Genomic DNA, 72,089 nt, shown 5'->3' on the forward strand with positions numbered 1-72,089 from the left:
TGAAGCAGGTGTTGCCCTCTACTTCATCAAAGATGGTCGTCACCAAACCGACTACCGGCGCTGATCTCTCCGGACAGTGGCTGCAAACCTCAGCCCATCGAGATCTTCACCCCCCCGCGCGAGAGACTGTTACGACCGGCCCTAGGGAACCAAGCAAGTAGAGTTTGGGGGAGAACCGGTTCTTGACCGACGGGGTCGTCCACCCCCACCTCCCCATTCAGGCTCCTCCTCTCACCGGGAAGAACTCCGGACTCTGCTGTGCGTTCGTGACCATGTTTGGTAACATTTTAGGGCGCCGTGACCATATATGGACTCCGTGTTAGGTTGTGCCACTCCATGTATTTTGAGAGGTGTTTCCCCCTCCCTCGTGGCCGAGGTGCCGGGGACACCGTATTGGCTGACGATGCGGACAAGGCGCCCAGTGTCAACAACGTGGCGCTATAAAATGCCGAAGATGTTTTGTATCACACTCACTCTTCTCTCTTTGGGTCAGTTGACCACTTCTCCACATGTAAATAAATCTCTGTCGTTCGTTCGGGCGCTTCTTCTTGCTGAATTGTTGGACGATGGATCCTGCGACGGGGCCAGCTAACCGAAAACGAGACCGGCAGGGCCCGGAGTCCCAACAACGCATGAACGGACGCAGGGGCGGCTGCATGGACGAACGCAGGCATGGACGCACGAACAGACGCATGCACGGACGGGCTGATGGACGCATGGACGGTCACAATGACGGACGCATGGACGAACGGAAGCAAGAACGAATGGACGGACGAATTCTTCGCCCCACTCTCCATCATTCACTCCGTGGATATGCTGCCATTTTTTTAGGTTTGGATGTGTCGCTTACCTTCGTCATCTATTCACGTCACGTGATACCAAATTTAGTATATATGGAGCAGCGAAACAGCCGCGAGCACGCAATGAGTGTGGTATGTTGTCATGTTTTTACATGGCAAACGTGTCAGGATTATTATGTTAGCGCCAGTTATATATATTGTTATATTATAACACCCTCGTAGCCACAGACTATAGTGCCACAAAATAGCAATAGTATTGGAAGCATGCATAATAAAATGATAACAAACGATAGTGTATATATCTAACAATGCATATCAGATGATAATCACAGTGGCTGCAATATGAATGCTACCGTATGTGTTTCTTGCTATATTTCGCGCTCTTGCACTGCCCCCTGTTGAACAACAAATCTTGCCCAAACATCTTTGTTTTGTAAATCACCGGTTCGCTACATTGAACAGTTCGCATAGTAACGTAATAACATCATAGATGTCGCATTGACACTGCTGCTGCCGTCATGACTCCCAACGCAAGCACTGCGGTAACGTGCGACCCCGACTGCCCTCGGTTGGCGTCACTCCTGCTCGGCCTGGAGAAATCCGCCCTGGCAAGGAACACGCGTAGAATGTCGCGGGTTCCTTCGATATCCGGATGTTCACCGCACTCGTCCGGGCTCATCTGTGCGTTGTCCAAACATCGGATTGCCTTCTTCTCGATTGCCCTGCGAAGGTGTGCAACGCCATGGTAGAAGCATCGGTAAATTATCTTACGTACAAGTTTTTGTCTTTACGCTGCCCATTATGCAGCGTGTGTTACCAAAAAAAAGCTAACAAATAAATAACATAAATAAATAGATAATTGGAATGGTACAGGACGCATATATATTAAGAAAGCTTGCTTTAAAATCCTTACGCTTCTTAGTACTTCATCATGTATTACTAATTAAAACGTCTACCACTATGGAGCAGTATAGTTATGGTGATGCGCTGCTGGCCTGAAGGTCATGGGTTCGATCGCAGCCGCGGTGGTCGCTTTGCGAAGGAAGCGCCGTGCCAGAGGCCCGTGTACTGTCCGATATGCGTGAACGTTAAAAACACCAGATAGACACTGATGCTCACTCAATCAATGGCTTTTCGGTGGTAGGCCGTTTGTAATATGGCCGTATGATCGTTTAACGAGGTGATTCATTACAGCGAAAGCTGTTATGAGATTACAAGACGGGTCTCTTGCGGCGCCACAGTCGTCTGCCGCCGCTGCCGTCCGTAACCGCCATCACGCTAAAAAAAAACCAGTAAATAAAGAAACAAGGGTACAGTAGGATCCGAAACCGGGTCCCCTGCGTGCCAGCCCAGGATTGTACCACTGAGCCACGCAGCTGCAAACTCGCCGTAGGCAGGCTTGATGTCACGAATGGAATCGCGTTTATATGAGTAATAAAGTGTTTTAGAACAGCAAAAGAACAATCAGCTGACACAATATTGCGGATTGCGCAAAACGTGGGTCGTCCAGTGCTCCAATCTTTTACAAAATCTTGATGGAATGGAATGAAAAAACTTTATTTCAGTCCTGCAGGACGCGCTTAGCGCGTAGCGGGCGTCTCCCACGTAGGGACCGACCGGGAGTACCTGGCGGCCGCTTCGTGGGCCTGCTGGACGGCCCATTGCTGGTCGGCGAGAAGTGAGCTCCCGAGGGACCTCTCCCACTTGCTTGAGGTACAGTCGGGAGGAGTTGTTCTACACTCCCAGAGCATGTGTGCGAGTGTCGCTGTGTGTCCACATGATGGGCATGTGTCGCTGGGATATGCATCAGGATAATAAACGTGAAGCGTGGCAAGGTTTGGGTACGTGTGTGTCTGTAATAGGCGTAGGGTTAATGCCTGCGGTCGGGTAAGTTTCGGATGTGGGGGTGGAAAAATGCGGCGTTCCAGGTAAAAGTGCTTTGTAATTTCATTGTACGTAATTGGTGCATCCCGATTGGTATCTAACCCAGCAAGATGAGGTTGCTCTGTGGCAGTGCGGTCGGTAAGTGCGCGCGCTGCATCATGGGCGATCTCGTTGAGGTTGGATAGGGCACCCGGCACCTGGCCGAGATGGGCGGGGAACCAGATGACAGTGTGGCGCTTCAGGGCACTCGGGTCCGCATTGCGCAGGATACGTAACGCCTGGTCGGAGATGACTCCGCGTTCGAAGGCTTTGATGGCCGGCCTGGAGTCGCTGTAGATGAATTCCCGTTTGCTGTCGAGCATAGCTATAGCTATAGCTACTTCCTCCGCTACTTCGGGGTTTCGGGTGAGGATTGTGGCTGAGTTAAGAGTCTGCTGCGCGAATGATACCGCGACCGCGGCGAAGGCTTGGTTGTTGCGATAGGCAGCGGCGTCCACGAACGAGACGTTGTCCGCTTCCATGTCTATGCGCTTGAGAATGGCGGTCGCCCGCGCAAGGCGCCTGCCTCTGTTGTATTCGGGGTGTACATTTCGTGGTATGGGAGCGATCGTGATAAGGTCGCGGATTTCACGGGGAATTAGAGTCAACTCTGGGGGGTCCCTGGCCCTCGAGGAGAAGAAGCCGAGCTCGCGCAGAATATGGCGGCCCGCCTTGGTGGTGGTAAGTCGGGTCAATTGCACGCGTTCCTGAGCTTCGGCGATCTCTTCTAGCGTGTTATGTACGCCAAGCTCGAGGAGTTTGTACGTTGAAGTGGTGATAGGGAGGTCAAGGGCTCGTTTGACCACCTTGCGAATAAGCGCATTGAGTTGATCGCGCTCAGCAAGTAGCCACTTGTGTATAGCGGCAACGCAGGTAAAATGGCACAAAACAAACGCGTGTACGAGACGCAGCAGGTTGTCTTCTTTGAGGCCATGGTGCCTGATGGCTACACTACGTACGAGTCGTATGGCAATCTCAGTCTTAGTCCGGAGCTTGTGTACTGTTTGGGTGTTGGTTCCGCAGGACTCGATGATCATGCCGAGGACTTTGATGGTGTCTACCCTGGGTACAGTACGACCATCTCTGGTGTGGAGGGTGATATTGCGTTCCGCCGGAGGTTTCCACCCTTTGGGCTTGGCACCCCGGCGTTTGGGCAAATATATCAACAGCTCCTACTTCGCAGGTGAGCACCTGAGACCGGTGTGGTCGAGGTAAGACTCGGTGGTGTCGATAGCCTCTTGCAGGGCGGACTCAATGAAGCCATCCGACCCTGTGGAGCACCATATGGTTACATCATCCGCATAGATAGTGTGATTTAGCCCGTCTATTTTTGAAAGTCGTTCGGTAAACCCGATCATCACGAGGTTGAAGAGCGTGGGCGAGAGGACGGATACCTGAGGAGTGCCCCGCTGTCCGAGCTCCACTTCTTCCGACACTAGATCTCCTACGCGGAGGACGGCTCTGCGTAGAGTGAGAAAAGAGCGGATAAAGTAGTAAAATCGATGACCTAGGCCGAGGGCTGCGATCGCTTTCAAGATTGACGAGTGCGTTATTGTATCGAAGGCCTTTTCTAAATCGAGAACGAGTATTGCACGAGTGTCCCGAGTGTTTCCGCCATCTAGAATTTGATGCAAAAGCTTGATCTTGTTCACATATTAAATGTTGCGCATACCCACTGTGGGGAATTGTGGGAACTACAAAAGCTTCTGGCATAATGCTTCATCGTCGTCAGTCACAAGACGAAAAAAAAAGCACTATGTTACTCATAAGTGTGCAGCGGGTACCATGCTTCCCCGAGTAATTACGGATTTCATAGTGAATTCCTGCCTACTACACAATGATTTAAGGTGTAGTGGGTACCCTGCAAATGTACTAGCAGCAGCTACCTAAGGAGTGTATGAAAAAGGCTCTGAAAGGCCGCTCTTCTAACTTTCGCTGTGAGAGTGCGGCACGTTGCGCGCAGACCTGGCGGTTTTTTTTTTTATGCAGCCACACTGAACTGCTGTCTGAATCAACCTTGTTTCAATACCGGATGGCATGGGGCAAGGAAAAATATACAGGGTGGCACTGCGCTATGTAATCGAAAGAAAAATTGTTATGTGGCTTATAACGTCCCAAAACAACCATACGATTATGAGAGACGCCGTAGTGAAGAGCTCCAGAAATTTAGGCCACCTGCGGTTGTTTAACGTGCACCCAAATCTGCGCACGCGGGCCTACAGCATTTTCGCCTCCATCAAAAATGCAGCCGCTGCAGCCGGGATTCGATCCCACGACCTGCGGGTCAGCAGCCGAGTACCTTAACAACAAGACCAATGTGGTGGGGCTAGACAGATAGATAGATAGATAGATAGATAGATAGATAGATAGATAGATAGATAGATAGATAGATAGATAGATAGATAGATAGATAGAAGGCAAAGGTGCTTGTAGACGAAAAGAAATTATTCGCATTTAGAATTACTAATGAGAGTGGACGATGCAGTCGCTACATGTGAAGTTAATTGTTCCTGTACTTTACATGAGGGCTAGCCGCAGGTTCTACACCAAAAAATACTGTCTAACGATGACCACTGCGAAAACAAAATTTTAATACGATACGTGCCCCTTGCGGGGAAATGAACGCCAGTTGAACCACAAAGCGATCAGTGTTCTGTTATGAATGTCCACTGTTACGATTCATGAGAACTGAAAACTAATTGAAACATTATATTCTCACTCATAATTTGAAAAATTTAATTTTCCATATCGATTTCTGTTCATGTGAACTGGTCGAAAATTATTTATTCAGGGCTGTTGGATATTTATTAGGGACGGTTCGATTGGATGACTGATGAAAGCATAATATCAAAACATGGTGAAACCTCATTTGAACCACCTTCAGGCGCACTCTGAAGGAAAATTTATTACAGCAAAAGTTCACTGAACTGAAACTCTGCTTTTGCAGCTTGTCTTCAGAAGATAAAAATGTAAGTGTTGTCCGAATTGAGTTTCAGCTAACTTTTTTGTTATACTGATTTCTATGTATATGTTTTTTAGCATCGTGCAAAAAAGGTGGTAATTATTTCGTATAATGAGGTGTAACGAGGGCAAAAGTTGTGGTCCACATACTCGACTAGCACTGAGATGTACCAAAAATAGTGCGAGAGAATAGGTTCCTAGTCAGTCGAGCTGAGTGTTTGAGTCTCATCAAGTATGAGGTCCATGGGACGGCTATACACTCTTCCATAGTAGAGTACAAAGTGCTCTAAACCGTTAACCACCTTTTTGCTAAACACATGTCCATAGAACTGAAGAGCGCTCTGTGGTCTGTTTCGTTCAATTGAAATGCGACAGCTTTATGCTCAATGCCACCTCGCTGGTTATTTAAACCAGTTCGTACATCTAGATAGCTTGTTCAATTATACGACATTAGTTCAAGTGGCTCTTCAATGCTTTTCATTCTATTGTGAAACATTTTATTATTCGCATATCTTTATTGTTTGGATCTAATTCAAACACCACGTTGCTAGACATGGAGAATTTCCAATTAAGACTCCACGGCGTGCATGCACTGAGGCGTTCTTCCTTTATTTAATTTCTACATTATCGTGATGCAACAGATCAGATTAGATTTGTAAGCGGCATTTCGTGTAGACATTTTTCTACATTGCACCTGGCATTGACTTGTAAACTGAGCTTTGTGTATGAACTCTGAAGTTCCTTTCTTTCCTTGTTTTACTTGATCGCTGTAGGTTTCGCAAGTATGATTGCACGATACCTTCATAGATAGCTTTGCTGAAATATTTGATACTCCATTCGGCAGTCGATATGTGTGCATTCAAGTACATTTGAAATACTCGCTATTCAAACAGCCTTGGTTACTATACATAAAACTAACTAAACTAACTAGCTAACGCATTCTACGGGTAAATACATATGTATATGACTACCATCAGCGTGTGACCTACACATGAAATCAATACATCGCATATATGACCCTAGGACGCTTTGCTGTTCATATTAGCTTTAAGACGAACCATCTGGGCACAACCAGGTGGGTGATTTAGAGGCACTATTTACGACTTTTATTCACGGGTTCCCATCTGTCAGGCAGATAGCTTTAAGAAAAACGGGTCAATCTGCGTGAGTGAACGAACACCATTTTTTTAGTCCATCGGAGAAACCCCATGCTTTAAACCGGTAGCTGTACAACTGCTCTGGAAAGTTTACGAAGTGCGGTCTACACTGCATATGCGAACGTATTCTCTGTTAGTGCCTGGCGGTTCCAACATATAGGGATCTGGGACGTTAAACACCACACATCAATCAATCAATCAATTAATCAATCCATCAATCAATCAATCAATCGATTCTAACCTAGCAGGTAACTGTATTTGTCGCAGTGACAATACTACAGGGTAGGACATCTATTCGGAGGCTATATTCTCAGACGTTACAAGAATAAATTCTGAATTTTTTTTCCTGCGCACACTTTTAAGAGCGGTGGTACTTTTGCAATTGAAGCGAAGAACACATCGTTGAGTTAATCTGAACTTCAAGCTCAGTCGAAGTCAACACCGGCAAAACACTACTGCGGCACGTTCGCGAAAGCGAGCAACGGCATAACGTCAACCTTTCGTGCACCAGTGTCAGGTGTTCTGGCTGCATAAAACTTCATTGTATGCTCAAGTCTACAGCTCTGACGGCGCCTAGCAGCGTTCGTGTGTTTTAGGGCAACACACTGGCTGCCTTGTCGCGGCGTCTAGTCACATGCAGCGCGAGGACTTCTCCTTGTTCGAGGGGCGCAATAAAGTTAGAGCTCTGCAAACGAATGGTTTCGTACTTTTCCAAAGCAAGCAAGACAGAGCTACATTCCGCAAGAAAAACTCATTTTACCGGCCCCACAGCACGACAATATCTTGTTAAAATTGTGCGCATCCACAATTTTAAAGCGATTCTCTCAACCTTCAGTTGTTGCTTCAATTCTCAAGACACTAACTTGGAAGAGTCGGGTAATCGTAAAAGTCGCCGAAGCGGCATGCTTCAAGCAAAACTAATGTCGGGCGTCAGAATTCCTTTCTTTTTTTTACAAAGGCACAACGATGGCAAAACGTGAGCGCTTGGGTACAAGGTATTACCACACGCACAATACAACCTTTGAGTGACATCCGGCAATTGATATCGAATACGTGACTCAGGAAGACTAGTCTGACATTCTCGGCAATCTCAGTATCGCGATAACACTGACTAATATCCATAATCTGCTGAAGTGGTGCGGAAACGCCAGGCGTGCTGTGTGTTTTATTGTTGCCTGTTCGACTGAGCCCTCGGTGACTGATTAGATAATTCTTGCACCCCTTAGCGCAAGGTAAAGAGCTTTGATTCTTTTTTTCTTGTGATAGTGTTAGGGCTGACCAAATAATGGTTGCTGAGGTTGAATTGAGCAAGAATCTAATTACCTCAAATGACAGTTAATTTATTTATTTTGTAACGAGGGTAGTGGGCATGGAGCTCGAGGATAGAAAAAGAAGAAGACTTGCTGTGATCGCAGGCTTGCGTTCAGTTAGCCCTTGCGCTAAATAAAGCTCCTTCGCCGAGTTCGCCTGCTTGTTCAACAACCCGTTTCAAGTGGTGGAGGTGCTGGGTACATTTGGTCCTCACCCTGGAACTTCGCAGCCGCACACTCCAACGACCTCCTACAATGACTGATCCGGGGCCATCTCATGCTGCTACTCCAGATCTCGCACCTGTGCCTGTCTTCTGCGCTGGCGCTCTCCGGCAGCGCGACCCCCCCCATATTTGGTGGCACAGATGACCAAGATGTGGACAACTGGATTGCCGAGTATGAACTGGTGAGCGCGGTCAATAAGTGGATCGCAGCCGATAAGCTCACAAATGTGAGTTTTTACCTGACCGACGTGGCAAAACTATGGTACAGAAATCATCAAAGTGATTTCAGTACCTGGCCGGAATTGGCGAAAACCCTCGCGGAAGTCTTTGGCCGTCCTGCTGTCCGCCACCTTCGTGCTGAACAGCGCTTGCGGGGCAGAGTACAGAGAGCAGATGAAACTTTCACGAGCTACATCGAAGATGTGCTATTTCTCTGCAAGCTCGTCGATTCGACTCTGGACGAGGCAGGCAAGATTAAGAACATCATGAAAGAAATCGACGACGGTGCATTCCAAATGCTGGCTGCGAAGAGTCCCCAGACGGTCGCCGAGGTGATTCAGCTCTGCCAAAGCTATGATGAGCTGCGTAGGCAGCGCGCTTCTACACGTTGCGCTGCTCAAGACACCGCGGACATCTCATCCCTCGACTATCGCCATGACACCGCCGACCACTCTGCGTTGATGCCAGTCACAAAGCAATTCACACGCGAGGAGGTCGCCCGGCAGCTATATATAATCACAAGAACTACCGAGCCGATGGCACCCTTGTCGCCTTCGCTTCGCCAGGTCATTCGATCGCAAGTTGCCGAAGCATTGCCGCCAGCTCAGGCTCCCCCAACTGTTACCGCACCACTAACGTATGCAGCCGCAGTTGCTCAACCACGTGCGCCAGCGTCTCCGGCCATCTACGAAGCTACTCGCCACGTTTATTCGTCGACCCCACCTTCCCGCTCGCTGACCATCCCGTCTCCGGCTGTATATGAAACAGGTCAAAACGTTTATATGACGCCGCCGCCTGCACGACCATTTACGGTACCTTATTCAGCGAACAGTACCCCTATCGTCAGCCAATGGCGCACTCCAGATAATCGGCCGATATGTTTTTTATGTGGCATCCCAGGCCACGTTGCTCGTCACTGCCGTCGTCGCAGTTTCCCTTCTCACGACATTGCAGGGGCCTCACATTACATGCCCACCATGCCCACCCAGCCGCGATATCCCGTTCCTGCCAATCCACCTCTAGACGTACGTCCCGGTCGCCGACCATCCGGCGCAAGCCGTTCACCTTCTCCTCGTCGTCGATCTATTTCTCCGATGTTACGTCGCAACAGCCCACCGCGAGGGGAAAACTGACGGGCGCAGTTCCGGAGGCAAGAACTGCATTGGCAGCGAAAATTTCAAGACCTAACTGCTGTCCCCCGAACGAAATCGAACTCTATATTGATGGCATTAAGGTGCACGGACTTGTTGACACTGGAGCAGCCGTATCTGTAATTAGCGAGAAACTGTGCCGAAACTTGAAGAAAGTGACCACACAACTTGCCGACCTATCTTTGCAGACAGATACGTCCCATCATATTCAGCCTTCAGCTTTGTGCACCGCACGAGTCGTTATTCAAGGTGCGATGTACGTCGTCACATTTGTAGTTTTATTCCGTTCTTCGCATGACGTTATCCTTGGGTGGGACTTTCTTTCGTCAAATTCTGCTTTGGTCGACTGCGCTCGTTCTGAACTAGCGTTGTCTGTGCCGTGCTATGACCCCGACGATGGTGCTTCGTGTAGAGTGTTTGCTGCTTCTGACGTTGACATTGCGCCTTTCTCAGCTGTTGTTGTCTCGGTGTCGTGTGCCTCCCCTCTGAAGTCGCCTGTGTAGTTTATGCCATCGGTCCCATCTGCGTGCCGTCGAAATATCATGCTTCCGTTTGCCGTCGTCTTTTTTCGCAATGGTCACGCTGCCATTTATGTGTGCAATCCGTCGCACAGCCCGTCATCCCTACTACGTGGAGAATGCCTGGGAAGCTACGAACTTTACGAGTGCACTCTTCCGGCTACTATACCCGATTCTGCGGTTTCGCTCCCAATTGGTGCTGTCACTCCTACCAACGCGCCTAATGATGCTCTGGACGTATTCTCGGATGCTATCGACTCTGAGCTCGCACCAACTCAGCGCGAAGAGATTATAAATCTTCTTCTCTGCTTTCGTTCTTCATTCGATCGTGACCAGTCAGGCTTAAGCCGAACCTCTGCGGTCGTTCACCGTATTGACACCGGTCAACAAGCCCCGCTAAGGCAGCGTCCGTACCGTGTGTCATCTGCTGAACGCCGTGTCATCGACGAACAAGTGGACGACATGTTGAAACGTGGCGTCATCGAGCCCTCCAACAGTCCCTGGGCTTCACCGGTTGTTCTCGTCAGGAAAAAAGACGGATCCATCCGGTTCTGCGTTGACTACCGCCGACTCAACAAGATAACGCGCAAAGACGTATACCCTCTGCCGCGCATCGATGATGCTTTGGACTGCCTACAAGGAGCAGAGTTCTTTTCTTCGTTAGATTTACGCTCTGGCTACTGGCAGGTGCCCATGGCAGAGGGTGACCGCCCGAAGACAGCTTTTGTAACACCGGATGGACTATATGAATTCACCGTTATGCCCTTTGGCCTCTGCAATGCGCCTGCCACTTTCGAAAGGATGATGGATACCGTCTTGCGAGGCCTGAAATGGAAAACGTGCCTCAGTTATTTGGATGACATTGTGGTATTTTCAAGTGACTTTGCGACCCACCTCAGCCACCTCGAGCAAGTTCTTACGTGCCTTACCACGGCGAGACTTCAACTTAACTTGAAGAAATGCCACTTCGGCACTCGCAAGCTTGTAATTCTCGGCCATGTGGTTTCTAAGGACGGCATTCTCCCGGACCCTACGAAACTTAATGCAGTCGCGGCGTTCCCAAAGCCAACCACCATCAAAGAGCTTCGAAGCTTCATTGGCCTATGTTCTTACTTCCGGTGCTACGTCCGCAATTTCGCCTCCATTATCGCCCCCTTGACCAATCTTCTTGCCAGAAGTTCTGACTTGTCAGCGTGGTCGCAGGCGTGTGATGATGCATTTCAGGAACTCTGACGGCTCCTCACCACGCCTCCTATACTCCGACATTTCGATCCGTCTGCTCCAACGGTGCTTCATACGGACGCTAGTGGTGTCGGGCTAGGGGCCATACTGGCCCAACGCAAGGAGGGCTTTGACGAGTACGTCGTTGCCTATGCCAGCCGCACCCTCAGTAAAGCCGAGAAGAATTACAGTGTAACTGAAAAGGAGTGCCTCGCCATTATTTGGGCAATCGGAAAATTTCGGCCTTATTTATATGGACGTCCGTTTGATATTGTAACAGACCACCATGCGCTTTGCTGGTTATCTTCACTGAAAGATCCTAATGGTCGGCTTGCTCGTTGGGTATTGCGGTTACAGGAGTTCGATATCCGTGTTATCTACCGTTCTGGCCGGAAGCATTCCGACGCCGATGCCCTGTCACGTTCGCCATTGGCTTCAGAGCCTGTCGGCTCGCCTATCTCCACTAGTGCTGCCTTGGCCATCAGCATCTCGGACATGCCTTCTGAGCAACGCAAAGATGCTTGGATTTCATCTCTTTTGGACTTTCTCTCAAACCGGACGCCCGCTCCAGTTTCCAGGACGCTTCGCCGTCAAGCAGGACACTTCGCTATTCGGGATAACCTGCTTTACCGCCGAAACTACAGCTTGATCGGCCGTAAGTGGTTGCTCGTGATCCCCCGACATCTGCGCTCTGACATCTGTGCCACGTTCCACGATGATCCGCAATGTGGCCACGCTGGTGTGTTAAAAACATACACCCGCTTGCAGATGCGGTACTACTGGCGCGGTATGTACCGTTTCGTTCGCAGTTACGTAAGGTCTTGCCTTACGTGCCAGTGACGCAAAATGCCCACTCCACATGCCACAGGTCCCTTGCAGCCGTTGCCATGTCCAGCACGAGCTTTCGATCGTGTCGGAATCGACCTTTACGGTCCGCTTCCCTATACTTCGAGTAGCAACCACTGGGTCATTGTCGCTATCGACCACCTAACACGGTACGCTGAAACAGCTGCGTTACCTTCTGCTACCGCAAAAGACGTTGCGTGTTTTATACTGCAAAACCTGGTTTTAAGGCATGCAGAACCTCGGGAGTTACTAAGCGACCGTGGCCGCGTTTTTCTCTCCGATGCCATCAAAGCGTTGTTGAGCGAGTGTCGCATCATACACCGCACTACCACAGCCTATCACTCGCAAACTAATGGGATGACAGAGCGTTTTAATCGTACACTTGGGGATATGCTGGCCAAGTAGGCTTCATCCGACCAGTCAAATTGGGATAGCATACTCCCTTTTGTTACATATGCTTACAACACTGCAACGCAAAGCACCACTGGATTTTCGCCTTTCTTCCTTTTTTATGGACGCGAGCCATCATCAACAATGGATACCATTCTTCCTTATCGATCGGATCCTTCAGAGATGACTACCGTTTCTCGAGCAGCAGCACACGCTGAAGAATGTCGGAAGCTTGCTCGTGCGTTCACGTCACATGACCAGACGCGCCAAAAACATCGCCACGACGCGTCAACCACGCATATGAGCTTTGCTCCGAACTCACTGGTGTGGCTATGGATTCCTTCTACTACTCCAGGACTCTCCCACAAGCTTTCGTCCAGGTACCATGGCCCTTATCGAGTTGTGCGCCAAACATCCCCTGTCAACTACCTTGTCGAGCCGGATGCATCTCCGGACAAGCGCCGTCGGGGAAAAGAAATCGTACACATCTCTCGGCTAAAGCCATACCATGACCCTTCTGTCTACACCTGTCCTTAGGTCGCCAGGATGGCTCCCTCATCGGCCGGGGGTGATTGTAACGAGGGTAGTGGGCATGAAGCTCGAGGATAGAAAAAGAAGAAGACTTGCTGTGATCGCAGGCTTGCGTTCAGTTAGCCCTTGCGCTAAATAAAGCTCCTTCGCCGAGTTCGCCTGCTTGTTCAACAACCCGTTTCAATTTATTTATTTAAAATACAGTTAGGGTCAACCGACATTAACGATGGGACTTGTAAATATAACAACAATATTCTGAGTACAAGGACAACACAATGCAAGAATAGTTTGTTACAGGCATAGAATCTATAGCATCAGCGGGAAAATACATACTACGAAGGAAACTGGAGAGCCCTTAAGCATCGTCTTTAAGAGTTAAACGCGATAGCATATTCTGTTCCTTGCGCGTACTTCAAACATTTAGTGTATAAAATCTTTTCGAACTTGTTACACACCTACTAGGTGGTCTTAAGGGTGTCGTACCATGTGTGCCTTTTGTAGTGCTTTAAACTATTAGGACACGATAATTTTATGTTCTGACGCCCGATGGCGATGTACGCTTGTCCGACGCATTATTACAGCAGTATTTTATGTTCTATTGCGGAGCAAATACACAGAACGCACGTGTTTGTATGTAAAGCATGAAAGTTACTTTTACTGCATTTCCTAGCAGAGGAAGTTATTTTCACTATATTCACAAGTGGAGGCGTGGCACTGTGAAAAAACACCCGCTTGCCATGCAAATGACTCGCGTTGGATTTCCATATTCAGACCCAGAATGTTTTATTGTTTACTTCTATCTTTCTCAGTTTTTTTGGTAACGAGAAGATGACTGATTTTTTGGTCACGCAAGGATGGTGATTTTTCGCTCGCAGCCAACCACGCCGACACCGATGCCGGAATCTCTGCTAAACAATTTTTTCAATCCTACCGTGTTAAAACAGTGGTTATCAATATACAATAGCTATTAGAATGCAATATACAATAGGTAATTATGCAATGTGTTATTTATACAAGCGGGGCTATTAGGATGGTAGATACAACAGAACTTACAAAAATTTGGTCATCAAAGTCACAAGCTTGTCGTGATCTGAAATAGTTACTAGTGATGCGGGAAGGCAGTTTCAATCATTGGATGTGCGTGGTATGCATGACTGTCGAAATGATTCGGTATAAGACGACGGAATGTCCACCTTATGAGCATGATTCAAATGACATGAGACATAATGAGGAGGAAGTATTAGCAAATCACGTGAATAGCAATGTTGATAGAGCTTGTGAAACAGTGTTAAGTGGAGTATTGTACGTTGAAGAGCAAGTGTAGGTAATTTAAGCTTAATTTTCATAGGTGTGATGTTCACGATTTGGTGGTAATTGGACATTTAAAGCTGACAGACATATTTCGTAGCCTTTCTAATGAACGCACCAAATTATTGGGATATGGATCTCAAACCAATGCGGCATATTCAAGCTTAGTAGGAACGAATGTTTCTAAACAGCATTAGTTCGAGCGATGAAGGTGGTTTTGCGAAGTTACAGCAAACATATCAGAGCATGCGATTACCATTGCAAACAAGGTTGCCGATATGTGTATTCTATGTAGGTTGCTAATATGAGCTCCAAAATATTTGTGAGAAGCCGCGCTGACTGATTGTGTGTTGGGCTTGTCACTGTTCGGGTTTCATTTGACGCTCATAGTACTTGAAGGGGTCATGCAACACTTTTTGAGCATGGTCAGAAAACGCTGCCGATCGGTAGTAAAGGCTCCCGGCAACATGCGAGCCAAATATTATAGCGAAGCACGCGGCCTGGAATTGACAATAAATTATCAAAGTCAGCTAAATATTTTTTCTGTTCTCTCGACTAATGACAAAAGACGCTCAAAAACCACACGTAGCAAGCCCATCTATTGGCCATTGGCTGATTTGAACATGGCACGCTTGGTTGTTACAGAAATCACCGCGGGAGGCTGTGCCTTGTCCACACGTGCGTGCGCGATCACACTGAAAAAACCGCCTATTAAGAAAAAAAACACAAAAAATGCTCAAGGTCACGAAGAGCAGGTGACGTAGTTTCTTTGCCCCTGCCATCCCTTCCTGTTTAGCTTCCAGTGCTTTCATCGCGACGAGAGAAGAGAGAATACAATTGCAGCATGCAACAAATCTTTTTAACTCCACTGGCAATGGAAGAATTCTTAAAATTTTTGCGGCGTTGAATTCGTAAGACAATAAGCTTTTCCAATGAATTCGTTTCATGGTTACTTGAAAAAGTGTTTCAGGGCCACTTTAACACGGACTGGAGGAGAGAAGAACAATACAAGCGCACACTCGCAAGTGAAAGTTCATTGAAAGTGCAATATATATATATATATATATATATATATATATATATATATATATATATATATATATATATATATATATCGTTTACAAAAATTGTTACATTAAACAAGCTCTCTCGCCTAAAATGCAAAAACCAGAAGACGACCGCCATTCCTCGAAAAGTCAACAAAATATCATAAAGGTGCCTGCGCCTAACCAGAGAAGATAAGCAAAAGTATACACAAGCAGATGAAATAACCAAAATGATTAGTGCTGCGATTTTATCTAATGTAGGTACTCTTTGTCTGAAAGTGTTGTTGTTATCTTTTCCAGTCCGTGTTAAGTACAGCGCCCCACTTCTTTCATTTTTTTCATATTTCACTTGATTACCTTAAAGACCCCTTAAAAGGGGTATTACATAAGGGGTGGGAATACATTAGTACATAATTTGCTTAATGCATAACTAAACACAAAAAGGAAAAATACATGCGCTAAAGTACATAATTTGCATAACATGTAACTGAACGGGAGAAAAATACAGAAACATACATGGGCTAAGGTGTTACATACGTCAGCACAAGTAGAATAAATAATACGTCAGCACTAGTACAGTAAATAATACAAACTATAATTTCACTTTTTATTGCGAAAAGTGCGCAGTGATACTCTCCGCAAACGAACACGGGCAAGTGATGGCGGCGATCTGGTGGGGAAGGTTGTTCCAATCTGTAGCGGCATGGCAAAAGAATGAGGCGGAAAAGGTAACAGTGCGCATGCGAGGGCGGCCCACTTGGAAAGTGTGCCGTGTACGATGAGATGCTCGGGCTGCGGGGAGGATATAGGGTGGCTTGATGAAGCGAGGTCTGACAAAACTTGTGGAAAAGTGAGAGGGCTGCAGTGCGCCGGCGTGTACTAAGGGGAAGCAATTTCAATTCTTTCGTTAAGTAAGATATGCTCATGTCATATGAATAATTAGAATGAATGAACTTTGCGCCACGATTTTGAATGGCTTCGAGTGCGTTGAGATATTTTTGGTGAGGATTCTATATGGCAGATGCATATTCCAGTTTCGGACGGACTATTGACTGGTAGGCCAGTAGTTTAACCGGTTTGGGGGCGCATTTCAGATAACGCTTGAGAAAACCAAGTGATTTGATAGCAGAAGAAATGATGTTAGTGACGTGTGTGCGCCAGGACAAGTCGTTCGATATAGTAACACCTAGGTACTTGTAAGACTGCGCAGAACACATGGGAATGTTCCTGATTGTGTATGTGTAAGGAAATGGGTCATGCCGACGAGAAAATACCATCAATTTGCATTTCTCAGGATTAAGTTCCATTAACCAACGGTCGCACCATTCCTGTAGACGATTAATGTCCTCCTGAAATTAGTCTTGATTCGATGTGTTAGCAATTGTTCGATAAATGACGCACTCGTCTGCGAACAAACGAACGTTGCAAGACACGTGCAGAGGCAGGTCACTGATGTATATTAGGAAGAGTAAAGGTCCAAGAACAGATCCTTGCGGTACGCCGGAGGTCACTGGTAGGGGACTAGATGCTCGGTTGTTGACTGTAACGAACTGAGATCGGTTCGTCAAGAACGCTTCAATTCATCGCGAAATGTCACGGTTAATGTTCGCAAGAGAAAGATTTAGTAATAGACGTTGGTGTGGTACCTTGTCGAACGCTTTTGTGAAATCTAGAAATATCGCGTCTGTCTGGAGGTTAGAATCTAAGTTGGTATGAATATCATGCAGGAAAATGGCCAGTTGTGTTTCGCAGGAAAAGCCTTTGCGGAACCCATGCTGTGAACAATGAAAGTATTTGTTCGAGTCAAGAAATTTCATAATATCTGTGTACATGACGTGTTCCATGAGCTTACAGGGCACACTCGTTAATGAAATGGGGTGATCATTAAGTGGGCAATTCCTGTCACCTGCTTTGTGGATTGGAACAACCATTCCCACCTTCCAGTCATATGGCATTTCACCAGTTGAAAGTGACTGCGAAAACAGCAAACACAGGAAAACCGCGGTGACATATTTATTATCCGTTAACAGTTTCGAATTAATGTTATCCACGCCTGCTGACGATGTGAGTTTAACATTGTCGATTAACGATGAGATGCCATCTGGAAAAAATGTAATGGTCGGCATATGACTTGTTGCATTGGTACGCGAAAAAAGAGGGGGCTGGCGTGGTGAACTCCTCTGTAAATACAGACACAAAGGCTGCATTAAAAAGGTTCGCGCATTCTATATCGCCGAACGTTTCATCTTCTTCATTGTTAAGTGTTACACTGTGCCTTTCTTGAGGATTTTTCACCTGCCAGAATTTCTTTGTGTTATTAATTAAATGTTTCGGATGATCATCGCAAAAGAACGCATCTTTCGCCTTGCGAATTGCTGATAGGTATGCTCGTTCACAGCGTAGTATTTTTCCCATGCAAACGTGTCCGTCCTGCATTTAGTGGTGCGATACATGCGTTTCTTTTTGTTTTCTAGTTTTTTGAGCGAATTATTAAACCATGGTTTTTGTTCAAGCGTTCGAAAGGTAATTTTTGGTATGTACCGGTTCGCTAAGTTGTTTATTTTCTCTTTGAATATTAGCCAATTTTCATTAATGGTGCGGTTATGAAACGTATTTTGGAAGAAAGGTAGAAAATTTTGTAAATGTTCACATATTGCATCATAATTACCTTTGTCGTATAAATGTATAGTTCTTTCGCGCTTACGCCGCAAAGCTGGAGCAAAGCAAAAAGAAGTATGGATGACCTTGTGGTCGCTTATTTTTCTAAGAAAGGTAATGGACGACGAACTGTCCGGACAGTTGACCAGTACTAGGTCTAAAGTGTTTTCAGTGTCTTGGGTAACACGGGTCGGCTCTGATACAAGTTGTGTTAGATTGAAGTTGAGGCAAACGTCCAGAAAATCCCTCGCTTCGGTTTGGCTTACTAAAAAGGGTACGGTGCTCCGCCAATCAATATCTGGCAGGTGAAAGTCTCCAAAAAGAAGAAGGTTGGCATTTGGGTGCCGAGAGCAAACGAAATTTAGTGCATTGTTCAGTTTACGAGCGAAGTCGGTGCTATTGCGCGGAGGTTTGTAACAAACACCTAAAATTGTTATTGTGCATAACAAGACGACAAATTCTTATTATAGATTACAAAAAAAAGTGGACCGAGGGCTGGGCCTGTGGTACACCGCAATTCATTGAACTTTCATCGAAATTAGTTCTATTAGCTGAGACAAATCGAAAGCGCTTAGTATAAGGAAACTTTCGATCAAGGTTACGAGGCAGGGATCAAGTTTAGCAGACGTAGCTTACAAATGAGCAGATTGCGGCACACCTTGTCGAAAACTGTAGAAGAACCAATAGGAAAATGCAGTCGACAAAAGATCTGTTGCGAAGAAGGGACGTTAGTATATGTACGGATACGTTATTTGTGTTTCGCCGTAGTATCATTTGCGAAATCCACGTTGCGAATATGTGAAAAATGAGTATGTCTCTAAAAAAATTATGCTGTACAGGAGAAGCAAGAGAGGGTATACTAATCAACGAAATGGAGCTGCAGTGTAAAGAAAAATGCTTGTTACCGAATTTATGGATTGGAACTACCTTCCAGACTTTCCAATCAGATGGAAGAACACCATCGATAAGTGATTGTGACAAATTTTTACTAAGGATGAAAACTAGCTAACCTCCCTTTTCTTCCTCCTTCCCTTCTCCTCCTCCTCCTTTTACTAAATGTTATCAATGAATAGCACAGAGTGCTTTGCATAAACTTGATAATTATATGATCGCTACCCGATTCCGAAGATTAATTTAGGGACTTCATAGTGATTGCGATACCATCGTATCTGACAATGACAGTGAACATTTAATCGTGGGGTCATGCGGTTGAATAACGGGAAGAATGGCGAAAGTAGGCAAGAGATTTTTTTATATTAGATAACGCCATTTAGAATGTTGACGCATTGGATAATAAACAGCATCACCTCTAAGGTTGTTAAGTACGACGACATCGTTGTCTTCTGTATTAATCACGGATCAATTTTTTAGGGTTAGCCTGTAGTATGAAAGGCAAGGTGTTTGCCTAGGAATCAATCTTTGGCGATATTTAAGGCATGTGCGTATTATCAGCGCTCTCTCTGTGAGCTAACCAACGAGCACCATTAATAATAATTTCAGACGTTTCTTCTTGTTGGACAAGCGTTATAGCTAGGGACTATGCTTTCGGTTCTTTTTGTGTGTGGGGTGGGGGGTGGGGTGGGGGTGGGGGTGGATAAGATCTTTCTTCGATGGAGGCGAAAATGCTGTAGGCCTATGTGCTCAGACAAGGGTGCATGGTAAAGAACCCCAGGTGGTCGCTATTTGCGGAGCCGTCCACTACGGCGTGTCTCATAATCATGTGGTGGTTTTGGGACGTTAAATCCCACATAACAAGTTGACACGTGGTCAATAATTTCCGATTTGTTACAGATTAGACATTGAGATCTCCATGGCGTATAAAAGCCATGCTCCTCTAGAAAAGTTCCGGCAGGAAGCGTTCTGGTGTGTAATATATAAAAAAGAACGTTTTTGCACTTGAAGCTGCGGGCATTTTTAAAACTCGTTTAAGTACGTTCTGAACCTTGGAGGCTGTATACTGCGCTATGTACAGTGGGATGTGGAGCATAGTGTCACATGAAGCTTTGTATGTTTTTTTCCTTTCCAATGGACCACAGGTAGTCAGTTGAAAAACGAACACACGAAAACCACACGCTGGCCACAACTTCCCTTATGTAGCCTTGCACAGACCCTGTGGAGTCACTCAGCAACACCGGTGCTTAGGGACTTGTTGGCAAACTTGCCTTAGGCAGGCTGGATGCTGGGAAAGAAATCACGTTAACATGAACAATAAAGCGTTTTAGAACAGCAAAAAGCAACCAGGCGTCACACAAAGTGAAAAGCCTAACGAGTGGGTCATCCAATGCTCCAACCCATTACAAAAGCTTGTTCTTGATCACCGGTTAAATGTGGCGCGTACCCACTTCAGGCATATTTCACATCGTCGCCAGCCATTGCATGAACAATTGTCACAAAATTCCTAGTAGGTGTTTAGCGGATACCACGCTTCTCAGAAGAATGACAATGAATAGCATAGCGAATGCCAGCCTACTACCAAGATATTGTTAATAATGCCGTAGCGAATATCCAGCAAGTTTACTCGCAGCAGTTACCCCACGTGTGTTTAGAAAAGGCTGCGAATGGCCACCCTTCTAGCTTTCACTGTGACTGTGCTGCGCCTTCCACGCAGGCCAGGCGTTTTTTTTTTTTCCAGTTGGAGCTCTAAAATATATCCTTACCTTAGAACACATCCTTAGAACAAATCATCCTTAGAAACTCATCCTTAGAAAAAATAATTACGAGTATAAAAAAGCTGTGATAATGATAATAGTCAGTTTCTTTTAATCAAGGTTTTGATGAGTGAGATGAAAGGAAGTAACTTTTGGTACTTAAATTAAATGGAAAGGGTAGGATACACAGGATAGGCTAATAGAGGAAGACCATTCAATGTAAGTTCAACGATAAATTCTCCCATTTATGCATTATTGCCAGGCTGTTATAATGCTTACGTCAGTTACTTAGTACTCACAATGAGAACAATTTCTTCGTGACAAAGAATTTCACATGGAAGTAGGCACTTTACAGCTTACCTGAAATGTTCGGGAGTATACCTTGTTCCAAAAATCACAATAGGGCTCAACAAGCCATTCGGGTTTATGCAGTTGGTTAGTTTGAGCAATTCGAAACAATGGAGGGTTCTGGAGATGTCTGGAAGGCACAATACAGTAGCAAGTTATCAATGTGTTTGCACTTAAATGTCACAATATTGCAAGTATGATACGGCTGTGAAGGAGTTCCGTTCATTATCGAAGGAGATGTCTTTAAATGTACAGCCGGTGTGCATATGAACATGTGGGATTATGGGGTAAAATGCAGTGCATAAAGACGGCACACAAAAGAAGGAGGACACAGGACAAACGCTGATCCTTGTGTGTCGTCTTAATGCGCTGCGTTTTACACCATCAAGCTAAACCAACTCGACCAGATAAGAGATTGATTCGGCGAATAACAGAATGCAAATTCCTGTTGGCGGCTGTTATTGATGGAATTAATAACATAAAACAGGCAATATATTTTACAGTGAAAGCTGTTATGAGATCACAACTTGGGTCACACGCCACCGCAGCTGTCCGCCACCGCTGCCACTGCCACCGGTGTCCGTAGCCACATCACACGAAATTAGAAAAAAAAATAAACTTAGCGTAAATGCCACTAGTGGAGCTCGAACCCGAATCCGCTGGGTACCAGCCCAGTATTCTATCTCTGAGCTACGCCAATGCTTCAGACTTGTTGGCAAACTTGCCTTATGTATGCAGGCTTGATTTCGGGAAATCAATCGCGTTAATACAACTTATAAAGCGTTTTAAAACAGTGAACAACCTGTCGTCGCACGGTGTGAATAGCGTAACGAGTGAGCCGCCCAATGCTCCAACTTATTACAAAAGCTTGTTCTTGTTCACCCAGTAACTGTTGCGCATACCCATTTCAGGCATAATTCCTCATCGTTGTCAATTATTGCAAGAACAATTGGCACAAACTTCCTTGCAAGTGTTTAGGGGATACCACACTTCTCAGAAGAACGATGAAAAATAGCATAGCAAATGCCGGCCCACTACCCAAAAGTTTAGAATTAATGCCCTAATAGGTACCAGGCAAGTGTGCTTGCAATAGTTACCGAATGAGTGTTTAGAAAAGGCTCTGAAAGGCCGCTCTTGTAGCTTTCGCTGTGACTGTGCTGCGCCTTACGTGCAGGCCTGGCGTTTTTTTTTTTTTTTGTAGAGTGCACTTTTTTCTTCTTTTATTATGAATAGCAAGTGGAGCTGCGAACTAAACAGAGGAAAGTCTGTGTTCCGAAAGTTAGTTGGAATTCCGCCCTTCAGAGGGGAACCATTTACCACTTCTCCCACGAAGCACGAAGTCAGCGAGAACGAGTTTGTGCTGCGTGTGTGTGTTTGGGAGAAAGAGGGGAGTGAATTGTAGCTGTGCATGGATGTTGAGACTGCCTGTTGGCATAACCTCCCTACGCCCGTTAAGAAACTCCTGTAACCACTCATGATGATGCCGTATTCTGTGACTCCACAAGAATCTTGATTAACTGGGGTTCCTAAACTTGTAGCTAAATCTAGCTGCACCGGTGTTTAAGCATTTGACCCCTTGCAACTATGGCCACCAACCGGGAATTGAACCCATTACCTCGAACTTAGCAGCGCCAGTCCTGCTAAATCGCGATGGCGTCAAAACAACGGGGCGACTGGTTATATACCTGCTTTTGAGGGTGATGACGCTGAGGGGCTTAGCCGGATAAATCTAGCGCTTGTAATATCGTCTCTCGCACTACACCTTCCAAATAATTTGTCAGCTGTGTGTATTGGGGGGCCATGAACGTGTCCATTTTACGTTGTAAAGTGTGCATTCGCGACCGCGTGCATAGGTTCACAAAGGGCGATTGGTTACCAGACTAGACACACACAACCCCCAAACACGCAAACAACCCACCTTTTTTTTGTACCGAGCGCTTTTGGTTGCAAACCATTTAACTGAAACGGCAAAAGCGTGGCACAAACATGGCAGTTCTCGCACTGAAGAGGTGCTATAGTTTTCTCATTTGCAAGCAGCGCTCCCTTTTCTTGCATACTGTATTGCTTCTACGGCTTCAAAGAAGCAGACAGAGTACTCACTCCTCAGGTAATTGGCGTCCTCTCTACAGATCAAGGTGATGCTCGCACTTACTGCGTCCTCAAAACGTGTAACAAGATTTTTCTTGTTCGGGCTACAGTCCTCCGTTGAGTAAGTCGAGGTGCACATGCCATACGGTCGCCTGGAAAAATAACAAATGTTTTAGTACAAGCGACATGTGTACGTGAGCTCTATAAGGATAGTGTTCTCACCCACATCGCCCCGCACGGTCGGTCATTTAGGTGAGCTGTTGGAAAGGTTGTGAGCAAAGTGTCCAGATGGTGGACGCTCACGCTGTGAGTCTTTTGCCTTATGTTTCAATTCACTGGTTATTTTCGTGTGCCGCGGTCATGCGGGTCTACATTTTGTTCGTTTATATGGAGTGCTCCGAACGTAATTAAGCTCAAAAATAAAAATTTGGCAGAAGTCTGCCTGGTTTGCATACAAACTGAAGAAAGAGTAAACCCTAACCAAAACATAATAGAAAAAATCAGACGTTTACAAGCCGGTCCGGCTTCTTCCTCATGGGTGAGAAGGCTCAAGATGTGCGGTGGTTGCTTGCCGTGCGTGAGAGGCTCGCCGTGACTCTTTGCAAGCCGTGACAGTACAGAGAGGGCAATGTCTCCGTGGAACGGTTGATGTTTAAAGCTGTCTGCTGAAAGTGCCAGGATTCGAGCAAGAGTCACCGGCGAGGTTTTCTTTCTTTTTCCAGCACTAGTGTTGTCACTGTTGCATCTTGATGTGTACCCTCACCCCCTGACAATATATTTTCCTCTTTCTCCTTTCTCCTTCTGTCCATCAGTGTTATTGCATCCCACACCGACCAAATCAGCGCACGTGTTCTGGGAGCGAAGCAGAAGATGCAGTAGAGGACTGAAATAGTGCGTGGAGGTAAATGATGATGCTGTTCCCACCATCCGGAGCAAGGAAAAGCTTGAACAGCTCCGCTGTTGAAAACGTAGCGAAAAGCTCTGACCCTTGCCCCACGTCCACTGCTGGGTATATATCTATACAAAAACAACCAATCATCGATCAACATCTTCACCCAGCATGTACCCCATTTTCCTTTGAATACGACTGCAAAGACATTTAAAGCATGGTTAGGTCAGCACCATGGAGGAAAAGGTGGTGCTCTATGGTTCGAGTACCTTCCAAAGAAGATAGAGCAACCTTACGGTAAGATGGAGACATCTTAGTATCTCACTAAAAACAGCTATTCGTTGTTGTGACCCACGACAGCCCCTCATGATAGTTGCGTTGCAACACTGTAAAACATTTCTCTGGTTGTTTCTTAACAGTGAAGTTGTCCTTGGTCGAACCTTCCTAGTCCGGGATCCATGGTAACGCTTGGGGAGACGATAAACGTGCGTAGCCACAGGCATTGGTTATTTCCTACTGCTCACCAACCGTTATCCCAACAGACGGGTACGTGCTACAGAAATCTTTGCGGCTCATCAGAAAACTATCCTCCTTATAAAAACGTATGTGGCAGTAAATCACAGGACACCCAACTTCCCCTAAAAAGGAAAACATAAAAATAAAAGGCAACTGAAGCAACTGTTTTCTTAACAACTGGCATACGCATTGCAATATAGTCAAACCACTTTCACGTGACACTCTTTGCTTATAAAAGGTGCTGTTTGTACTAACATCTCGAAGCTTAACGAAGAGTGTGTAATCAAGAGCATCTAGACAACACATCGGAGCATTTCAAGTGAAGGCTTCTTTGAAAACAGTATATAAGAGTGGTATGGTCTAAAGATGCAAAAAAAAAAGCAAACATTTACCACTGCCTGAAAGCTTCCCCAAAGAGTGTTCAATGAAGAGCCGTGGTACAAGCTATCTTAAGGGCTTGCAAAACACAGAAATGCGTTAGCGTGACGAAGGGAACGCCATAAGCTCCACTGTTTTATTGGTGTCCAAGAATCGGAGCTGCTTGAAATTTCATTCGCAGCAACATCCAAATCTTTCATCTATATCAAATTATATGAGCATCGCTTTAGTTCATTTATACCTCTTGCTAGTCAGCCGATGGCTATAATGTCTAGGAAAGGGATTAACCCTAATAATATTTGCGGCAGCCGGCATATTGTCACGGGGTTGTGGCAGTGAGCACAAAACGAAAGCCCGTTTAGGTGAAACTCAAGGTGAAACTCAATCTTGTCTCTTCCCGTCAACTTTAGGTGAAACTCAATCTTGTCTTTTCACGTCACTATGAAATTTTCATTTATGAGTTTGGTTGCCATCGCTCGCTCCCCGTTTTTAATTTAAGTAAATACTTTCTGTAAGCCTTCTGTTATCGTCCAGCAGCGGTACAAGACGTAGCTGTTATTTCATCTTTTTCTTGAGGGACAGTTGTTAACAACCGGTAATGATCTTGCCAAGTTCATTACATCCATTTTTTTTATTCTAGAGACTTCGGTCTCACGGTTAGGGCCTGGAGTCCCAATTTTCGCAATGTAGACGTACTTTTTACCACTCCCGCCCTCATGATAGCTATCACAAAGCCTCTTCTTCTCCGAGACTGTTGTACATAACCTTACTTTTATTCCTGTTATTTTCAGACCTGCCATCGAATTATTTCACTCTCCAATTAAATAGTGATGCTTTGATATGATGCCTTTCGGATGGCAAACCAACGAGAACGGCACCATCCCGCATGTTCTTGCAATGCTAGATTGATTACTCTGAAATGTTATTATCAGTTAAGCAAAATCTGATCAAAAGCACTACAGGACTGGTCTTAAAAGCTATGAACAAGGCATGGATGTAGCCCTGCCAGGAAAATGGTGTTCATTTCTTTGTTCTATTCGTTGCTTGCGTTATGAGCTGATCGCAGTATTCAATCTACTCTTCCAACTCACCCAAATGACTACCTTTCTTTCCCGTATAGATAACTGGGTGTGTTTTCCCCGAAGGTTTACGTGGTGCTCCAGTTTGATTTAACGTTTACGCCTACCATATTGCTACGTACATGCATTATTATTAAATATCAATATCAAAAAACAATATCAATAAAAATCTTTTCGACAAGCAACTGCAACGTACAAATAAAGGATATACTTACTGACATATGTCGTCAATAATTTTCTGCTTCAGTACTTGTTTCTTTTTGGCAACATTGATGACTTTGCTTACGTAGATTATTATGAAATCCGTGAGACAGTTCACCGCCTTCCGATACATGCACGCACTCTGGTGGCTCTTTGAAGATATTTCATGTGCTGAAAAGAAGGGAAAGGTAGAGGGATGGGAAAATGTGATGACACGATTTAGCCCAGGGTCTCTGATCGCATCTTGTATACAGCACTCGAAGTCAATAAATGTCATATTTTGGAATGTATATTATCGTTGGGGCCACTGCTTAGCCGTGACAGATGATATCAAAGCAGGTTTTCATTTGCATTGCAAGCGCATTTTAATTCATTTATTTGTTCTAAAAACAACACTGAAATAAAATTGCTGGCCCAATTCCATCGCCAGCAATACAGCTCCTTGTTTGTTGAGGCATTGCGCGCAAAAAATGCAGGACAACTGTACCACATATTTACGCTATATTCTAATGTCCGCCTAGGTCCTTAAGGTGTTCGGCCGCAGACCAGAAGGTCGCGGATGCGATCCAAGTCATGGCAGTCACATTTCGGTGGAATTGAAATGGTCAATGCTGCGTATTGTGCGATGCCAGTGCGTATTAAAAAGACAGCAAACAAGGTCTGACTTTTTTTTTACACCATCCCAAACAAGCTCTCTCATTTGTGTAGAAGGCCCCAGCGATTGCATTTTGCGACATCATAGCACTGCGTGTCGCGCGGCCGCCCCAATTCTAGAAACAATTCAAAAGCACCTATGTAGCGCCTGCCCTAACCTCCTCGTACGCGAAGTGACGTATTTTTGCCTTTGGGCAACATGACGCAGCACCGACTTTATCGATTGGTCTTTTGCTCTGCGAAACGGTTCCTCGGCCTTGTGATGATGCAGTAGCGGCCGACCATTTCAATTGCGCAGTTTTTGATTAATTTGTGGGGCTTAACGTCCCAAAACCACCATATGATTATGAGAGACGCCGTAGTGGAGGGCTCAGAAAATTTCGACCACCTGGGGTTCTTTAACGTGCACTCAAATCTGAGCACACGGGCCTAAAACATTTCCGTCTCCAACGGAAATGCAGCCGCCACAGCCGGGATTTGATCCCACGACCTGCGGGTTAGCAGCCGAGTACCTTAACCACTAGACCACCGTGGCGGGACTTCAATTGCGCTGTTTACATGTTTTTTATTTTCATGGGCTACTCTCTGATGTTTCGGTAAAGCACTGAGACAGAGGCATAGCCAGACATTTTTTCCGGGGGGTGGGGGTTCACACCGACCGCAACTGTGGTGGTGGGACACGCAGGCATCATTTTTTTTCCATGACTTTATTATCGGCGGTATAGTTAGAGCAGACTCTGAACATGTGTATCAAAGTCATGAGACTGGCCCCCTCTTTTCATGCGTATTCTTGTGAATAGAGTAAGTAAAAGTAAAGTCATCATCATCATCAGCTTGACTACGCCCACTGCAGGGCAAAGGCCTTTCTCATGATCTGCCAATCAACCTGGTAGTGTGCTTTCTGGTGCCACGTTGTACCTGCGAATTTCTTAATCTCATCGGCCCATTTAACTTTCTGTCTCCTCTTCATGCGTTTGCCTCCTCTGGGAATCCAGTCAGTTAACCTTAATGACCAGCTGTCAGTGGGGCAAGAGGGCTGGCCCCCTCATTCGCGCAGCCGCGTATAGCGGTGCAAGTGGAGCCCAAGGTCGATATTGTCGACGTCTCGAGGGAGGACGATGGCGAGTTCGGAGATGCAGAAATAGACTAGAACGAGTCTGATTCAGAGGGAGACCCCAGAGAAGTCGACATTGATGACAACGAGAACTCCATGGACGCTTTGGCAGCCACAGAGAGTGGACACCTCCCTGACAATGATGAGGAAGTCTTACTCATGCAAGCCTAGGACAACGATGTTTTGTACAACAGCGTCACGGCGACAAAAGAAAAGGCGAGTATAGAGACGCTGATATCAGCCGAAGATGCCGCTGACCAGACAATAACCTCAAGAACTGTTGAAGCAGCAGCTGTAATTGAGGATAACAAAGACGCCTCCGAAGGACGTAATACCGTGGCTAAGAGAGTCGCCGCGCCCACGGCAAGGGCTGGCAGCATGGTTATCAATGCGACGCCCAGTGCAGCCATGGACGATGAGTGCTAGCACAACCTCTGAAACAGAAGGCTTGCCAACTCCAAGCTAGTCACCGATCTTGAGGCGCTGTTCAACACGACCGACAAGGTAGTGTCCGCCTAGTGCGCCACTATTAGCCAGACGTCAAGGGCGCATACTTCCGGCTTCAGGCCAATGATAATCGCTGAGGCGCCTGATAACTGCATCCAGCGCTGGAAAACTACCGAACTGGGTGCTAGGACGCTATTCGTTGAGCGCACGAAGCCAGCGGTGCACCACTCATGCCTCAGCCTAAAACGCAGGTCGTAGCTACTCCGTAGGCAAGCGCCACAGCTAAGGACGTCGTCAAGAGAGCCGGTGAGGCGACGCCTTTTATGGGCGAAGCTTATCTTATGGCGCGTTCACACGTGGCCTCGAAGACAGCGAAACCTGCGAAACTCTCCGGAAACTGGCTCGTTTCACCGCCAAAGCGGCCGCAAAACCACGCCGCATGACCGGCGCGCAAGAATCGCTCCGAGACCCATTTTCCCGCCATGCGAAACCAGATCCGGTTTACACTTCACAGCCTTGACTGCGCTAGATCAAACCACATGATCTAACCAGCTGGCCGCAGATTTAACATGGTGGCACAGGCGTCGGCGTTGGCTCGCATCGGCTCAAATCGCAAACTACTCGCGCAGCTCGACGAAGCTTGGTGTCCTCAACGAGGACGCGTTCATCGAGAGCCTGACTTGAATTACGATCGCCGAGAACTCTGGAAGTAGACGGTGCAGCGGCAGCGAGTCAGCATGCCTCAACGTGCCTAGCGTTTGTGTACAGCCAGCTGAATGCGCCGCCGCCGCCGCCGCTGCCGGTGCGTTCGCTCGCGTCGTTTCTGCTTGCTTATCTGCCGAAACAACGTTTAAAAGGTGCGAGATGTTTGTTTTCACTACTTTGCGTGAATAAATAAAATTCAGTACTAGTTCTCAGAAAGTAGGCACAATCGAACTAATTGTCAAGGTATCGGTGGCAGTGGCGGCAGGATAGGGCAGAACGATTGTGAACATCTTCGACGCGTGCGGCCGTGGTTTTCCGGCCACTCAGGAGTTTTCGTTTCTCTTCACTTAATAAGTGTGAATGCGCCATAAGTCTAACCTTGTCCTGCGTCTGGTGCAACCGGTGGTATCTCCAGAACAGTATAATATATGGCGCTGTCTCATCACCATTTCTCGTCTCGTTTCCTAGATGACGTTGGTATAATAGAAGTGTGTGCAGTAGAACGGACGCATGAATGGACAGACGGATGCACGGAAGTACGGACGGATGAATGGGCGGACGACTGGACGCACTGAAAATTCGCCCCTTTTATCATTATTCACACCGTGGATACGCTAAGATTTCTTGGATAGGGGAAATGTATGGGCAACCTTCGGTAAGCGTCATAACACCACCCTCACTCACGTCGGCACCGGTGGGGATAAGACCCAGCAGAGAGAACCACTTCGCAACCGCCCGGACGCAAACGTGCTTCATAAGCGGGCACGTCCAGCGACCGAGAGGGAGTTGCCGGTGAACTGCCGTGTAGTGTGCGTATGTGTGGAGAGGGTGGTCCCCCGAGGCCAGGGTTAACGGCTCCGGTGAGAACTGGAAATTTGCGTTTATGTCTTTGCATTGTTCCACTAATAATTTTAATGCTTAAGTAATAAATCGTTTTTAAGTAGCCCAGAAGTCGTCGAGTGGCCCGGCTTTTTCCAGTGGACGACGAACCCCCCACGTGATAAAGGTCTGACGTACGTGTGCTTACCTTGACGCTGAATTTAAAGAGCCGCAGCCGGACCAACATTCACCTGTGCGTCAATCAAAGTATATAAAAGAACAAAAAGTTAAAAAGAACAAAGCAGAACGCTAACCAGAACAAAATAGAGGACCACAACGCCATGAAAGTGGCAGAGCAGTTTTATGGCATGTCGGACTTGGATCTCGCAAATTCAGAACGTGTGGAATGGTTTTCTCGAACGAGAATAGAGTGGATCCACTCTATTCTCAGAGTGGGATCACGTAAGCAGGAAGGAGAATTGAGTGGGATCACGTAAAGTGGCCCTCGCCACTGCATCCGAACTGAGGGGCATGCTGTCAAAGAGCAAGAGACATTCGAAAGGCTCATCGACAGCTACAATAGGCCATGGAAGCAGAGACAGAGCATCAGCCACCTCAAATTTTTTCCCTTTTGGTAGTTTATAATTGTACGCTCCCAAAGTAATTGCCCATACTTGCATTCGCGTTGCGGCAAGTGCCGGAACGAGCTTGCCTTGTCCTAAATTCCAAGTGGCTGATGATCTGTATAAAAAGTGAACTCTCGTTCATACAAGTAGCGATGAAATTTTTTCAGCCCAAACACCAGTTCTAATGCTTCCCGCTCGCCCTGAGCGTAATTCTCAGCTGATGCAAGTGTTCTTGATGTACACGCCAGTGCCCTCTCGTGATCATCTGGGGTCGCATGAAAAATGATAGCTCCCAACTCATACGACGAAGCATCACGTGACAGAGCAGTCGTTTTCACGACATCGTAAAAAGCGAGCACATTACTCTTCACAAGAAACCATTTCGTAGAAGCAAAAGCTTCGCTGCACTCCCGTGTCCACGCCCACCTTTCGCCCTTGCGCAACAGACGGTACAGGGCCTCTGCCACAGAGGCTAGGTTACTTAAGAACTTTGCGTAAAATGTTAGCATGCCTAGATAAGCCTTCAGCTCCGTTTGGCACGTAGGTGCAGGCGCTTCTGCGATCGCCTTTATTTTTTTCTGTGTAGGATAGATACCCTCAGCGCACACTGTCTGTCCGAGATACGCCACAGTGCTCCGAAAAAAAAAACGGCACTTTTCCTCGTTCAGTGTGACGTTGTAGTCACTAAGTCAATGCAGGATTAGTTCCAGCGTCTTTTGACAGTCTGCGACGTCTTTCCCCGACACATTGGCGTCATCTATGTAACACCCCACGCGTGGTAGACCCTTGATTACGGTATCCATGGAAGACTGGAAAATGACGGGCGCGCTGGCTGTACCCGAAATGGTAAGCGTTGGAACTCGAACAGCCCCTTGTGAGTATTAATGGTAAGCAGTGGTCGGGACTCGGCAGAAAGCGGAATTTGCTGATATGCGGCTGACAGATCCAACACACAAAACACTTTGCCGCCAGCTATTGCAGAGTACAAATCTTCTGGTTTGGGCAGTGTGTAGTGGTCTGTTTTGAACACAGGATTAATTGTGACATTGTAGTCTCCGCACCATCTCAGCAAACCATGTTTCTTGTGAATCACGACAACAGGTGTAGCCCAATCGCTTCAATTTACCGGGCGGATAACCCCACTATTCTCCAGCCGATCTAGCTCACTCTCCACTTTCTCTCGAAGCGCAAAGAGAACGTTTCGTGCATTTGCGAAAATGGGTGTAATATTCTGGCTTAGCACTATTCTTGCTTCGTACCCTTTTACTCTGCCGGGTTCCTTAGAAAAAAAAAACCCTCTGGAACCTTCCCTTTCACCGCCTCTACCTTGTTGGAATCGCTGACACTCAGAGCGAACTCATTTTTCCAGTCAAGCCTAAGCCTTTCGAGCCAACTTCGCCCCATCAGCAAGGACAGCTGCTTGACCTGATCACTTAAAATAATTGCGGGCAGTCGCAAACACTGGTTTCCCTTCGTGACTGAAACGTCACATTGGCCTCTTAGGGGAACAGATTCCTTTAGGGTGACTCGAGATGGCTCGCACTTGACATGAGGAAATGGTTTAAGCTTCACGCTCTCAGGAATTAGTGTAACAACAGCTCCTGTATCAATTTGCACGCAGAGGTCCTGCCTTTCGACGTTTACCTCCACCTCATACCCAGAACGCACTGCATGGCAAACCTCTAATTCACAGTCACTATCAGCACGCTCCACAATGTTGGCAGTCTGGTATTCTCTGTGTACTAGGACACATCTTCTGCAGATGACCAATATGCGAACAATTGTGACACTGGGCATTCTTATACCAGCAAACACTAGCCGCATGCGCCTTACCACATCTTTCACAGGCTCGCTTAGCTTCTTTGCACTTCCGAAGCTTGCCCTTCTTTTACCCTCCCGGGCGTCATATCGCCATGACATACACAGCCGCTTCCTTGCCATCGGTATGAAGTAACGATGTGTGTCGCGCGGCCTGCTCTCTATCCAGGGCTACCTTGCATGCCTTCTCAAAGGTTAAATCTTCTTTAGCAAATAATGCACATTGCGTTTCTTTGTGTCTTATGACTACCATCATTCCGTCTCGCAGCGCGTCTTGTAGAAACTGGCCGAAGTTGCACTTCCTTGCTAAATGCTTCGAGGCAACTATGAAGTCCTCGACGCTTTCCTGTTCCTCTTGTGCTCGCTTGTTAAATTTGCAACGTTCGGCAATGACCGAGCACTGTGGGCTATAGTGCTTCTTCAACAGCACTGTGACCTCATCAAAAGTCTTGTCTCCAGGAACAGCGGGTACTACCAAACTTTTGAGCACCTCGTACGTTCGTGATCCTACCACACTCAAGAATACTACGAGCTTCTTTTCCTTCATGATGTCATTAGCGGTGACGAAACGCTCGAAAACTTCCAAATAGGATTCAAAATTTTAGTTCTTCTCGTCAAACTCGTCTAGCTTTCCTAGTCGTGCCATCATTCAGACAAGGTGCAGTGTACTTATAAATCAGTTGCTACTCCGGCGAAGACGTTGATCTTCGCCGAAGTTCGCAGCCACCGAGTTCCGTCAGTCCGAACCCGGAACGCCATTGATGTTGTTCTCAGGCCGTAAATTGCTGGTTATCCATGATACTGCCTTCGTACTGAGCTAGAACGGGGGGCAGATGCCATCTCCGTCACCAGTGCTATAACGTAAGAAACCGACAACATTCGAGGAACAAATGACAAGTTTATTACAGAACACACACGTATATATATATAGGCAGAAAACCACGTGATAGGCCGCACAGCAATGCCCATCCTAGATGCCCAGGTGATATGTGACGTCACGCCACAACAGGTATGATACTGGTGCAAACATGATAAACATAGGTTGCGTGTCATGTAACAACATGACTACATGCTACGCTCATGATCCGCTCGCGGCCGTTTCGCTAGCTTCACATATGCCAAATTCGGTATTACGTGACGCCAATGGATAACCAAACTATTTCACTGGTGCAAACATTATAATAATGAGATGCGTGTAATGTAACAACATGACTACATGCCACGCTCATGATGCGCTGGCAGCCATTTTGCTAGCTTCACATGTACTAAACTCGGTATTACATGACGCGAACTGATGACATAGGTAAATGAGGCATCCAAACATAATAAACATGACATGCGTGTCATGTAACAACATGACTACATGCCACGCTCATGATGTGCTCGTGGCCGTTTCGCTAGCTTCACATATGCCACATGTGGTATTACGTGAGGCCAATGAATGACGAAGGTATGTGACTGGTTCAAACATGATAATCATGAGATGCGTGTCTTGTGAGAACATGACTACATGGCATAGCCAAGGTCTCAATACATTTCGACGTGACGCGGTGCGCGTGCTCGCCGGCGTTCATTTCGTCCTCACGCCGGCATTGCCACGTGTGGCGCCGGTCCTGCCATATGCTCACAGGTGTGCGCTGCGCTGCGTTGCTTTGACGCATGCGCGTTTCAGCGCGTCCGGCGTCCCTCCACAAAAAGAGGGAGACGCAGTGTTGACGGGGTAACGCATCGGCGGGAAATGCAGCATGTCGCGTTTCGCGCTGGTTGCCGTCGGGCCGCGCCGACGCACGCTGGTGGCGCCTGGCATCATACTAGAGAGTGCTCGCGTGTTGCTAACGTAGCGTCAATGTGCCCAGCGTGCGCGCGCGTCAACGTCCCGTTGGAGTATATTGGGCCCTTCATGATGCCCTGGTGGCCGTTTGCTAGCTGCACATGTACCAAGTTTGGTGTTACCTGACGTCAATGGATGATGAAATATATGACTGGTGAAAACATGATAATCCTGACACACGTGTCATGTAAGAACGTGACAACAAACCATGCTCATAGCGTGCTTGTGGCCGTTTCGCTAGCTATACATATACTAAATTTGGTATCACGTGACGTGAATAGATGACGAAGGTAAACCACACATTTAAACATGATATTCATGATACATAAGCCATATACGGCATCATTTACCTCCACCTCGTAACGATGTGCTGATTTTAAAGTGGCATCACCTTTTCTCATTCGTGCTTCGCATATAATCGATTCCCACTGTACGAAGGGATGTGCCAATTTTTTTAACCATGGTGACGTTTCCGGTCCGCCAACTCATAAGTAGCTTTTGTTTGTTTGTTAGTGTGTGTGTGTGTGTGTGTGTGTGTGTGTGTGTGTGTGTGTGTGTGTGTGTGTGTGTGTGTGTGTGTGTGTGTGTGTGTGTGTGTGTGTGTGTGTGTGTGTGTGTGTGTGTGTGTGTGTGTGTGTGTGTGTGTGTGTGTGTGTGTGTGTGTGGGTGATTGATTTCATATGTGGGTTTAACGTCCCAAAACGGCCATCGATTATGAGAGACGCCGTAGTGGAGGGCACCGGAAATTTCGACCACCTGGGGTTCTTTAACGAGGGCCCAAATCTGAGCACACGGGCCTATCGCATTTTCACCTCCATAGAAAATGGAGCCGCCACAGCCAGGATTCAATCCCGCAACCTGCGGGTCAGCAGCCGAGTACCTTAGCCACTAGACCAACGCGGCATGGTACAATCCTGCAGCAGAGTAAGCACCGAGCCTGGGATGTCTTAGTCCAAGTGGGGATCGAGCTCAGGTAGCGTGGCAAGCGGATGTTCTACCACACAGCCAACGGCCACGCCTCTGCGTGTGTGTGTGTGTGTGTGTGTGTGTGTGTGTGTGTGTGTGTGTGTGTGTGTGTGTGTGTGTGTGTGTGTGTGTGTGTGTGTGTGTGTACTCTGGCGGCTCTGGAACGCGTCCATGTGACCTTGTCAGCAGAGCACCTGCGTTAGCTCTGTGGTGTCTTAGAAAGGTGTGAAACATCATAGCGTATCGGGTTAATAGCCCACAGGACAGAGCAACCAATTATAACGCATGAGGCACAAAAAGTGAGTAACGCACTAATGTGCTAACCATCTTAATCCCCCGCAGTGACTTCTGACTGTGTATAATTGGTCTTGGGCCCAAACGTAACGGCGTCAAAGCTATACACTTTGTAATTATATCCCTTAGAAGTGTGCACCGTTGCTGCGTGCAGTGTACGGTTCGTTCGTTTATATATGTTTTATGTTCACGCGCTCAGTGACTGCAATTCTTCGAGTTAGTTCCTGGGATGTTTTTCTTGTCACGTGTACTTTTGCTGCTCCATGCCTCAATCGGCCCTTCAGTACCTCGTACATGCTACCGACAGCTGTCAACAAACTGTCTTTTGTAGTCCAGGAACCTGGATGGCTAGAAAAAGGACCGCAACGAAATAGAAGTGGGTGCTGCAGTGGCACCTGTCTGGTGCCTATGACGGTTGCGTTTGACCAGGCATTCGTTTGACATGTCATTTATCCCCTGGGTTTTATTGTCATTCATTTCAACAGCTACCGAACTAATAACGGCTGTCAAGCAATAAATACTAGAAGTAGATCCAGCGATACATTCTCGTTCCAACCGCTGCGCCTGCCCTCACCCCTACTACCTATATTGATCGACTTTTTTCTGTTCTTACTTCTGGCAGTGACTTTGTTCTTATTTATTTACGTACAACTTAGCCGAACTCCTAAGCGCTCGATGGAATGTTTCTTCAACATTGCTAATAGATTGTTAAGGAGAAAGGAAAGCTTGTCAGTCGTATACAAACGTCGATATGAAGCCCTTGCTAAGCGCGAACAAGGATCTTGTATTTTGCACATTATTATATGCGAAGCAGCTTGTTCACCTGCCCATATAATGCTATTTCTTGTGTCCAAACAACCCCCTCGCCGCGGGTGTTCTAGCGGTGCCAAGAAGGTCAAGTCGCAGCTGCGCGTTGACGTCACTCTCTCCCTGACCCGCAGCAGCTGCCGGCTTCTTAGTCCGCTCGCAACACTTCTCTCTCACATCATCCTCTCCACCACGCACAACGTTAGACCGCACATCGAGTGGAAACACTAGACAGATTAAGTTGCGCGTCCGAAGCAGCCCTACGGACGTGGCCTGCCAGTTCAAATGGCTAGCAGGCAGCGTCCGTATAGGGAACCTGCGTTGGAGTTTCTACGACCACCCTGGCGGTGAGAGCGCGCATTTCTCAGCTGCTCCCGCAGACGAGAGTGGTGGCTGGTAGAGGCGGTGCGTGCGCGCAACACCGTAAGAAAATCAAACGGCGCTGGTGGTACTGCTGCGTATTCTATTGCAACCGTATATAAAAATAGGCAGGACGTATAGAGGAAAGGGAGAATGTAGAAAGAGGAGGTGGCGTTGCATCCAAGCGGTCAGGCGAGCAAAAATTATGCTCTCCCTCTCTTGTCAAAAAAAAAAAAAGTTTCTGCTCTCACTCTCTTGCCAAAAAAAAAAAAAAAATCCGCTCTCGCTCTTTTGTCTATAGCTGTCGGGCTCGTGCTGGATTTCATGCCGACCGGTTGCGCCCCTGCGATCTCCGACAGCAGCGCAGCTCTGATCGACTGGCTTGCCCTACGCCATCTCCTGACGCCGACAAGAGCTCTCGCCGAGTGGTGCCCCGTGCTCGGACTGCTGCAACCGTATCCATCTTTCCTATCTTCTCCTTCCGTATGTCGCTGTCCCGGCGCCACGCTCTCTCCTTTCTGCTCTCTCTCTCTATATATACCTATAATCCCATTCTTTTAATCCGTCCTTACCCTTCTCCCTGGTGAGCTATTGTTGAGGTGTCGCACTGCGATGCAGACAGTTACGGGGCCCACTTTTCTCTTCTTGTCTCTTTTAAGAATCACATAATTATAATAAAAGGCTTGTTTCTAAACCGAGCGGCGCGTGTCTGCTATATTTATTTGATACTGAAGACAGCCACGAGTGGAAACCAGGGCCAAAAAATTGCCCGCAGCTTCCCTCGGGGGAACACTGAGGAGGATGCGGAGCATATAATTGGTTAACGGGGTGTTAAAGTGCGACTTACTTGGGTCGATGGCTAAATTGGTTAACGTGGTTGTAAAATGGGGTGTTAAATTGCGACTTACTTGGGTCGATGGCTAAATTGGTTAACGTGGTTGTAGGAGGGGGTGTTAAATGAGTGAACACGTACACACGTATGCGAAAGGGCGGCGCTGGTCGAAGGGACGTCGATCATTGTGTTTGTGGATTCGTTGGAATTCATTTCACCGCGACCTTGGACGTCGACGCGCCGTACAAACCAACCGACGAGCGGCAACTGAGCGAGCGAGCGCCGACCTTGAGTATATATACAGCTCGACGGCGCATGCACTGTCAGCTGTTGAATGTTCTCGAAGCGCGACGCCGCATGCGCGTCCACTGGAGAATCAGGATAATTGTAGATGTCGAACGCGGTGTGTAGAGGAGGAAGGGTGCACAGATGGTGGAGCAGTGAAGCGCGCGCGGTGTGTAGAGGAGGAAGGGATGCACAGATGGTGGAAGAGTGGGCGACGGCGCGACGGCGCATGCGCGCGCGTCAGCTGTCGAATGTTCGAGAAGCGGTGCGGACGGCGCGGACGGCGCGGACGGCGCACTACAAGGCGCGAGTATAAGATGCTTCCGCATCTAAAAGTCGAGTTTGAACGGCGTTTTGCCGGAAATAAAACGAGCGTATTTGCAACATATAGCCTATGGCAACTTTTTTTTTTCCTCTGGCCCACTGAGCGTTGAGTCGTGCACTTCAGGACTAACACAGTTTTTATGCGTCCATTCATCTGACCTCCACCAACATACCACGTGAACTGAATAATACGATAGGCAGCTAGTATTTTTTTTTTTGTTAAGAGTTGCGTCTAAAAGAAAGCTGCCTTGTCCACAAGACTTGTGCGGGGCCACCTGCATCTACGCCTCTGAGCTGTTTTAAAAGATACTCTCCCAAAGAGCACTCGATGCAGAGATGCCTCTGTTTGACTTCGTTTGTGGAAAAGACAAGGTTCTTGTTACGAACAAAGCAGTGGACTACTCGAAGCCTAATTACATTTCTGGAGTCAGCCGATGCGTTCTCTTCCTGGCTGCCGTGGCTAAGTAACATCGGAGTTTATGCCTTGCTGGAAAAGTATCAAATGTCTACGATTTTCACTCGTTTAGTTCACCTAACAATACAGTTTCAGTTTTTCCGCTTGCCTGTGTCGGCCGAAAATGAAGGTGACTGTTCAAGATCGACATTTTATAAATTATGTTCTTTTATGTGCCAAACAAACTATCATTTTGAGGTACGCTGCAGTACGCGTATCAAGATTATGACCACTCGGTGTTCTCCAATGCACACATATATCTTAGTTCACGGGTGTTCTATTTATTTAGTATAGTATTCTATATATTTCACCCCCATTAAAGTGCGGCCGCCGTAGTCGCTAATCCATTCCGCGCCCTCAAGAATAGCAGTGATCACCAATCCTCAAGAATACCAGTTTGGTTGATCAACGTCCTCGTGCATAAATACCGAGGACGTACAAACGATCCCAGAAAAAAATGACGCCGCTACCACTACCTCTGCATTTGTTTTTGTTTTACTGCAGATGTTGGCAGCGTGGTATCGTCGCAGCACGAAAGTATGAAGGGGGGCATGTCAGCCAGTACTAGCATTAGCCCATAATCGAGCACACAAGCACGAAAATGAGGACGAGGAAGCTGCCATCGCGGCACAGCACTGTCCCTTCGATACAATACGTATAGACGCAGTCCGCTTTGCAGGTCTGTTATCCGTTTCTTAGTGCTTTTCTTGCGAGAGTAGCCTTTAGACAAAGTTATTTTTCTAATCCACAGTGGACTATTACTGGCGCGATGGCTTTTCGAGCTGTTTGTTCCAAAGTGAAGCATGGCAGCGGCGCACACGCGTGCTCTCAGAATGGTACACTGCGGCTAGTCATCTGGGCGCGAGCAGCTGAGTTGTGTCCCGACTCTCCGCCAGGTGCTCTTTTTCGGCGCGCCACTTATCGAGCGCTGGTCTCCCATACGGCAGCTGTGGACGCGTGAATAAATTTGCCTACTCTTCCAGCTCATTTATCTGCGATGAAACTTGCACAAAACCCAGCCGGCTTACGTATCTTTGCGTCGCAAACAAACGTTTACTCCGGTAAATGCTACACCGAGTCCTGCTTCAAACCGTTCTTTGAGCACCCGCGTGGACGCCCGTTTCAACCGGGTAAACGCTGTGCGCACCGCAGCTGCTTTGCATACCATGAGGATTCCCTTCGGGAAAATGGTCTATCATTTTTTATTCAATGCAATAATTCACCTTCCGACAATGGATCAGCACTCATTAAACGCCCATGTATTGTTCCTCATGGTGTAGTTCTCAGTGCACAAAATTTACTTATATTGGTGGATGTGTCGCAATTTCCATTTGAAAAAGACTTTGATGACACTTAAGCTTAGCCTTCAAGAGAAGAACGTGATAGCGCAATCGGGCTTCATGTGAGTCGCCTTCTCAGTTGCTAGCATGACTTCGGTTCTCGGAGATTGTTTCAACTGCAAAAAGAGATCGTTACCACGCGTAACATTAGCTGTTTTAAACTATTGTAAGACAGTAGCAGCGTTGGAGTCTCGACGGCGTTTATTAGGCCGAATCGCCTAATCAACCCTTCGAACGAAGACGACGTTTTTCGTGATGATGATTATATACAGATGAAAAAGATGAAGGTCAAACGTTCTCAATATTGTGCTTACACTAATTTCCTCTTCGCGCGGAAGCGGCCAATTAGGCCGCTGTTTATGACGGTGGTGTACGGCGCACGAATGGTTTTAGGCGCGACACGTGAACAACCTCCGTACCACGAAAACGGCCGTCGGGAGGCATGACAACAGGGGTTACTTGATAGTTAACAGGAGACGTCTGCTCGACTATAGCGTAGGGGCTGATGAAACGTGAGTGAAACTTATCACACAGGCCGGGAATTCGCGTTGGGGTCCACAACAGTACTTCGTCTCCAGTATTGAAGTGAACTACGCGCTGGACGCCATCGTAGCGAGTCTTCCGCTCTTGTTGGCTTTCCTGCGTATCGAGGTGGGCGCGTCGGCGACAATCGGCCAGGCGAGAGATTAAGTGCTTGCTCTCTCGAGGACGATGACGAGTTCATAGGGACGTCAAAAAAGGAGATGTCGAGCGGAGATGTTGGTTGACGGCCATAGACGAGAAAGAATGGGGAATGGCCCGTGATGCGCTGCGTAGCGGTATTGTAAGCAAAAGTCACGAATGGCAGGATGGTATCCCAGCTGGTGTGGTCGGCGTTTATATACATAGATATCATGTCGGTCAAAGTTCGATGGAAGTGCTCTGTGAGGCCGTTAGTCTGAGGATGGTAGCTGGATGTCGTCTTATGAATCGTATTACATGCGTGGAGGACTTGTTCGAGTAGTTTCGAGAGAAACGCGTTGTCGCGATTGCTCAATAAGATGCGTGGTGCACCATGTCTTAGAAAGATTGCCCCCAGAAAAAACGTGGCAATGCCCTCTGCTGATCCTGAAGGAAGTGCAGCTGTTTCGGCGTACCTTGTTAAGTGGTCAACTGCTGTGACAATCCAGCGCTTGCCGCTAGCTGATATTGGTAGCGGTCCGTAGAGGTCAATGCCAATGACATCGAAGGGAGCGTTAGGACACGGAAGAGGTTGTAGGAGACCAGCCGGATAGGAAGTGGGTCGCTTGCGGCGTTGGCATAGCGAGCATGACGCAACATATCGCGCTACGCAGTTGGAAAGGCCAGGCCAGGCAAAACGACTGCAGATGCGTTCATAGGTTTTTTGAAAACCGAGATGACCAGCCTTGGGGTCATCGTGAAACGCCTCCGAAATTTGCGCCCTTAGGGAACGAGGAGCAACAGGAACCCAGCGCTGTCCTTCGGGGTGGAAGACAAAGCGGTAAAGGATTGAGTTTTCAGTCTTGAAGTTCCGCAGCTGTCGATGGGTGCGAGCGTTGGGAGGACGAGAGGAGCCTTGAAGGCGCTGCATTATAGAGCGACAGTAAGTGTCGCTGCGTTGGTGGGATGGAAACGTGTAGTTGTTAAAGGTAGAAAGAAAATCGACAGCGGCGAGTGAATGAACTGACGGAGGCACTTTGATGGGTTCACTCACAGTTGGCGACAGGCCAGGAGTGCCTGATCAGGATTGCAAAGGACAGCGGCTAAGGGCATCGGCATCGTTGTGTTTCTTGCCGGATTTGTAGATAACGTCAAACTCGTATTCTTGGAGACGAAGTATCCAGCGACCGAGACGTCCAGACAAATTCTTCAACGTCGACAGCCAGCACAAAGCGTGGTGGTCAGTGATGACGGTAAAGTGGCGGCCGTGAAGATATGGTCGAAACTTCTGGATGGCCCAGACAACGGCGAGACACTCCTGCTCAGTGATGGTGTAGTTTTTCTCTGCTGCTGTGAGGGTGCGACTTGCGTATGCGATCACACGTTCGTCATAACCCTCTGTTCGTTGCAGAAGTACAGCGCAGAGTCCGTGTCCGCTGGCATCAGTATGGAGGAGAGTGGGTGCGGCGTTATCGAAATGACAAAGCACTGGCTCAGACGTGAGGGCACGTTTCAAGGTGTCAAAAGCCATTTGGCATTCGGCCGACCATACGTATGACGCTCCCGAAGAAAGGAGTTGGTGAAGTGGCGCAGCAATGATGGCGAAGTCTCGTATAAAGCACCGGAAGTACGACGCAAGGGCAAGAAAGCTTCGGAGCTCTTTGATGTGTTGAGGCACCGGGAAGTGAAGAACGGCGGTAATCTTGTCGAGATCAGGCCGGATTCCATCTTTGCTGACGAGATGTCCGAGTACTTTTATACTTTTGCTAGCAAAGTGGCGCTTCTTGGTGTTGAGCTGAAAGCCAGCAGCTGCGAGACACGTCAGAACTTCATCCAGGCGCTTCAAGTGCTGTTCAAATGTTGAAGAAAATATGACGATGTCGTCAAAGTAGCATAAGCATGTTTTCCACTTAAGGCTCCACAATACAGTGTCTATCAGTCGTTCAAACGTTGCTGGCGCATTGCAGATGCCGAAAGGCTTGACGTTCAATTCGTAAAGCCCATCTGGTGTGGCATAGGCAGTTTTTTCCTTGTCATCCTCGTGCATTGGAATTTGCCAATAACCGGAGCGCAGGTCAAGGCTCGAAATATATTCCGCTCCTTGTAAGGAATCTAAGGCATCATCAATGCGAGGCAAAGGATATACGTCTTTTCTGGTTACTTTGTTTAATGCGTGGTAGTCAACGCAGAATCGCACCGAACCGTCTTTTTTTCTTACGAGAACGACAGGTGACGACCAAGGGCTTGAGGAGGGGCGGATGATGTTTTGCTTGAGCATATCAGCAACGTGCTTGTCGATGATCTCGCGTTTGCTGGAAGAAACACGGTATGGTCGACGACGGACAATAGAAGTTCCGTGTGTGTGTATACGATGAGCCACCGCAGAAGTCTGGCTTAGAGCAGTGGAATACGTACGTACGTCGAAAGAAAATTTATGCTTAGACAACAACGCCAGTAGTTCGTCTGCTTGCGGGGGAGTGAGATCCGTGCTGATGGTATTGACGAGAGCCGTAGTGGGTGGAGCATCTGTTGGTATTCAACGTGATTCCACCAGACTGGTATCTGAAGCCGCTACAGAGATAGGTTGTGTGTCCACGCTGGAAACTACAACAGTGTCCTTGGTCAGCAGAATCGTCTCATTGGTGATATTCAGTACTGCGAAAAATGTGGTGCCATTGGAGAAGCGGACAAGACTCGATGAAAGTGCAACCCTTCTGAATAGACAACGGGCTGATGGACTGACTAGGACGTCACCGTGGTCAATGGAGTCAGACATAACCGTGATAACGTGCTCGTGGTTAGGTGGCACAAGGAAGTCATTGGCTGTTCGTAGCCGGTCACGTGATAATTTCGGGAAAATATCATCCGTCTCTCGCATATTTATGAGGCATTGTCGACAAGAAATGGAAGCAGCAGCATCAGAAAGAAAGTCCTATCCTAAAATAAGCAGAAAAGCACAGGAATACAGCATGGCAAACTGAATATGATGCCGGATCCCATTAATGAAAACTCTAACGATGCACTGTTCTGATGGCCGTATCTGCGAGTCATTTGCGCTACGTAAGAGAGTGCCAGTATAAGGTGTGGTAACCTTACGTAGACGAGTACACAAATCCGCATGAATAACAGAAATAGTAGCCCCCGTGTCCACCAATGCCTGAACTGGTACCCCTTCCGCATACACCAATAACAAGTTGGCTGGGCCCTCTGGAGGTCTTGGTGTTTGTTCGAGCGATGCAGCTTTCCCTCCAAAAACTGCACCAGCTAGTTTTCTGAGTGGTAGTCAGAAGTAGGTACAGCCGGTCTCAAAGGAGATAATGAGCGTCGTAGAGGTGAAGGGGACCGGCGGCGTCCGGGATAGCAGGGGCGAGGTGCGGCGAGTGGAGAAGTCGGAGAGAAGGAACGTGTCGTAGGGCGTCGCTGGTACTGGTTCGGGGATGGCTCCGAATCCCTTTCGTAAACATCGTAGCCACGGCGTTCGTTCTGTTGGCGCTTGCGGCAAAATCGTGAAATATGGCCCCGAATTCCACAATAGTAACATATTGGGCGAGGCGAGCGCCAGGGGGCGTAATGTGCTGGAGCTGTCACGGGCGCTGGTACTGGCGCTGGGACAGGCAAGTGTGGCGCAAATGCTGCTACGTTGGACTGCGCAGGAACAGGATGCGCGTGCTGAACCAAGGCAGTTGGCATGGCAGCGACTTGCGCATACGTCATAGGTGGTGTTGGTGGCGTCGTAGTGTTCGATGGGAGAGCCCCAGCCATGGATGAGAGCTCCTCTTTGATGATGTCGCGCAGACCGGCAGATTGAGAGGGAGGCCGAGGGGCGGGTGCGCATGACACCCTTGCGCTTGAAGTTCCTCGCGAATCAGAGTGCGACTCAGCGCGCGCAAATCCACATCCGAGGAAGGCCGGCTGTAACTGGCGTCTGGGAAGTCTGGGTGCAATCGAATGGCTTGAAGTTCATCAAGATGCTGACATGTCGTGATGACGTCCTCAATGGTGGTGGGGTTTTTAACAGCCAGAGCGTTTAACGCGACATGGCCTATCCCTTTGATGATGTGGCGAACACGATCAGCTTCTGTCATCGCCGAGTTCACGTGGTGGCAAAGCGCAAGGACGTCTTCAATGTACGAAGTGTACGTCTCCCCGGGAAGTTGGGCACGCCCATCGAGCTTTCGTTTCGACACTTCGGAATGGATGTTCGGTTTTTCAAAAATACTACGGACTTGTTGAGCAAAAGTGGGCCAATCCGGGAAGCTGCTCTCGTGGTTAAAAAACCACGTTTTCGCGACATCGGACAGATAGAAGGCGACGTGACGAAGTTTTTGAGGCTCATACTATTGGTTATAAACACTGGTCATGTCGTATTCTTTTAGCCATACCTCGACGTCGTCGCGTGGAAGACCACAGAAGATGGGTGAGTCGCGCTGCCGGGCGTTGACGATCCACGCAGGAATGGTTTGTTGGACAGCGATGCTGACTGTTCCGGGCAGCGGTTCTTGAGCCATGACAGCGGACGGGGGAAGCAAGCGGCGACCCGAACGAAGCTTCAGGGCAACGTGACGTCGGAGAGGACTTGGGGATCAAAGCACTTCCACCACTCTGTAAGACAGTAGCAGCGTTGGTGTCTCGACGGCGTTTATTAGGCCGAATCGCCTGATCAACCCTTCGAACGAAGACGACGTTTTTCGTGATGATGATTATATACAGATGAAGAAGAAGGTCAAACGTTGTCAATATTGTGCTTACACTATTTTAGACTGCCCACTGCGAAAACAGTTCCGAAATGCCCACTACACTATACTTTTTTTTCTTTTAGCGAATTAGGGAGAAGTCCACTACACGTCGGTTAGGGAAACGCGAACCTACGCAGCTGTTGACTTTGTCTAGGCGCTTCCTAATGGGTCAATATTTAGAACACCCACTCGTTCTGCAATTATTATGTGTTGACACCTGGAGTAATTGTACGCTTCTGCCACGCAACACTATATGCGTTAGGAAGACCCGTCTAGTTACATGATGTTCGCATATCTTTTTTCCGAAGCAGCTTACAGCAATTACCTGACAGTTTGGTATAACGCCAGCTGGTGGCTATATAATAGGTTTGGGTTCAGTTGATGCGAACTCTAAACGCTTTTTCATATTTTTTTATTTGTAGTTGTCTCAAATTTTCACTTATGGGCAACCCTATGTTTCCGTGCACAACCAACAATGCCGGCGCCGACATCAGAATTACAGCGATACAAGCTCTTTAACGCTATTGTGGTAATATGTGAAAATCAGTATTCTGAGTGCGTATTTTGAAGCTGATGTAGAAAGTGTCACATGTGTGGCACTTGTAACAGACGACCACTGAAGTTGCAGGTTTACATATTTATGGTATGGCCGGTGTTATGAATTTTGCTCTGTCGCGATGGTAGCGGTGGCGAAGAGCGGCGAGCCGTCGAGCGGACTTCGATGAAGCCTTAGCCCGAAGGTGAAACAGAGAGGCAATCCGTTTGGAAAACAGCAACAAAAGGAGCGTTTACTGTAGCAGGTTGTCGTTTGTACAGGGCCGGCCAGCATGACAACGTCGGCTGGGGCAAAATCTCCTAACATGGGGCCGGCTCGGCCTTAAATAGCGTCTTTGGTCCATTCTCTCAGACCAGTTCTCCGGCTCGGAGGGGGAGACGTAGCCCTACCCGGAACTGCAAAGTGGTTCGGCGGAGGAAGCGACGTTATCCCCGGAACTGCACGGTTCTTCTGCACGGAAGGCGGCTCTGGGAGGGGGGGTAGACAGTTCGTCGGAACAGGGCTCGATCTTGTGAGACGTGCTCCCGAACGAGGAACATGTTTGTGGCACAACAGCACCCCCGCCGCCAGACAATGCATCCGGAGTTTTGAGCCGGCAGCGCGGCTCGAAAGGAGGGATGCTGGTTGACCATCGGTAGCCGTTCCGCTCTCTCCGCCCGTTGAGACTTCCATAGGCCTGCAGAGGTTCACTGGAACGACGGAGTCGAACACAAAGCCGAACCACTCTGGCCAAAGCAAGCACCCTCCAAATGCTGATCAAGTCGCCGGGCCAGCAGAAACCAAATGTTTCCTCGAGATTACGCTGGGCTAACAAATAGCATCACGAGCAACGAATCTCGGGAGGAATACATAATGCGGACACACCTTTAGCTAAGTGTCAGTGCATGACACCGCTAAACCAAACAGAATTTTTTTTAAGCGATTCTCAATTGTGATTTAGCCAGAATCTGGATGATCGAAGCTTCTGAGGATTGTTCAATTTAGCACCGAAACTACAATTTAGTACACCGAGCAATCCTGAACCACGCACATTCGCGTCGCCTGCAAGCATCATATTGTCAACTTAACAAAGTTCGTCCTCCTCCAAGCTCTCTTTTCAATGCGCGCAGCCAATATGATCAAAACAAGATAAAACACGCTTGAAAAATAAGACAATAAGAGTAAAAATCATGAAATAAGACTGAAATAAGAACGAAAGAATGAAACTTGCGTGCGTTATACAAAACAAAGTGAAAATTAACCTACACTGCCACGCTTACCAACACGTAATGCCAAACAAAGAACGCATTTTAAACAGGCCTCTTACTCAGCCTTCTCTGTTAAATTAAACACACTGACTGTTACCTTTTTAAATTTTATGAAAACAAAATAATGAAACAACCATAGCAATGTCAGTTTTTTCGATGAGAAGGAAAGTAAAACAAAAATTCAGACGCATTCCTTTCTGAACGGCTGACGACAAAATTAGAAAAAGAATTCTCAAAGCTAAGCACAAAATACACTCTTGGTATTGGTAAGGCAGCACTATCTCAGACGAACTCTGGGGAGTCGCGCACTCCACAGCTTTCGAGGGTTGCGGTCTGGACAATGGGACGACGAACCAACTTGTTCGCCGAACTTAGTAGCACCGACCCACTTAAGTCGAAGAAAGGGGCACCTGCACTGCGTCGTTTACCCCTCCGGTTCGACCAGCGACCTTTTCGCCATGGTGGAGAACAACCGCTCGTGTTACCGCTCAAGCGCTCACAACGTTTCCCCACTTGCATCTACGCGGCAGTGAAAAGGATAAGACCAGGCGGGGATCTCGGCATTCGAATTTCCCTGAAATTCGGTCTTTCTTCATGTGCTTCCCGCCTAATCTCGGTCTCAGTGATGGTATGAGTCTCAAACATTTCCTATAGAACCCTTTCGCGATCCTACGCGTAGCCCTGAACCTGGCGTCTCGAATGAAGACGTCACGGCACTTAACAACTGCTTTAACATGTTTGACGCTTCTCGTCTTTCCCGTGCTACGTTTTTGCCGAGGCCTTTTGCTTTTCGAATGGCTAGGAACGCTGGAAGCCCCGACACACTTATTAACAAGTGCGCTGCCTTCGCCAGGTTCTGCCAAAACTCTATGCGGCTGGACCAACTTATCTTTGTGGTCATTTTTAGGTGTCTGCTCTGGAGATGAGAGGAAACGGAGTATTTGGCTTCGGAATTTTATTGAAGTTCCTTTCTTCGCGACGCACTTCGCGTTTGATCTAGATCTCAGCAGCGGCCTGAACTTCAACTTTCTTTTATTGAGCTTTGTCCCGACCTGAGCCCTGACATTGAGCATGGCACCTCGAGAGCCATGGCGTTTAGCCACTTTCACGCGATTGGCGTTCTTCAACTTTGCCTTATGTTCTCGCCGGCAACTCTTCTCAACAGAACTGATCGCCGTGCTCACAGCACTGGCATTCTTATTCGCAAGTACGCTGCGTTCAGTTTGTGGAGTCAAAGCCCCAGATAGGTTTGCTAGCTTTTCCTCGGGCCCGTTGCTAGCTGTCTCTGCTTGCGACAGAACGGGATTTCCAACGCCTTTAAAGCCAATCAACTCGCCTGAAGGTGTCTCTCTTGTTTGTAAGGGTTCTCTCTCTCTTTCCAGGATAACCCGTGTTCGCAGGCCTTCGTAGTCGGCCTCCTGCTCTCTTTGACGCGATTCATCCTCTCGCTCTCTTCGGCAAGCGTCTACTTCTGGCGCCTTACGGCGTGCTTCGGCGCTGTCTCTATCGCTCCGACTTTCAGCAGGATTTGAAAGAAAAAAATATCTTATGAAATTGTATCTAGCCTGGCTAAAATCTCCTGCTTCCTGGTAGGGTAAACAACTCAAAACATGCGCGATTTTGCGCGGCAACAACGTGGCGAGCTTCTCCACCAAAAGGTCGCGGCTAACACCCACATTAGTGCAAAAAACTTCAAAATCATCCAGAAAATGCGCGATGTTTTTGCCTGTCTGAAAGCTGTGGAGCTGCTGTTTCGCTCGCTCCCACTTAAGTGCTTGAATTTTAAGATCAAGCTCTCTCATTTTGAGAGCATGCTCTGTCCTTTTTTGTCTCTGCTCGGCCTTCCATCGTTCGTGCCTTTGAGCTTCTTCGGCCTTCTGCTTTTCCTCACAGATGACCTCCCAAAACTCGTCAGCCTAATCGGCAGTCACATTTTCTGCCCGCATCACCTCGAGAATCGCTTCCTTTGTTTTAGCGGACCCGGCGGAAATCCCCATGGCTCCACAAATTTCATGGAGGTCCTGCACCAGGTACTGCTCCATCGCGATCTCGTCCCTCGTGATACTCTACTACTGATATTCACCGTACTCTAAAACTAATCTCGTGGTTTAAAGTAGGTGAATATTTAAATTACAACAAAAAAACACAAAACGCTCTCCTAACATTTGCCTGTGCTAGAGAGGTCTGGCGAAATGAACAGTAAACGTTGGGCACTCACCCAACCAATGTAGCCGACGATGGTCCAACTCCTGGCTGCCTTCGAACAGTGCCGTGGGTGTCGTCAGGCCTGCAGGGATCCGGTCCAACTTGCCAATGTTGAGATCCGGGGTTGCTTGTCCCAGCTTGCCGAACGATGAGAACAGCGGTAGCGTACCCCAGCGTATTCAAACGCTAATATCAGGTCGGTCGTGCTCGAGCTTCCAGGGGTCTGATCCGGCGTGCCAAACGTAGGATATCGTATCCCGAAGCTGCCAACCACTGTTATGAATTTTGCTCTGTCGCGATGGTAGCGGTGGCGAAGAGCGGCGAGCCGTCGAGCGGACTTCGATGAAGCCTTAGCCCGAAGGTGAAACAGAGAGGCAATCCGTTTGGAAAACAGCAACAAAAGGAGCGTTTACTGTAGCAGGTTGTCGTTTGTACAGGGCCGGCCAGCACGACAACGTCGGCTGGGGCAAAATCTCCTAACATGGGGCCGGCTCGGCCTTAAACAGCGTCTTTGGTCCATTCTCTCAGACCAGTTCTCCGGCTCGGAGGGGGAGACGTAGCCCTACCCGGAACTGCAAAGTGGTTCGGCGGAGGAAGCGACGTTATCCTCGGAACTGCACGGTTCTTCTGCACGGAAGGCGGCGCTGGGAGGGGGGTAGACAGTTCGTCGGAACAGGGCTCGATCTCGTCAGACGTGCTCCCGAACGAGGAACATGTCTGTGGCACAACACCGGTGACCTCTAAAAATTTCGTCTAAAATCGTTTTCTAACACTCCTTTTATCTACATATAAACTGTCGCTGCCGATGTTCAATTCGTAAATTATACGTAACGCTAAATGAACATTATATGTTTCACTTATTTAGCCTTGAGATTATCCAGCACTATATTTAGATTCGAAATTCAAATGTAACGATAATGTTACGACCCATTCCAGTTTTAAAAATGTAACTGCAACGAGTCCATTTTGCATTTAGGAAACTTGTAACGGGAATTCGTTACAAAAATGGGAAAGAACGAGCTTTCGTTTTTTTATAGAAACGTGTACAACACTGGTTTAAAGATACTTTTTGATGCTTAGGGTAAAATTTAAATTATAAGAAAGGTATACAGCTACACACTATATGGTGTCAAGCCCAAAGGTACTGAGAGGCTCCATGGTTACACTTGTTTGTTTCTTTTTGGTTTTCTATCAATTATTTTTGCATGTTACTATTTTCTCTTTTTGTTTTTCGTTCTATTTATTTATATTCCTTTTTCTACATTCATTTTTTTCATTTTCTCGTTTTCTATATCTTGCTTGCTGCTTAAAAAAATTTTTGTACGTGGGTTTTTCTGCACTAACCCGGGCCCCTTAAGTGCGTCGCACTTATTATCATTATATAGGTGCTCGAAGAAGAACAGGACGACTTTTCTTTGACACGAGCGTGCACTAGAGATGTCTATGCCGCATGCTGTTTTTACTGCGTCAAGCCAAGCGACGATGACAGCATAAAAACACACAGCCCCCTAAATGCTCCGCACTTAGAAAAGTGATAAGTCTTGACTATTCACGAGGAATCGGTAGTTCGCACTTACCTCGAGCGATCGAACAAATCGAAAAAATGGCCAAAGCGAAGAGTGGTCCCGAGAACTTCATTTCCAAGCGTACGTTGACTCAAGAACAGTGTGTGTGCGATGCAGCCATCCCCTTTCTCTCATGTGCGTCCTGTCTTGACGAAGTTGATACGACGCATTCTTATCCGCTTACTGCTCGCGAGAGATAGCACCGAACAAAAACAAAAGAAGGAACTGTCGTGCATAGACGTCAGGGTGGGCTACAAGTAACATACAAGGTACGCAACTCAAAACTTCCTGGTATCAAGGGTGTCTGATATGTGTGATGACAAGAAGCAACACAAGGGCTCCAGTTGAACTTGGCAGCGGAGGAAAGAGAAAGACGAAGTCAGGGACAAATGGAACGACCAGCCCAGCAAACGGCTGTTGCGTCTTTTTCTCCTCTACATATAATAGATCTATGCACCTCGAACTGCGAATGCAAGCGCTCTCTTAGAGAGTGGGGATGGCATGCGGTTAGCACTTGAGGTCAATGGGACGGGAAAAAAAAAACGCAAATGGTAAATCTAAAAAAAAAAGATCAGCCAGCTTGACTTGTAGAACACTGATGAAACAGCTAGCTGGTGGCGGGCACTGCGGTGGAATGAAGTGGCATAAAGAGCACGAAAGGTGTACATTGCAATCATTTAACATACGGTTTCTTTGCCACACGTTGCCAGTTCTTGACAGATTCACTGATACGATTTCCTTGCAAGAAAGACCACTCATATGAAAAAAAAAGAAACGTCAGCTTGTTCATGCGCGCCGAAAACTGCACTATGATTATTCATTGATTGATATGTGGGGTTTAACGTCCGAAAACCACCATATGACTATGAGAGACACCGTAGTGGAGGGCGCCGGAAATTTCGACCACCTGGGGTTCTTTAACGTGCAGCCAAATCTGAGAACACGGGCCTACAACATTTCCGCCTCCATCGGAAATGCAGCCGCCGCAGTTGGGATTCGATTCCGCGACCTGCGGGTCAGCAGCCGAGTACTTTAGCCACTAGATCACCACGGCGCGGCAACTGCATTATGAAACTTACTCTAGTGCATTGGCGACGCTCATGAAAAAAGCTAAATTCCTTGCGAACGGAAACTGCACCATTGTAGAAATCATAATAGGAAAAAGTGGCAACAGTAAAGGAATGTTTGAAATCCTACCCAATCGCGCAGCAAGGTGACCTCTATTCTAATCAACGACTTCGCCCTCAGTGCGGCCAGTGATCTATAGCCGATGCTTCCAATGTGACCTTGTTTGGACGTGTTTGTGCCCCATCATGTTTTGCTGTGCCATTTACCTTCATTGTCCGTTCGCGTCAGCAATACCAAATTCGGTTTGTATGAAGGTAGAGAAACGGCTGCGAGCGCATCATGAGGGTGGCATGTAGTCATGTTCTTACATAACACGCATGTCATGATTTCCACGTTAGGGTCTGTCACTGGTGTTCGCCATGCAGTCATGTCATCATACCGAACAAGTTACGCAACATGTCAGGTGAACGAAAGTACCGCAAGATCAGCAAGACATTCATGATATAAATGTCTTGGTATTGTCAAGAGTCCGACAGAATCCCGCCTGGTCGGGGACAAACATAGTGAAAAATAACAAAAACGCCGACCAAGGTGAAATACACACCGTGGTGGGCGTTTCTGTTATTTTGCATAAATATCTTGATTTCCATGTTATGACCAGTCACTTATTCTCGTCACACAGTCGTGTTATGCCGTACCAATTTTGGTATCGATGCCACTGTCAAAACGGCCAGGAGAGCGAAATGTCTTAGGATGCTAGATAGATAAATAGATAGATAGATAGATAGATTGATAAATAGATAGATAGATAGATAGATAGATAGATAGATGGATAGATAGATAGATAGATAGATAGATAGATAGATAGATAGATAGATAGATAGATAGATAGATAGATAGATAGATAGATAGATAGATAGATAGATAGATAGATAGATAGATAGATAGATAGATATATAGATAGATAAATAGATAGATACGCCCAAAGTCACTGAAGTTCGCCGAAGTTCGGCGAACTTCGGCGACTTAGCAGACGGCACCTTTCGGGACAAGCGGGGTAATTTCCAGTTGCTTCACCAGTTCGCCCCTCAAAAAGCGGCGATCCACCTTCCATGATTGTCTATACAGACGGTTTTAAGGTCACAAGAGTTGTACCCAAGAAAACTTCCGGTCACCTCATTTACCAGCTTCTAACGTCGACACGATAAGCACGTTTTGAAGTTGTTTTTAAATATAAGGAATGTCTTTCTTTAGTGTTTCAGATAAAAGGAACGTACATAAAGTTCAAAAAATTTGCTTATAATTTTACGTACCTCGAAGTAACATTTATTTGAATATATTTTGCCAAATGGGAGAAAGAAAGTGTAGAAAATAAGCGGGCTGTTTTCTAGAGCTCTTCTTGCCCACCAATGCTATTTTGGCACATAGGTGGACAAAACCGGATGTCATATAAGGGCTGTGTTCGTAAACAGTGAAAGGGTCTTATATCTAGTGAATGTCAGTGGTGTTGCCAGCCCCTTTCATTTTCCCTTATATGAGGAGTCCGCTTCGCTGCAACAGCAGCTACGGTGCTAAGCTGCTCACCCAAAGGTAGCGGGTTCAATCTCTGCCGCTGTGGTCGCCTTTCAATGAAGACAAAATGATAGAGGCCTGCGTCCTGTGCTATGTCCTGGTGAAAATTTCTGGAGCGTCTCTCATAGTCATCTCTCATAGCCGTCTGGTGGTATTGGGGCTTTAAAAAACACAGATAATATTATTAGTGTGTAGGGGACCATCGGGAATTGACCTCCCCGCCTCTCGCTCTCTTACAATAGGTTGCAAGAAGGGGCTTCATATTCTCTCTGTTATCACACGTGTTGCCTTGTACACGAGAGACGAGCCTCCACAATCGCCAACACACCTTATCGCCCGGCGTGATTTACCCGCCTTATCGCCCAGCGTAGTTACCCGTCACGCTGGGCCTTATCGCCTAGCGTGACGGGTAACTCTATATTAACCCCTTCCTTTAAGCAACAGAGGGCAACGACACTGCATGACATAAACACCTTCACATGTGGTATCCACATTTCAGCACGCCACTTGTTTATGCCACTAAGTGCATGCGATATGAAGCGAAGATAGAGCGTCGACTGGAGTAGCAACTTTACTGCGATGGCATCAAGAACCTCCTTTAGTGGAAATTCCGGCTTCGGTGTTGATGTCGACGTGCCCGTCATTGATTGTGAGCCAAAGGCCACCATCCTGTTTAGGACCGAAAAATCGAGCAAGCTGCAATAAAATGAATAAGAAAAAACGTCAGGCCTGCACGGTATTGGCGCAGCACAGTCACTGTGAAAGCTAAAAGAGCGGCATTTCAGAGCTTTTTGGAAACACTCATTGGGTGACTACTGCAAGCACGCTTGCTTGATACCCAGTAGGTCATTATCAATAAGGTTATTTGGGTAGTAGGCCGGCATTCGCTATGCTATTTTTCATCATTCTTCTGATAAGCGTGGTATCCGCTAAACACTTGCAAGGAATTTTCCGCCAATTGTTCATGTTGTGGCTGATGACGATGAGGAATTATGGCTGAAGTGGGCATGCGCCACAGTTATTAGGGGAACAAGAACAAGCTTTTGTAATGGGTTGGAGCATTGGACTGCCTTCGTTACGCTATTCGCATTGTGTGACGACCGGTTGTTCTTTCGCTGGTTTAAAATGCTTTCGTATTAACACAATTGCTTTCCCGACATCAAGCCTGCCTAAGGCAAGTGGTAGATGCTGGGCTTACTCCCAGTTGACCCGGGCTCTAGCCACACTGTCATGAGTGCTAAGTTTTTTTTTCTAATTTAACACGCTATGTGGTTAGGGACAACTGCGCGTGACCCGAGTTGTGATCTCACAACAGCTTTCGCTGTAAAATCTTGAGGCCTGAGTGAGGATCGAACACAGGCCAGCTGATTTGCAAGCAGGAGTTCTACCACAGAGCCGGGGTATTACTTGAAAACTATATGAATTTCATGTAGTGGAAGAGTCTGCTTAATGGATCATATATTGCGTGGCAAAGTCGTATAATCGCGCCAGGCATCAAAAGATGGGAATGGAAGGTCGAGTGGCTATTTTGAAGGTCCACCCATTACGAAGCGCTCACACCTATTTAATGATCATCACCAGCGTAATATTCAACCAAATGAACGGCTGCGTTGGTTCACCTGTTGCCCTATATATATACGTTGGCGTTGTGGCCTTTCAGTGATTTGAAAAAGGAATGATTATGGTGTAGTGTGACCTTAAAAACTCTTAAAAATACCTTAGAATGGCTAATGCTACGCACACAGTCGTTCGTTTTCTTGCGGCACGGTTGAGTCATGCCGCGAGATCCGAAGCGGGCTTGTAGTTCAGTAGTCATCGCATACGAGGCCCGATAACACTATCGCGATCTGCTCATGAAGGCGAAGCTCGAGCGTGCGACGCTATTCGTAAAAGCCAATGAAAAACCTATTAAATTAACAAGCAATACTCTACGTGTAATGCCTAAAAATTCTATTTTAAGTATGGTTTCATTAAATGTTTAGTTGTTCAATAAAAATGTTTCTTGGGTGTTTGTAGTCATTTTTTGCAGTGCGAGTTAAAATGCTTTGCTCGAAGTAAACCCGTCTTTGTACCGCACGTTGCTGCCATTGTGTCGGGGTGGCGGGGCTTGTCAAGCTGCAGATATTGCAGCTTTTACCCTGCTATTCTCGCAACGTATGATACATTTCCTCTTCTCTGTTCGACCTTTGTTCAAACTGTATATATATTATTATGTATCGATTATGGTGAAATAAACCAAATCTCAAATCAAATCAAATCTCAAATTTATTAGGGCACCCTGGCCACTACAGTCCTTAAAAAGTAATACTATTTGGTTAATGCATGGGCGTCGGCAGAGGATGAAAAGAACATTACAGCAGGTTTCCCGCCCCCGATAAGATGAACTAATAGATAGATATGTGGAGTTTAACGTCGCGAAACCACTATATATATGATCATGAGAGACGCCGTAGTGGAGGGCTTCGGAAATTTATACCTCCTGCGGTTTCGCTCTCTCAAAATAATGTTGCTTCTGAATAGAGATCAAGCGATGTGAGACCAGGGCAAGGACGTGGAAAATATGGGTTACTCTACAAAATTGCGCTTTGTAAACACGAATACGGCACAAAAAAGACACCCAGCAGCTGGTTTATTGAATTTGAAGGAAAACGTGGCCCCGTGAAGTGCGTGTGGCAAATAGGCATGCCCAGATGGTTATAAAACGATTAAGGGTACAGGGCAAAAAAGTAGAAAGGGGAGCAAAAAAAAAGGATTACGATAAAAAAGCAAAAAGAAATGTGTAACTCACGGTAGCAAGATCAAGTCGAAAATAGCTTGTAAGTTTTGAAAAATCTATCTCAGCTGCCGTTAGAATGATAGAAGGAGCATTAGCACAGGCATCCTCACCTTTTTTCATAATGGTCTCATATTGATGTGTGTTTTTACGTCCAAAAATTACAATATGATTATGAGAGGTGCCATAGTGAAGAGCTCCGTAAATTTTTATCTTCTGGTGGTCAATAATGAGTCCATTATGTTCCGAGTCCCTGTGGATTCTCAGACATTTTTTTTTCGGAGTGGGCTACTGGAGCTGTTATTTCGGAAAATGCATTACAGGAAGATTTTCTGCAATGCGCTGCTCAGACACTTGCGACTGCTAGACGCTGGCAGGTGCACCAATCAGTGTTGCTGCATGGACACCTCCATTCAATTCTAATTCGATTCCAGGGAATTAGAATTTGCCACAATTGCATTCTTTTCAATTTCTAGGAATGGAAAAAAAACTTAGCCCATTCCCACTCCGAGAATGGCCGTCCTCTAATTCTTCAACGTCGGAAAGCTACCTGGACAGTTTTATTAAATTAAGAATGAACGTCCCATAAAGCTGACGTCATCGAATGAAAGAAAAACTGCAAAAAAATAGGATTGCCATTCTTTGGGCGTGTTGGTAAACGGAACTCGAAAGCATATTGAAAGCTAACATATTTAGCGCATTGTTTTGTCGTCTCCCTTACGTCCCTGTTCATTAGCGCTCTATATGTTTTCGAGCGTTTATTTCGTGTGAACAGATATATACGCCTTGGAAGGGGAAAGATATCGCAAATCCGTGCCCGTGAGTCTATGGACGTTTTCGAGTTCGCATAAGAATCAAAAACACGTTACCATAAAAAGGTCTAGGGTTTGTAGCTTGGTGACATATCTCGTGCAGTACCCCATCCTCCTGACTCCTGTAGGGGCATTTCTATCGCTGCCTAAAGTCTTTGCATGATCAGCCTCTTTAAACGAATGGTGATCTTTAAATATCAATTAAGCTTACATACGTTAACGTAAAAGTGAAGGCAGCGTATTTTTCTGCCGACCAAATTAGTGTTCAAGAAGACTAAGCAGTTTCGCCACGTGTCTGGAGTGGGCGTGAATGTGGAGAAAACTAAGATATGAATAATGGGGAGCAAAACCTTTATGGCCTGTTTGTAACATTTGGAACAGTGCGCCGCTCGGGGACCTTGTGCCTTTGCATCGAATACGCAACACTGTACCGCAGCAGTCACGCTTGTCAAGCGCACCTCGCAAGCACGGATGAGGTGAGAGCTTATATATGTTCGCCTGTACGCCGGCAGCAATCTCTTTCTTAGTCGCAAAAGTTGTTTACGTATGTCAGGTACTAAATAGCTCATGCGATAAAGTTAAGGTTGTACATGGAGTATTCGCCACTTTCGTGGGGGGGGGGGGTATCATAAGGAACTAACGTGCATGATTAATTTGTTTCTCCCTTCAGTATGTACCATGATGATGCGCTTGATTATACACTAACTGATCCCTCGGTTTCTCTTTTACAAATAGCAAGATCATTCATACTTGTCATCACGCCTACCCTTGGCTTTGGTTAACTAAAACGGCCGCTAGATAGCGTGTAGTGACCTTCGACTTCAATAATAAATATTGAGGTTCAACTTCTTGAAACCACCATATGATGATGGGTGACGGCGTATAGAGGAGGACTCTGGAAATTTTGACCACCAGGGGCTTTTCAACGTGCACCTGAATCTAAGCACATGGACCTGAAGCGTTTCGAACTATACCGAAAATTTGGCGGTCGTGGCCGGGAATAGATCCCGCGACCTGCGGGCCAGCAGTCGAATGCCTCAGCCACTAGACCACCATGGCGGGCCGACCTTCGATTTCAGAAAAACAAAAAACACGTACACTGGCCTATATGACTGATGTGAGCATGATAATACGTAGTAGAAATTAAGGGTATAGCAAAATACGTTTTTACTCAATGCCCTCTTTGCTTCGCGATGCGCACACGGGTATGCTCCGTGTCCAACCAAGCGAGGAGAAGATGAAAAGAACAAGGATATCGATAATTTTTAAACTGTTTCGATGTTATTGTAGTTTATATTCAACATAAAGACTACACTGTCTGATATGAATGGTAATAATAATTATTCCACTGGCTGTTTTTCAGTGCGCTCTTTATTTTTGTTATGAATATTTAATGCTTGAAAGACATAGAAGAACAACAACAACAATACAAAAGGCAAGCCTGCGCGGAACGCGCAGCACAGTCACAGCGAAAGCTGGAAGAGCGATATTTCAGAGCCTTTTCGAAACACTCTTTGGGTAACTGCTACAAGACACTTTTTGGGTACCCACTACATCATGAATAATCATAATTTTTTGTAGCAGGCCAGCATTCGTTTGTTTGTTTTTTTGAAGTTATGGCACACACCTACTCAAGAAGTTGGCCAAGAAAGCGTTCCAACTATGCCTAAGAACGAATTTATATTATATCACAAGTGATGTAAAGAAAACCAAAGTGAAAGAGAGGAAAAGGGAAAAATGGAAAAGTCAATTTGAGAGATTTTGAGATTTCAGGTGTTGAGATGACCACACAGCTGTGTTTACTTCGGAATTCAGAATAAACACTTTTTGATGATACACAATATTAAATATTTGATTGGGAATTACAACAGTATACGTTTGGATGCCTGAATAAAATTGCAAACGGTATTGAAAGCGTCCTTGTGGCGATGTCTCACAACTGAGGCACCAGAGTTCAGTACAGCTGCCGCCGTCAATGTAACGCCTATTTCCAGAAAGGGAATAGGTAGAAGTATTTTAAATGCGAAGCATTTCTAATACTGATGTCACACGGGCACTTTCAATCGCGATCAGTGTCGATCTGAATTAGCGTGATCCAGATAAGGTGCTACTACACAGTCACATTTAATCACGGCCAGGCGTGATCGGGATCAAGACAATCGTGATCCGCGCATCGCGATCTGCCTGAGGAATCGCAATTTTGCTGTCGTCTGCATCCCCTAGCTGAGCTTGTTGAAAACACAATAAACAAGAAAATCGAGCATACTTCGATAAAAACACTTTGAAACAGCACGATGTTTAAAAAGAAAGCAAATTCTAAACTGTTTAAAATGGAACAATATCTAAAGTATTGCATATTTTAGGATTCGCATTGACCGCATGTAGTTACAGGAGAAGCACACGAGAAGCAGTCGACCGTTGCCTTCAGCGCTCAGTTCAACTCTCGCTCCGTCGGAGCAGTTGAAGCACCTAGAAACAAAGTGATCATGAGTGTCGGAAGCCTGTTGACTACGTAGCCACGTATACGCAAACTTCATGGTTAAATGATGAGATCTTTTGCAGTAATTGACCGCTAGAAGGAGTGACTGGAGTAAACTTGAGGCGCAATGGCGCGCACAAAGAGATTGACGCTTCGCTGCAACTACACGGCTACGAGCGGGCGCTATCAGAAATAAAAACGAAGGTTAAGAATCTCACGCAGCAATGCAGGCAAGTGCTAGGAAAATTTTATCGAGTGATGAATTTATGAAATTGCTATCGTAGTAGCATGCAAAGTTTTTGACATCCGAGTGGTTCTTGCTCGAATAACATTGCTCATAAAGGGCTCCATGAAGATACCGTACGTCGAGTTTTGTGAGTGGCATGTTTTACGGCACGCCACCCGGGGCATTTCGTCTGACCTAAGCTAGAACCAGATTAGCTTGAGCCGTGTAGCAGTGGTCATAAAGTTAATCACAATCAAGAGAACTGATCCGGATCGTCCTGATCGCGATGAAAAGTGCTAGTGTAACACCGGTATTAGCGAACTTCGGCTACTTTGAGTCTATCTATCTATCTATCTATCTATCTATCTATCTATCTATCTATCTATCTATCTATCTATCTATCTATCTATCTATCTATCTATCTATCTATCTATCTATCTATCTATCTATCTATCTATCTATCTATCTATCTATCTATCTATCTAGCTGCCTATGACTTTTAGCTCTCCTGGCAGTTTCAATAATGGTATCAATACGGAACTTGGTATGGCATACCATTACTGTATGTAGAACACATTTGACTAGTCCTAACATGAAAATCATGACATGTATGTGATAAATGTCATGATTTACATTTCATGGTCCTGCAGCTCTTGCGGTGGTTTCATTCACATGACATGTTGCAAACTGGGTATGGTATGGCATGAAGGAATGGCGAACACAAGCGACAGACCATAATATGAAAATCATGACAAGCGTGTCATGTAACAACATGACTACATGCCACGCTCATGATGCGCTGGCGGCGGTTTCGCTAGTGCCACATATACCAAATTCGGTATTGCAGTACGTGAATGGGTCGCGAAGGTATGTGACTGGTGCAAACATGATGATCATGTGATGCGTGTCATGTTGATTGATTGATTGATTGATGTGTGGGGTTTAACGTCCCAAAACCACCATATGATTATGAGAGACGCCGTAGTGGAGGGCTCCGGAAATTTAGACCACCTGGGGTTCTTTAACGTGCACCCAAATCTGAGCACACGGGCCTACAACATTTCCGCCTCCATCGGAAATGCAGCCACCGCAGCCGGGATACGAACCCGCGACCTGTGGGTCAGCAGCCGAGTACCTTAGCCACTAGACCACCACGGCGGGGCGAGGTTGTGCGTGTCATGTAACAACATGAAGACATGCCGCGCTCATGATGCGCTGGCGGCCGTTTCGCTAGCTTCACTTCTACCAAATTTGGTATTACGGGACGTGAATTGATTACGAAGGTATAATACTGGTGTAAACATGATAAACATGAGATGTGTGTCATGTAAAAACATGGCTACATGCTACGCTCATGATGCGCTCACGGCCGTTTCGCTAGCTTCACATTTACCAAACTCGGTATTACGCGGGGAGAATGAACGACACAGATAAATGACCCATCTAAACATGATAATCGCGATATGCGTGTCATATATGAACATAACTACATGCCACGCTGATGATGTGCTCGTGGCCGTTTCGCTAGTTTCACACATGCCAAATTTGGTGTTACGTGACGTCAATGGATGAGGAAATATTTTACTGGTGCAAACATGATAATCCTGACACGCGTGTCATGACAACATACCCCGTTCATAGCGTGCTCACGGCCGTTTCGCTAGCTTCACATATAGTAAATATGGTATTATGTGACCTGAATAGATGACGAAGGTAAACGACACATCTAAACATGATAATCGTGACACGGAAGTCATGTATTGCGTCATTTACCTCCACCTCGTAACGTTATTACATCCACCTCGTGCTGATATTAATGCATTTCTCATTCGTGCTTCGCATATCATCGATTCCCACTGTAAGTGGGATCTGCCATATTTTAAAATATAGCGTATCGGTGACAAGATTAAAAATAATGTTCTCTTGATTCCATTTTCCGCATAATGCACAGAGGGGTGATATTACGTTACCAACTCTGTGTAGATATAGGTCTAGAGGGGGATACGGCATCGAAATCTAGTAATCATAACTTCGAGCTTTCTTAACTGACTCCACTGGGGTCGCCATGGAAACTTGAGGTGTTTATATCTGTCTATGTTGTTACTATTTCTGTCACATCAGTACATATTGTTAATTTTCTATATCTTATTGCGGCAATATATTCAACTTCTGGCAATACGGATAGCATTGGGCCATCAAGCGCGGCTCGAGCTAAGGAATCGGCCAGTTCATTATTTTATACCGCAGTGTTCTGGATCCCACAGTAACTTCAGGTATCTAAACTGTGCCGTAACAATGTTTTGGAATGTCCTTAAAACTCGAGAGTTATCAGAAGCTGTCAGAGCTGCACAAACTGAAAGGGAATCCGTCATTATGGCTGCGTTGTTTTAATTTGACGGGAGTTTTCAAAGTGCTAAAATCAAAGCCAAGAACTCAGCTTCAAGTACTCGAGTAAAATCAGGCAGTCTCACTGAGAAGGACAATCCAGTAAATCAGAGGCAATGCCAACACCTGCCTTTTGATTATTCACTGAAGTGTCTGTGGCTATAATATCATTTGTTTCTGCATGCTTCAGGTAATCTAATAATATGTTACGGAAAATCTTGAGAGACTGAAACGAGGCTTTTTGGGGGAAAATATTATCATATTGAATTATATTATTACAATTTAAGTCTCCAGTCGCAATTACATTTCTTACGTTAACATTTATACTTTGTAGTTTCTTTTGTACAAAAATTAACTGAGGTGTGTGAAACCGTGTCTGATGAGCAAGAAAGAAGGCGTCTGGGTATGAGATTACTGTCAAAATGCAAAATTGACAAAGTAGCGTGGGCAGGCGCGCTTCCTATTACAGTACTTTGATAGCGACAAACCTGCGGAGTCCCAGACACGTTGACAGTGCTCCTTGCTCCAACACAACTAGAGGTTTTATTTTATAAGCAGGGCCACCCGAGAATGGTATGCACCCGAATTCCAAGATTGGGCACATGTACATTTTGTACAACGTTATCAAAGCGTACAGTAAGCTTGTGCAGTAAGCTTGAAGCCCATTGTGGTCTGGCAGCTATATAATCTATGTGTGGACTGCAGTTAAACTTTTCATTATAAGTGATTCCGAAACATTTTATAGAGTCTACTTGCTGAATGCGTTCCTGCTTATAGTGTATTGAAATTGAAATTTAGTCTGCAAGCGGAAAGACCAAGAGCGCACTTTTGCTCACATTTAACGACAATGCAATCGACTGCAGCGAAATTTCTAGCATAATAATGTATCTTTGCAATTTAAGTTGTAGTGAGTAAATATCACAGTCAGCAGCGAAGAATCTGTTGTCATCAGCATAAATGTAGTAAGTTTCGGTTCTGTTCGAATCGTGCTCATTAAGGTATTTAAAAAATAATAGTGATAAGACTGCTCCTTGGGGAACTCCGCGTGTTTGTCTGAATTAAGATGAGAAACACCCATCCTTGACGCAGTAGAATTCCCTTGATTTTAAAATTCTGCCATCCACTCAATAAGATATTGTAAAAATTTAACCTATTTAGCATGTTCAACAAAATGAAGTACTTTACCCTGTCACACGCTTTTGCTATGTCAAGCCTTACTAACGCAGCGTATTGTCTTCTATTTCGAGCAAGCTGAATTCGGCTCTCTTAATCCGCATGGGCGCACCAAATAGAGCAATCACTACGAACACCAATTTGGTTCACTATGCTATCACTTTGCTAATTTAAGCCACGCAGCGCCCAGCACATGGAAACAGCTTTCTTCCGTTCTGGCGGCCGCGGTAAAAGGGTGGCCCGCTAAACGCAACAGCTCGTCCACCGGCGGGGAACTAGCGACCTGAGGGTGACCAGCCGTACAGGGTGCCCGAAGCGTCGTTGTTTGGTGGCGTCATCCAGGCCACTGCAGATGACGCAATACGGCAATCTTCAATCATCCATGGGCCTTTCCTCCCTGGGATTGAACAGACATACGCACAACAACAGACACGGGAGAGCACCCTGTCTGTACTTGAGATATATCGAGTCCGAAAATATTCTGAAACCAACCTTTCTTAAGAATGATATTCAAACACAAAGCAGCAATCGAAGCGTTTCTCTGAGCTTTTCCTCAAGCTCTTAATTCCAACACGAGAATAGTCGTCCTATTAAACTGCTCTCAAGAAAATAAAATTCAAATTGTTGCGCTCTTCGTGACATACCTGTGTGCCAGCGTTAGTGATCGCTGTAACCTGCCAAGCCTCATACTCATAAAATAAAGCATTTTTCTGCACGTTATCTTTTAGTCCCCAAAATTTTGTGCTGCCAAAGCTAGTTGTCAGTTTCCTTTGAGCTGACAAAAGAATAACTGTCGTGCTGTACCTGCATCAGGAACATCCACATTATACGTCTGCAAGCGCATGTCACGGTGCTACTGCGTGGATGAACTACTAATTAACTTCACCTTGCGGTTACCACTTCATAAAAGCTGCACAATAACTTCTGAACTAACAAACTCACTTTCTTTACGTTCACCCAGGACACATGCGAACAAAACAAAAAAAAATAACTAAAAAACTTTTGCATGAACTCTGAAAAATCTGACGAGGAATATTTTTACGTTTCCACGCTCACTCAAAATTGGTCTCTAACGTCGCTCCTACTCGAAAAATGCTTCTAGGCGTGTCGTTATGCAACCACACAACGCTTACTTTTAAGACCAAAACATACAAAGCTTAAGATATAACCAACCTAGCACTTGTTACCTAAACGCTAGCTCGTACCAAAATACACAAAACACTTTCCAAAATCAAAAAACACCTACACAGTCAAAACAGAACTTCAAAAGGAAAACACAAACAAATTCGCTAATGAGCCTTTCTGAACGCTTACGACTGTCACTAAATTTTGAGACGAACGCGCGGCGGTCGAGTTCTGTAGGCCTTTCTTGGCCAACGGCGGAGAGAACAATTGGAAAAACCATTCGCTTCGCCTCCGAGCCCCACTAAGCTCCTCGCTGAGCTACTTCTTGCGATCCAGCGACCTTGCGCTCCCGTGTCTCATCAAACGTGCCGTGGATAGAACACGGAAGGTTGACTGCTCCCTTCCTTCTGTCTGAATTTCGGCCTGACGCGCCCTTCTTTTTCTCTTCATCCGGCAGCTCGGACGCGTGCAAACCCACTTGGGCACGGATGACAAAGACCTAATAATGCTTACTACGCCCCTTCCTTCTGTTTGATCGCCCAGCGCACCTTTCCTTTTCGTCCGGCGGCTCGGACACACGCAAAGGAACTCCGGCGCCGACGACAAACGCCTCATTCAACTACTACCGCTGAATGTCTACTGCCTTTCTTCAAGCGCGTGCTCGTTGTCACTTCCCTGCCATTACGACGCTTCTTCCGTTTACGGTTCTTATTAAGGGGCCTCTCTGAGCTTGCTGCTTGCGCCTCTTGCTCTTCAGCACTCTCGCTGGTTTCGTTAGCTGTCTTGCCCACGTGGTCTAAATAATTCGCGCACATATCACCATCCTTTTTCTCCAGACTGGTGGACAGCTTAACGCGTCTCGTAGTACTGCAGCTATTTTCTTTCGAAGAAGCTAGCTCGCACTCCAGGGAGCTGATCACTACTGCATGGTACTCAGCGATATCTGCTATCGATCCATGTCCTGAATTCAGCCCGGTGGTCCTGGTTAGCGCGTCGAAATCCTCTTGGACACCGTGTGCAGGATGCACTGTAGCGATGCTCTTACGTGGACAGAGCTCACATGCTTGGGAGCTGTCCGCAACTAATGCACCCTGCTCCACTTCCGTACACTGTGCTGGCCTAATGCTGGTGTTATTGCCTAGCGGGTCGAAATCTTCTTGGACTCCGCAGGCAACATCCGACATAGGCAAACTCACTTTTTATCTGTGGCAGGTGGCCTACAACTATCTTAGCTGTTTACTAGAATTTCCCTGACACAGCACTTCACCACATTTATTTCGGCCTTCGTCGGCCTCTCATCTTAGCGCAGCTTCTTTCACTGCTGTCAACATCGGTTCATTCGTAAACCTAATGCTACCCTCGTAGGTGCTAGCTTTTTCTGCGGCTCCGATTCGCACCGCACTGAACTGTTCCTCGCACTTCTCGTGTGCTACCTGTAGCGATTAACAACTCCTCTGCTTCGCGTCTAATCTGCGTTCAAGTCTTTCACACTCGCGTTTGAAGCTTTCCTCCTCATCATAAATTCCATGCATCGCCTTCCTATATTCTTCCTTCCTTATTCACTTATTCTCTATGTATTCATGTTCCAATAAATATTACCGATGTGCTCAATATCGACCGTGTTACTTTTACATTCGAGAGTTACCTCACGGAGTTTAGATGCAGGCATATTATCCTCAAATTCTAGGTCGAGATCCCAACACAGGTTTAGCACGTTATCTCTCGTTAATCTCATCAGGTCCATGGCGACTAATTTGCTTTGGCTCAGCTGTGAAAAAACACATACCCACCAGCGGTTCAATTCTGGGTCTGGAGAAATTAAAGCCTGGGAAATCCCACAGCGGAGACCGAAAGCATAAGCACATAAGTAGCACTACGTGGCCAACCTCCCTCTCTACACTTTGCCTATTTCTTTTGCACTCCTCTGCTCTTCAACATCCCAAAACGTTCCCGCAACGAACGGTTAGAACTTCCGCAAACTCACTTACGTACACTCTTAAAAAAAGTTAGTAAAAAGGTAGCAACTGCAGGCAAACAGGTAGTAACTGCAGTGGTTACCATCTTTTTTCGACTGTTACTACCCTTTTGCTACCTGTTTACTACCTTCGTTAGTAAACAGTTACTACTTGAAACCATTATCAACTTTTTGTGACCTCTTTACAACCTACGTTAGTAAACAGTTAGTAACTGAAATGAAAGAGGTAGTAACTGCAGCCGTTACTACCTTTCTTGCCGAGTTACTACTTCTTTGCTACCCGGCTTTTGACTATTTATTCCAGTATAGTGTGTGAATACGATTCTGATAATTTATGAGAGGAATCGTCTTGACGTGTAATCATTACACAGAAAAATGACGCAGAAGGTATCCATAGATCAAGAAAATACATTTTGTTTTAAATTACGTAACCGAGATATGCAAACGTCATTCTGATATTGTCGCAACGAAGAAGTACAAGTTAACAAACCATAAGCAAGTGCTACACGTATCGTAATAGACAATCACAACAAACTCAGTAAATTACAGCACATATTAACAAGACAGGCAGATCAAACAGATCAAAATAACCAGACGGTCACAGTTAGCCTCGAGGACAGTCACAGGTAATCCACTGTGGTGTGCCTCCAAATATTATCATTGTTTTTGCGCGCCAAACCCCTAAAACGATTATTACCTTTTAAACGCAGTTATAGTAGTCGTGTAAAGCATTCAAATGCACTGAGAATGAGTTCGATACATTGCTCCGGCCACTGTACATAATGCCTTTTTGTGGCCATTTTATGATAACTAAATATGATATATAAATTTTTATAAGCATGTCTGATTAAAGGTCTTGTGCTACGTCGGCAAACACACGTAACCAAGTAGTATAATATAGGGCTATAGGTTTATATTTGTAAAAATTCATCCTGAAACGCAAGTGCTCCCCTGTGCCAGACATGCCCCTGCAAAGTAGAGGCTATATATAACATAACCCAAGCTTACTTCTTACTACATGTATAAGTAAAAAATTGTGAACTTCGCTCGTTCTCCGGCGCGCCAATGCTGGTCACAGTGTAGCAGTTCCACAAAAATTGAACAACGTGAGATCCCGGATTGAATCTGCACGTGTTTCAATGAAGTTTATCGGCCAGCCGTTCCGAGCATTCCAAACAGATATAACTTCTGACGTGTGGCCACTCACAATAACATCCCCTGATGTCTTGAGACACGTCACTTGTTCTTTGAAAGGTCTCAGGCTGTGAATGTGATAGGAAAGCTTTGAAACAACACTTGTATGGTACCAACTTTTATATACACTGAACAAGTCATCTTGCACAGGTCGAGATTCTTTGGACATGAACCATCGATCAGTTCATACAGAAAGAACATCATGGTGGATTTCTGACTTGCATACGATTCTCCGATTGGCATGGCCGTGTTGCAGTATCGTTTCCACCAGAGCCAGCCGCCGCTTGCACACCCACTTGCACCTAATAAGACTCGCACCATCCACTAATGCCAAGATGGGCAGCATGGCACAACATCCATGGTGGAGCAACCACAGGAGCAACCATCAGGTGCACTCTCGTCCACGCCGGGGCATCGGAGCCGCCCCTGCACTGCAGTTTTACGGCTCGCGTTGGAATTCCGAAAGGTGAATAAATGTGCCATTGAAGATTTTTTACATCCTCAGAGTGATGTTACCTTCAAGGAAATCTAGGGAACCTCTAATGCAGTGAAATTTAGCGCCGAATGAGGCCTTGAGCTAGAAATTTGTTGGCAACAAACGCATGCTGCTCCCACTATGAAAAATACTACCGATTTAAAGGTATGCTTCTTTTTTTCCTGAGGCGTCTATTGATAATTACTGGACGTTGCAGAGTTCTTCAAGGACTCTGGTGGATCTTCAAGCGTCCTGGAAGTAAAGTGGTTGCGATTCTTAACAGTTCATCTCCAGTCTTCCAGTCTATATATACAATCAAAGTTTTTATACGATGATATCTGAAAAGAGCCTCGAATTTCTCGAACCAACCATCAGGTCACGTTGAATGAATCTGCTTTGAACTTATCAGTTGACGAGGATCTCAGTTGACGACGATCTCAGCTAACGAGGATATCGGTCGGCCTAACGACTTGTGCCTAGTGTTCATGTTTTTTAACGTTTATTTACACTATACGGTGCCGTAGCGCTCTTAATATTCCGCTGTTCACGCATGAAGTTTCCCAATAATTTACTCTGCTCTGTAGCTAACGCATGCTTCGTTTGATCTGTCTTTCCTTATTGGTTTTAATGTCAAGGTTCAAGCCTCATACATGCCACATTAACCCTGAGAATTGACTGAGTGCGTCCCACACTGACAGTGTACACAACCTACGCAAAACACTATCTTTCAGATCATAACGTATTGATATCCACAATTAACATTTCACGCTTTTACAGGTCGTGCAAGATTTGTAGACTTTTGCGCATCTTCTCCTGCGCCATCCCCTTAGAAAACTAGATTTTGTAGCGCTGAATTGTATGTTACAAGCAAGTAAGTTGTGCTTCGAAAGTTTGATTGGTACGTAGGATTTGACGTCCCAAAACCACCAAATAATTATGAGAGACGCTGTAGCAGTGGGCTCCAGAAATTTCGACCACCTGGGGTTCTTTAACGTGCACCCAAATCTGAGCACACGGGCCTACAGCATTTTCGCCTCCATCGAAAATGCAGCCACCGCAGCCGGGATTCAATCCCGGGAGCTGTGGGTCAGCAGCCGAGTACCTTAGCCACTAGAACGCCGTGGCGGGGCGTGCTTTGAAAGTTTCAATCCGTGAGGAGCTGCATGAAGCTGCGGCTTTTTGTTGTATACAATTTTGCGCACTTTGTATTTAGTTTAGTTAACTGCCACCTTCTGGTTCAAGCCTCATACATGCCACATTAAACCTGAGAATTGACTGAGTGCGTCCCACACTGACAGTGTACACAACCTACGCAAAACATTATCTTTCAGATCATAACGTATTGATATCCACAATTAACATTTCACGCTTTTACAGGTCGTGCAAGATTTGTAGACTTTTGCGCATCTTCTCCTGCGCCATCCCCTTAGAAAACTAGATTTTGTAGCGCTGAATTGTATGTTACAAGCAAGTAAGTTGTGCTTCGAAAGTTTGATTGGTACGTGGGATTTGACGTCCCAAAACCACCAAATAATTATGAGAGACGCTGTAGCAGTGGGCTCCAGAAATTTCGACCACCTGGGGTTCTTTAACGTGCACCCAAATCTGAGCACGCGGGCCTACAGCATTTTCGCCTCCATCGAAAATGCAGCCACCGCAGCCGGGATTCAATCCCGGGAGCTGTGGATCAGCAGCCGAGTACCTTAGCCACTAGAACGCCGTGGCGGGGCGTGCTTTGAAAGTTTCAATCCGTGAGGAGCTGCATGAAGCTGCGGCTTTTTGTTGTATACAATTTTGCGCACTTTGTATTTAGTTTAGTTAACTGCCACCTTCTGTACTGCGTAGAGTACTGGGGTTCGACGTAAGACTCCTATCTTGAGCCAATACGACAGCTGCAAAAACGGGCTATACGTACGATTACTTTCTCACCTTACTACGTACATAGTAAACCACTTTTTTCTACGTTAAAGATTTTACCATTTGATTTTGTGCGGGAACTACAATTAGCTACATGTAATAGCGTTGTCGTTAGGAACAATGAACCATTCCCAATTTCAATACTGTGTATTCCCCGACGCCAAACGATGAACCAAATTTTTAACAACTTCAATATACCACCCACAAAAAACGCCTATAGCAAACGTCTACTACAATATACCGGAGTGAAAGATTGGAATGGCATACCGCGTTATATAAAGAATACCTAGAACTTTTCCAGATCATTGAAAAAAATACTACTTTGAAGCAATTTTCTCTGCTTGAGTTGACTGATACTTTAGGTTGTAATTTTTCATTTTATATATATATATATATATATATATATATATATATATATATATATATATATATATATATATATATATATATATATATATATATATATATATATATATATATATATATATATATATATATATATATATATATATATATATATATATATATTGCCCTTTATGTGTTTAGTGTTTTCTTTGAAAGATGTTTTCCTTGAAAGATGTTTCAATTCTGTACACCACTAATCACCAAATAGTTGTGTTTACTACACGTTATGTACTTTCCCTTTTTTTCTATGTTCAATTCAATTCAAGTGACTGTTGTTAGCAGATAAACATTACTTCTTGTATGAAGATATCAAATTTGAATTGTTTACTTCTATTTATTTGTAATTAGAACTACAGAACTAATTAGAATTACAGTTTCAGTTATGTATACTTTCAATGGGACCCGCACTAGCCTTTGGCTATGGGACCATACAGTTGGTGCTTGTTTTGTATGAGATATGAGTGCAATAAAGATCATTCATTCATTCATTCTGGCCCGAAGCTCTACATTGAAAGCTCTACATTGAAAAAGGCTGTCTATTCAACAAGCTCTATAAACCACGTTAAGCAGCCCGCGTGGGCTGAATAAATACAGTCACATCTCCACAGATCCCTAGACTGGGCAATAGGTCCATACGGCACTGTCCAATAAACATGTCCCGCAGCACACACGAATGTCATTATGCTGGAACCGCCCCCCAAAAACACACATACACAAACCAAACATGTGTATGGTCCCGGCGATGCTGCCTCCTTCACCGAATCTTTCTTGAGCGGGGTGAAACGAGGCTGTCATCTCGCCGCTCGGGCCGACCACCCATGCTTTGTCCAACGGCAGTCGTGGTCTAGGCGCCTCCGAGGGGCCATGCCTGGACATCTGGTGCTGATTTGAGCGTCGGCGGCTCAACAGTCAGAGACGCGCAACGTGGTAGTCCGACGTCCGTAATCGGCTAAAGCTCGGCCTTGTGGCTTTTACCGGGGCATGAAGACGCCACGTGTCGCATATCTGCGCGGACCCGAAGGACAGCCGTGCTCCGTAGAGTAAATTCGACCACGCCGCGCCCAGCACATGGAAACAGCAGGGCGTCTTGGCGCTGCTCCTTATCTCCTCAAAATGATGCGGGTGCCTTTCTTTAGTTCTTACTACAGTACACTGTAGTTCTTACGGCCTCGGCAAAAGGGTCGCCTGCCAAACGCAACAACACGGAGAGCCACGCATGCTTAGTTGCTGTCATGGTGGCAATCTCAGTTGACTGCGTGTGGCATACTGGTCTTCTAGCGCGCGCGCGACTCGCAGTTGAATGCGCTTTTCTTTCCTCTACCCTTTTCTCGCCTCTTTTCTCCTCTCCCTTTAATTTCAATTCCTCCATCCCCTGCGCAGAACTGTGGAGGTGCCTCCGTTTAAGGGAGGCAGTAACGGAACTGCGCTTATTTCTTCATTTTTTTCTTTTCAAAG

At 46.3% G+C, this 72,089-nt stretch overlaps 1 protein-coding gene across 2 annotated transcripts; it reads right to left on the bottom strand.

Annotated features, from left to right (window-relative positions):
* Positions 1–1,157: 1,157 nt before the first annotated feature.
* Positions 1,158–51,213, bottom strand: LOC119178394 (uncharacterized). Of its 2 annotated transcripts, none has more exons than XM_037429598.2 (5): positions 51,068–51,212; positions 26,425–26,581; positions 23,360–23,499; positions 21,272–21,389; positions 1,158–1,522 (listed from the first exon to the last, which is right to left on the bottom strand). In XM_037429598.2, exons 1-5 carry the CDS (start codon positions 51,126–51,128, stop codon positions 1,285–1,287), a joined length of 714 nt encoding a protein of 237 aa, XP_037285495.2. In that variant the 5' UTR covers positions 51,129–51,212; the 3' UTR covers positions 1,158–1,284. The 2 variants fall into 2 exon arrangements, with proteins under 2 accessions (XP_037285495.2, XP_075741479.1); XM_075885364.1 differs by lacking the exon at positions 1,158–1,522 and adding an exon at positions 20,173–20,442 and having other exon boundaries at positions 51,068–51,213.
* Positions 51,214–72,089: the final 20,876 nt, after the last annotated feature.

This window comes from Rhipicephalus microplus, chromosome 1 (assembly GCF_043290135.1).
Source record: "Rhipicephalus microplus isolate Deutch F79 chromosome 1, USDA_Rmic, whole genome shotgun sequence".
In the NCBI taxonomy this organism is placed as follows: domain Eukaryota; kingdom Metazoa; phylum Arthropoda; class Arachnida; order Ixodida; family Ixodidae; genus Rhipicephalus; species Rhipicephalus microplus.

Coding starts and splice junctions, on each gene's coding strand:
- LOC119178394 (XM_037429598.2), bottom strand. CDS start 51,128: ATGAAGTTCTCGGGACCACTCTTCGCTTTGGCCATTTTTTCGATTTGT. Junction 21,390..23,359: donor GGACGCCAATTACCTGAGGA/GTGAGTACTCTG, acceptor TGTGCCTTCCAG/ACATCTCCAGAACCCTCCAT. Junction 1,523..21,271: donor TATACTCCCGAACATTTCAG/GTAAGCTGTAAA, acceptor ACACCTTCGCAG/GGCAATCGAGAAGAAGGCAA.